General features: G+C 40.4%; 3 protein-coding genes and 1 pseudogene across 14 annotated transcripts; all 4 read left to right on the top strand.

Annotated features, from left to right (window-relative positions):
• Nucleotides 1-909: 909 nt before the first annotated feature.
• Nucleotides 910-15,768, top strand: tmem116 (transmembrane protein 116). Of its 2 annotated transcripts, XM_053610273.1 has the most exons (12): nt 910-1,160; nt 1,243-1,285; nt 1,614-1,660; nt 1,756-1,819; nt 2,907-3,035; nt 6,012-6,116; nt 6,199-6,248; nt 6,467-6,550; nt 7,604-7,739; nt 11,536-11,680; nt 12,195-12,274; nt 13,623-15,768. In XM_053610273.1, exons 3-12 carry the CDS (start codon nt 1,641-1,643, stop codon nt 13,803-13,805), a joined length of 996 nt encoding a protein of 331 aa, XP_053466248.1. In that variant the 5' UTR covers nt 910-1,160; nt 1,243-1,285; nt 1,614-1,640; the 3' UTR covers nt 13,806-15,768. The 2 variants fall into 2 exon arrangements, with proteins under 2 accessions (XP_053466248.1, XP_053466247.1); XM_053610272.1 differs by lacking the exon at nt 910-1,160 and having other exon boundaries at nt 1,167-1,285.
• A 1,037-nt stretch (nt 15,769-16,805) lies between these two features.
• On the top strand, nt 16,806-27,162 carry LOC128598993 (heat shock factor protein 5-like). Of its 6 annotated transcripts, none has more exons than XM_053610267.1 (7): nt 16,806-17,196; nt 18,776-18,965; nt 19,107-19,228; nt 20,805-21,325; nt 21,820-22,095; nt 23,221-23,312; nt 23,510-25,050. In XM_053610267.1, the coding sequence occupies exons 4-7, from the start codon at nt 20,830-20,832 to the stop codon at nt 23,837-23,839; spliced, it is 1,194 nt and encodes a 397-aa protein (XP_053466242.1). In that variant the 5' UTR covers nt 16,806-17,196; nt 18,776-18,965; nt 19,107-19,228; nt 20,805-20,829; the 3' UTR covers nt 23,840-25,050. The 6 variants fall into 6 exon arrangements, with proteins under 6 accessions (XP_053466242.1, XP_053466243.1, XP_053466244.1 ...); XM_053610268.1 differs by having other exon boundaries at nt 18,776-18,948; XM_053610269.1 differs by having other exon boundaries at nt 18,776-18,910.
• A 16,417-nt stretch (nt 27,163-43,579) lies between these two features.
• LOC128599292 (myogenesis-regulating glycosidase-like) lies at nt 43,580-48,063 on the top strand (annotated as a pseudogene).
• A 12,371-nt stretch (nt 48,064-60,434) lies between these two features.
• LOC128599207 (heat shock factor protein 5-like) lies at nt 60,435-69,121 on the top strand. 6 transcript variants are annotated; one of them, XR_008384372.1, is made up of 9 exons: nt 60,435-60,571; nt 62,152-62,341; nt 62,483-62,600; nt 63,902-64,404; nt 64,944-65,219; nt 66,319-66,410; nt 66,614-66,751; nt 68,156-68,564; nt 68,746-69,121. XR_008384372.1 is itself a non-coding variant. In XM_053610688.1 (8 exons), exons 4-8 carry the CDS (start codon nt 63,927-63,929, stop codon nt 68,201-68,203), a joined length of 1,032 nt encoding a protein of 343 aa, XP_053466663.1. In that variant the 5' UTR covers nt 60,435-60,571; nt 62,152-62,341; nt 62,483-62,600; nt 63,902-63,926; the 3' UTR covers nt 68,204-69,121. The 6 variants fall into 6 exon arrangements, 4 of the variants coding, with proteins under 4 accessions (XP_053466663.1, XP_053466665.1, XP_053466666.1 ...); XR_008384371.1 differs by having other exon boundaries at nt 68,156-68,325; nt 68,437-69,121; XM_053610688.1 differs by having other exon boundaries at nt 68,156-69,121.
• The last annotated feature ends 2,968 nt before the right edge of the window (nt 69,122-72,089 follow it).

A 72,089-nucleotide genomic window follows, 5' to 3' on the forward strand; every position in this document is an offset into this window, starting at 1 on the left:
AAATAAGCCACGCCAGGGCGGTGTGCCACAGACCAGCATGAAGCATCCAGTGTGAAGCCTGTAGCTCAGAGGTTGGGAACCTTTTCAGCTGGCAGTGCCATAAAAGACAAAAAAGTCTTTAAAGATTTTTTCTTTAATGAGCCAGAGAAAAGTTAACATATTTTTGACGTTTTATATATGTCTTCTTCTTATTATAGTTATTATCTTTACTATTATTGCATAGTTATAAAAAGTGGTAATGTAATAAAGGCCATTTCCTATGTTTCGTACTTGACCCAACAGCATGCAGTTCATCTAATAGGCCTGTAGGTGGCACTTGGACCAACTATGATAGTTTCATCAAATGGTAATCAATATAAGATGCAGTAGGTAAGTCAGAGTAAATTGAGCACTACTTACGTTAATGCGACTTCCAAATAGCAAATTCGTTTGTCAATTTGAACTGGAAAGAACGATACTCGTCTACTTTTTTTTTTTTCCTTTTAGCTAATTCCTCTTTGTTACAAAAACTGAAAACAGACTGTCCTGTCGAATTTTGGCTTGCTGTCCCACATCACGATTGGTTGGTGTCTACATGACAAACTGCCATCGATTATGAATTATTTAATGTTTTAAACTATGTAGAGTTTTAATTGGATTGACACACCAGCTTTTGTTGTTGTTTTTTCCCCACTGAAAGAGCCATATAGCCTATATATAGCGAACCATAGGTTCCCGACGCCTGGTACAGGTGAATATTAAACAAGAACATTTTAATCTTCCTCATCAGCAATTGCCTCCAAATTCTACTTTAATTAAAAAATTATACAGACACAACAGGCGCAATTATATTAACACATGAATGCATTGTATTCATCAGTGCAATACTTTGTTTTTATTTATTTATTTGTGATAATTTAGCAAACACAACGCATCACAGGTTATAATATCGCTAACTTTGGTTTGGAAACGCTGGGAATGAGCTGAAACAGCCGCTTCCTCTTAACGTCTCGAATGCTTTGACTCATTACACTAAAAAGAGCCGGACTTTCCATCACTGTGATGTCGACTCCAAACAGGCGGGGTTATGATGAGTCACATGTTCGTGACCGGTGTGGGCGGAGCTTGCGATGCTGAGGGCGTAGTCGAGCGCGTGGAGTGAGAGTGCCAGTAAAACACTGGTTAGTTTTTTTCTTAACACTACTGTACACTGTTATTGTTATTTTGCAGCACGTTTGAGATGGACATGTTTCTTTCACACAGCTCGCAGATAAACACCACACTGCCGACTGAAGACTGGACAACTGTAAGTAGCCATAGTTGTATGATTTGTCTAATTATTCTGGTGAGTGGTGTTTATAATGTAAGCTTTCCGAAAGAGAAGCCCACTTTGAGATACCGGATTGCTGTTCCTGCTCTAATATGGCTTGAAAACTTTTTTTTTTTTTTTTTTATAATTTGTAATTATATAAAATTATGTAAACGGGTTTGCTGTATACACAAGAGAGGCAGATTTGTGCGCAGGTAGATATCATTCTCTTTCCGAGGTGATATATTGTACTGCTTAAAATTGCATTGTGTAAAAGAAAACACTGCTGGTATTAAATCCGTTTTCTTTTTCCTTTCTCTTTGAGGTGTACTCAGCAGTGCGGTGGATTCAAATGTCAATGGCACTTCTAAGGTACAGCAAAAGTCACATGGAGTTTAATTTCCAGAAGCACATACACTGTATTCTGTAGACTGATTTTCTTTTGTACCCTTTCTGGCTGGTTTCAGTATTTTAGGCTCTGGCTCCATCATTTTCTACACTGTTCTCCAAAGACATGTAAGAACTTCTGAGGTAAGATATAGAAAGAAAATGCAATGGCTTGTACTCATATTTCAAGCCTGCTGCAAATCAGATTTACACACACACACACACACACACACACACACACACACACACAGGGGCCAAGTGTGTGCGGAGTTTGCATGTTCTCCCCGTGCTGCGGGGGTTTCCTCCGGGTACTCCGGTTTCCTCCCCAGTCCAAAGACATGCATGGTAGGCTGATTGGCGTGTCTAAAGTGTCCGTAGTGTATGAATGGGTGTGTGAGTGTGTATGTGATTGTGCCCTGTGATGGATTGGCACCCTGTCCAGGGTGTACCCCGCCTTGTGCCCGATGCTCCCTGGGATAGGTTCCAGGTTCCCCGTGACCCTGAAAAGGAGTAAGCGGTAGAAGATGGATGGATGGATGGATGGACACACACACACACACACACAATACTATGCAAAAGCTTTAGGCACCCTATTTTTTAGTACAAACTTTGTTAGATTTTTTATTTTATGACTTCTACATTATCAAGTCAGTACAAAAAACATTTTAGATTCCCAAACATTAGTTTTCTAGCCCAAAATTAAATGTTGCAAATGCAGACATTTGCAGAAAAATGTCAGTAAAGAAAGCAGCATATTACGTAAGAGATACTTTTCAGACAAAAAAACAATGGATTCTGCTGGATTTTGCTGCAAAAATAAGAAGCGAGTACGACAGTCAAAGTCTGCAGAAGAACTGTGTCTGGTTCTGCAAGATGCTCAATAACACTTACAGCTCATTTCCTTATAAAACTACACCAATTGTACCGGAGACTACTATTTTTATTTTTGTCACACCAAATATTGACTTTTATGTAGAAACATTTAATTTTATTATTTTGAATGCATCTTTGCTATAATATATTCTGAAGGTTTCACAAAATTTGAAGCACCACTGTGTGTGCGTGTATATATACATATATGTATATCTATGTATATATATATATATATATTTTTTTTTCTTCTTCTTCTTCTTCTTCTATATTTATATATAATATTGCTATAAATGTTTCACCCATTACTAATAGTGAAAAATCTATACATGTTTAAAGCATTCTGTGCTCACTCTTACAGGTACAACCTCTGTTTCTTTTGTGTTTAACGGACCTGCTGTTAGCTGTGAGCTGGTTGAGTGGCGCTCTCCTCTTCAGCAGCTCCTGTGACTCCCATGCTACCTGTTACAACCTCCACACTGTGGAGCAGGTAAATAGAAATAACCACCATTTTATCATCACCACAAGCAGGAAGCTGCACTTTTGCTCCATACTATATGATATTGTTTCTACTGCATCAGACTAGACTGAATTTTTTACTTAATGTCTTATGACACACTGTTACTGTTAATTCGTTAAAGCAATATGTATGTAGATGTTTATATTTTGCTATTTTCTGCTGTTTATATAAAGAATATCTTGGAACTAAGTTGTATTTTGTGTCTGAGAAAGGTAGTGCCTTCAGACCTTAATTCCTGGCTAAAATAATGCCGCATGCTGCAGCCTGTTGAAGTGTACTGAAGTCTGATCATATGGCTTGAATTAAGGAACACATTAAGCACAGACACAATGAGTCATGACAGTTGGATTCTTGGATTTTTAGTTGTCAGGGTCTATGTAGCTGTTTTAGGGAGTATTTATATAAAATGGAAAGGAGCATTCCTTACCATACTCGTTATTTATACATAATAACATAATTATACATAAGAAAAAGTTTATTTGAGATGAGTTTGTCCGTTCTTTAAAACCTGGGGTACACCACAGTCTTGTTACCATTATTTACAAAACCGGTTCTCGCTCACTGGGAGCTGTCACATCAAGAAACCATAGTGATTGACATTGCTCAGCCACTTTCTCTGCAATGTGCAGCGTTGTAACATGCTAGTTCAATAAAGAGTCAGAGTGGAGACAGGACTGAGTTGAAGAACAGAATTAATTTGACACTAATCTGAATGGTTCCCCTAATAGATTTTAAAGAAATCTTAGCAAATAGCAATTCTTGTGATGTATTGGTTTCTTCTGAACAGTATTCTGTATTAATTTCATTGCTTAGATGGTCCCTTGCAATTTATCATCTTGTGCCTATATAATCAAATGTCAGGGAATTCAGAGTTGGATGCAAGTGCTTTAATTACAAATGAAACACAAACAAACGAATAATACAATAACTAGGAGTTTAAAAATAAACTATGAAAATGAGGCAAGCAACACACAGACCACAGGTAACACACTACAAACTCTAGACAAAGGAACGTACCAAAAGCCTGAACTTAAATACAGTGCTCATTAGGTGCAATCAGGAACAGGTGTGTGTGATCAGTGGGGTCATGTGATGTGCAGGGGCTGATGGGTAGTCTAGTCCGGCACTGATTTGGCATTAAAATGACACCTATAGGAAACGTTTGAATTTTTAAAAAAGGTACTTGTGAATTGATAGAGCTGTGACAGCCCTTTATTGTGTTCATATTAAGCCTGCAGAGAGGCAAAAGTCCTGAAATGTGTGGTCTGCTGTAGCTGTGGCAACGTGTGTGTGTGCTACAGTAAACAACTGACATAAACAACTGGTGAGGACTACTACCAGCCCCACCCAATGTTCAATTTCTGGGCTCACCACTGCATGAGACCTGTGCTGAAGTCCCTTAAGGCCTGTCCTTATGAGCCTGTACGTGATACTTGTACCTTGTCTTGTACTGGATATCTCTGAAAGCTGCCTTCTTGCTAGAAATTACTCCAGTCAAAACAGTTGGGGAATTACATCCTCTGGCAATAAGTGTGTCTTGCATGTGTTGATGGCCAGATGACTCTGGAATGACGATGTGGCTGAATCTTGGATTTCTACCCAGGGTGAGCCTGTAGATCTTTCTTTGTTGTTCTGGGTCCTAAGCCGTGTGGTGTTTTAGGACCGGATGAAAGCTCCAGTGGAGTGAGTGCAACGGTCATCTTTGAGCATGTGTGAACCCCACATAACTGCAATGGTTTCTTGTCATTTGTGCCCTTGGAGGCACTTGCTATAAAACCATTGTTCATAGTAACCATATGATACCACAATTACATAACTAGTGGTGGCAAAAAAAAAATCTTTCACATATTCATTTTATCACTTATGACAAGCATAAAGGTTATGGAAACTTAGCTATAGAAAAGGAAGTAGACATAAAGATAAGTAGTGCATAAAAGTATAAGTAGGCATAAATTTAGTTGGTAAATTGTAACCCACTATGCCCTCAAATGTTTAGCTACCCATGTAAATTAATTATTCACTAGGTTACTGTGTATAGGTGCACAAATATTTTTGGCAGCTGAACCAAAGATTGTTCCTGACATGTTGTCACAGGCAACTGTTACATTAACAGTGCCAGGTCAAACTTTTTCCTTGTAGCATTGAGCTGTGGATTGCCACTGTTTGATTTGAGATCAAGGGGACAGGAGGTTTAACAGGCAGATTACATACAGTAGCCGATTGACTTATTTTATGATTCATCTGTTGTAAATGTTTCACATAATGTAAGAGCCAGTCATTGTTTAATTTTTTTCTTATCAACACACTGCATGTATGGAAGGTAAAGTTGCAGAATGTTGCAAACTCTGGGGAATGCCTGTGATTTCCACCTTTTAAAGTTCCTCCTTTGCCTGGAATGTGATTCAGCCTTGTAAATGATTGTACTTTTCAGCCAGCGGAACTGTACAGTTTCAGTTGCAACAGTTAGATAAGCATCAGTGTAAAGCAAAATACAGGGTGTACCAAAAGTCTCCATACATTATGGAAATTAACACTACCTAAAATGTTTATACTTAGTTTATATTATATATATTTTTTTCAGACAGCCTTTAAAAGTGCCTTTGACAAAAAACAATGTATTGAAATCATTCTCATGGGTGAATCAGGAAACTGTCACACGGTTGCAATGGACTTTAGCAGGAAACATGGCAGGCACATCACACACGACACTGTTGCCAAACTGGGAGCCAAACTCTTCCAAAATTGGAAGAGATGACTTTGTGTGTGTTTACAAAGAAATGTCAATCAAGTAGAGGATGTTTTGTAAATAAAGTTACATTTTGCTAAAAAGTGTTAGTTTCCCACTATGTATGCAGGCTTTTGGGACACCCTGTAGTATTATAATTATATGATATATGTTTTTTTTCTTCTTCTCACTACCATTGTGACTTTCCCTTTTTTAACCAGACTCTCTTCATGGCTTCCTTTTTCTATACACTTCACTATGTGTGGGTGCTCTACACTGGTTTGAAGGAGAAGTATTATTGCAGACAGAATGGTTTCCCAGCTCAGGTAATAAATCTAGTCATAATCATAAGCTCTGATGGTCATGAATTTCAAAATTAAAACTTCTTCAATGACTCATTCATTTCAGCATTCAACCCAGGCAAACCCATGCAGCCAGCTGGCAGCAGTTATGTCCTGGTATGTAGAGCATTATTCCAGAGTCTCTATACTGTTGTTATATAAGTCCCCTAAATATTAAACAACTATTTTTAATCATCCAGGATTTTCACACAACTTGCGCCATGTATTTAATATGCTCCTATTTATACTGACTGTACACTATATTATGTTCATAGGTTGTAATGGGATGTCTGTATTAGCACTGTCATTCAATTTTATATTCTTTCTCATTCCAGTGTTTTGCCACTGGTGCTCACAGTGCCAGTGTTCATAACAGGCAATGCGTCACACTGTTATGTAAACTTTACCCAGCCCTACAGGTATGTCTAACTGTTGTATTCCTCTGGAAAACCCCAACAAAACTTTTTTTGGACAATAATAATTCCAAGTCATTCTCTACTTAGCATACAGCCTAAAAAGCAGAAGGAACTGATATAAGTTTGGCTAGTGGAACTGTGTATGAAATAAAAAAGAATATTAGATCCTCTAGCCACAAGCACTCAACCTCAAACATACAAGCTTGATTTTATTTGTGTGGATTCACTAATATCTCTAGCTATTTTTAACAATTTGGACAAATGCCAAGAGATGCTGAGTAGTAAGCAGAAGGCCTCAGCAAATATTAATTGTATTTTTATTTTTGTTCCACAGTAAGCATTGTTGCTTTTTATTGTCAAATGAAGGGTTGGAGTGGTTAAAATGTGCATGAAAGTAATGCTATGATGAGCAGACTGAAACCCTCAGATTATATAAAATGAAAGTTGTGTGTTTGGGGATGATTCTACAAGACTACAGATGTTTATGCCCAGACTAGTTTGTCTCATGTGGATGTCTTTTCTGTTACTTTATTGTGTTTGCAGTTTTGTTTTTATTAATTTACCTACTGATTTGACTACAGTACAGAACAACATAAGCAGGAACCCTTTCGTTTGACTTATATGATACCAACTAGTACCAACAGGCTTTGTTTTTAACATTAGAATTTTAAAGAAATGTATACCGTATGGCCAAATATATGTGGACATCTGACGATCACACCCATATGTGGACACTTCCCACTGTTGCTACAAAGTTGTAAGCACACATGGATAGAATGTCTTTGTATGATGTAGCATTAAGATTTCCCTTAACTGGAACTAAGATGCCTAAACTTGTTCCATCATGGCATTGCCCCTGTGCAAGTGTTGCCCATGAAGACATGGTTGGAATGGTACAACTTGAGTGACCAGAGCCCTGAACTCAACCCCATTGAACTCTGTCTTAATGCCCATGGTTTTAGAATCGGAACATATGGGTGTGATGGTCAGGTGTCCACATACCTTTGGCCATATAGTATTTTTCCATAATATAGAATTTTTCATGTATACTCACAGATGCCTTTTGTTACACACCGGTGCACTCTACCTAACCTCACAGGAGAGTGAGATACTCATGGCTTGTAAAATCATCAGTGACTACACCATCACTACCTTCCTAATAACCTTCTTCTTTACTCTTACTGGGATTGTGGTAAGCTACTTTCTAATCTGTGCTCAAGTTTCAGACATTTAAGAGGTTTTATTGAAGCTTAATTTACAGTCAGGTCCATAAATTTGGACATTGATATATTTATTGTTATTTGAGCTATCTACCACAGTACACTCCCCTCCATTTATATTGGCACCCTTGGAAATATGAGGAAAGAAGCCTGTGGAAAAATTGTCTTTATTGTTTAACCTTTTGATCTTTTGTTAAAAAAATTCACAAAAATACTCTGATCACATGGATATTAAAGACTTGCAAACACAAAACAGGATTATAAGATGCAAAACGTTGTTTAGTCAGTACTTTGTGCTGCCTCCCTATGCCAAGATAACAGCTCTGAGACTTCTCCTATAATGCCTGATGAGGTTGGAGAATACATGGTAAGGCATCTGAGATCATTCCTCCATACACAATCTCTCCAGCTCCTTCACATTTTGAGGTCCATGCTGGTGTCCATGCTCCTCTTCAGTTCACCCCACAGGTTTTCTATGGTTTTCAGGTCAGGGGACTGGGATGGCCATGGCAGGAACTTGATTTTGTGTTCAGTAAACCATTTTTGTGTTGATTTTGATGTATGTTTTGGATAATTGTCCTGATGGAAGATCCAACCACGGCCCATTTGAAGCTTTCTGGCAGAGGCAGTCAGGTTTTCATATAATATCTGTTGATATTTGATCGAGTCCATGATGCCACGTATCCTAACAAAATGTCCAGGTCCTCTGGCAGAAAGCAGCCCCAAAATAAGCCACCACCATATTTAACTGTGGGCATGAGGTACTTTTCCATATGACTACCTCTCTGTGTCCTCACCTCTGGTGTTTATTGTCAAAAAGTTCTATTTTGCCAAAAGCTCTATTTCCAGTAGTGTCTGGCAAACTGAAGATGCTTGCGATTGTTTTTGGATGAGAGCAGAGGCGTTTTTCTTGAAACCCTTCCAAACAACTTGTGGTGATGTAGGTGATTTTAGATTGTAGTTTTGGAAACTTTCTGACCCCAAGACGAAACTAACTTCTGCAATTCTCCAGCCGTGATCCTTGGAGATTTTTTCAAACCATCCACCTCACAGTGTGTTGAGACAATATAGATACATGTCCAGTTCCAGGTTGATTCATAACATTTCCAGTTGACTGAAACTTCTTAATTATTAATTAGGGGCAGTGGTAGCTCATTGGTTAAGGTGTTGGACTACTGATCAGAAAGTCATGAGTTCATATCCCAGCACTGCCAAAACTGTGACTGCTGAGGCCTTGAGCAAGGCCCTTAACCCTCAACAGCTCAGTTGTGTTAAAAAAAAAGAAATTATATAAATGTAAGTCACTTTGGATAGGGGTGTCTGCCAAATGCAAATTATTGCCCTGATGGTGGAAATGTAAATTTACAGTGCTTGTGCTATTTTCTTATAGCCACTTCTCATTTTGTGAAGCTCAGCAACCTTTTGCTGCACATCACAGCTATATTCCTTGGTCTTACCCATTTTGATGAATGACTAATGGAATTTGGTCTGTGTGTTCCTCATATTTATACCCCAGTGAAACAGGAAGTCATGGTTGAACAATTTCCTATTCCTAGTCACCCAGGTGTACTAAAAATGTAAAATATCAATGGGAATATACTTCAAATATATTTTTCTCATATGAATTCATAGACGTGCTAATAATTATTGCACACATTTAACAAAGATTTATTTATTTTTTGATAAACCTGTGTTGTGTTTGCAATTGTTTGATATCTGTGAGAGAGTATTTTTCTGAATTTTTTTAACAAAAGATCAAATTTTCACAGCCTTCTTTGCTCATATTTAAAAAGGGTACCAATATTAGTGGAAGGCACTGTACATTGCACTTTATATCAAATAATACTTAGCCTTTGAGGGTATTTACATCCAAATCAGGTGAATGGTGTCAGAATTACAGCACTTTTTATACATGGTCTCCCCTTTTTGATTTAATAGCGTGATGTTTAACTGGGGCAATCCATAAATCCTAATCAAAGTCAGTAGTATAGGTCACATCACAGGCAGGCAGGGTAATTCCAGGAATATCCACAATAGCAGTTGAGAACACAGAAACAGGCCAAACCTATGCTACATGCTCAGGAGCGTGCTATGTTCAGAGAGAGGGAATACTCTTATTGCTTTTCATTTTTCAGATGATGACACCTAGACAACATCAGGCAACACATACATGCATGTACTCATTAGCTAGGATACATTTGTGTGTTGCCTGGCAAATAAAAATGTTTCTCTTGTTTTTCATAACCTGCAGCTTGCTGTTAGACTAGTGACTGTCGCTTGATCTTGTACACTTGCAGTACATGTGCCTCTGAAGTGCTTTTTAGCTACTTGTGACTCATGTAGACTAGTATGTCCCTAGTCCTGATTGGACTGTTAACAAACTGGTTAACATTAAACAGGTTTTGTGATATGGCAGGTTTTGACAAAAGCAGAGTAGGAGAGGGTGAGGATTGCACTGCTTATACAGTTATTCAGGCCAAATCAGAGCAGCCAGAGGTGAGGGAATCATGCTAGAGCAACATTATTTTCAACCGTGCCATGTGTGCATGCTTCTGGGGTGGTCTTGTTCCTTGTTAACTTTGCTACATTATTCAATAAGAATCTAGGATTATTCTTGTTATCTTCTATTAGGGTGTAGAGATACATTGATCTAGCAGCACTAAGAGCTTTTCTGTAGTTTAGTAGCTCTCCTTCTATGTTGTTTGGAATACTACCAATTTAGTTTGACACCATTTATATTCTAATTTCCAAGTGGACTGTTTTAAGGTGCATGTGTGTTCGTTATACCAGTGTGCTAGTTTTTCTCTGATTATTTTCCTTTTAAGTGGAGCTACATTATTTAGAGCAATGGTCACCGACTCTATTCTTGGAGATTTACTTTTCTGAAGACTTTAGCTCAAACCATAATCGTGCCCACCTGACCATCTGATCATTTACTTAAGAAGTTCTTGATCAACTAAAACAGGCGTGTTAGATTTTGGTTGGAGATGAAACCTGCAGGAAGGTAGATCTCCAGGAACAGGGTTGGTGACCACTGATCTAGAGTGTAGCAGAAGGCTGACTTTAAGCATTCAGTTGCCTGATCGAGTTCTGTGGGGTCAGACGGTGATCTAATCAAGGTTGATAACTCTGGGAGATTATTGATAAAATAATGTACAGTAGCTGGTGTGAACGTACATTTGACGCTTTAGCGTGACAAAGTGCATATTTATGATTAAGACACATTTTAAACGAGATTAGGTAATGATCTGTGATAGCTTCAGACTGTGGCAGTGTGACTATATTTTCTATATTTAATATGAAGGTTACCATAATGAGTGGGTCCTGTTTCATTCTGATTAACCCCTACTAAATCCAGAATAGAATCAAATCATTTGTTATTTGTTTGATTTGTGTCATTTGATCTGTGTCATGGCTAATGGCACAAAAGCATAATGCTTTGCAGACTGCATACGGCATACCACATACTTGCTTAACACGTATTGCAGACTGGCCATAGGTTAGGGCTAAACGATATGGGCTCTGTGTCAGTATCAACATTTTGTAGGAGACAGAAACTGTTAAATAAGTTTTTTAATGACAGAAATGTATGTAAATTTGATCATATGGATTCTCTTAATATGTTCTCTAAAAATTTCACTAATTGAATTTTCACAATCATTTGTCTATAAAGTGCCAAACTGCCTACTGAATGTTTAAATACATCTGTGATTTAAAAATGATCTGTGATTTCACCTCATCATATTTAATCAAACCTTCTTGCTCTAGGTGCTAATGGTAAAAGCTCGCTCCTTGTACAAACGCTGTGTTACTTCTCATGGCTTCTTTGCTGACCGTCAATGGGCCACACTTCGTGTGCTGGAACAGCGCATGATTCTTTACCCATCTGCATTCTTTTTCTGCTGGGGACCAGGTAAACACAAGTTTAAAGTTCGGTAGCTACTCCTAGCCTTGGAATAGTCTCCCTTTTCATAATAGATCTTCCCCCTCTATTACCATGTTCAAATCTTCTCTGAAGACCCACTTTTATTCGTTATCTTTTAATTCGGTCTGAGGGTGTAGAATATTCATTTGTCCATGCATTAAATGTGTGTTTTAAATCTGTTTTATTGTACTTGTACAGCACTTTGGTTTCAACTTCTGTTGTTTTTTAAATGTGCTTTATAAATAAATAAACTAAACTAAACTTAAATACAAGCTCGTGTATTATTAATTCTATATTTATTTATTACAGTAGGTAAATACTGCTATGCAGTTACCTAACCGTAAATGTACCTAATCATAAACACTGTTAACCAAATGTCTCTGGGCTTCATTTGGTGGATTTTTATTTGATTTTTTTTTTTTGCATTCCAAGCATACAAAGAGGAACTAAAAAAGTACCAGAGTTTTTGAGCAACATGTTGATGACTTCCTCTTTTGGACAGCAATTTTCCTGGCCACCATGATGTTAATCAAACCAGAGGAAGTGGAAGGAAGGGTGGGAGTTATCTTGTACATTCTACAGGTAAGCCAAAATAAATCTTATGTACATCCAATAAAAATGTGATCTCTTGTTTATTTTTTATAGCGGCTGTATAATTCCTTTTTAAATTGTTACTACCTTGTTACTCTCAGGTTAAAATGACTTCATACATGTACTATTAATATGAAATATGATCAATTCAGATGATTCATTACCATATGTACCACTTTTCACTACTGCCAATGTCACAAAGCAGTTTAACAAAAAGTGAGGTCAAAGGCCGAAGAAGACAGCAGCAAGAAAAAACTCCCTAAGGACCTTTTTAGTTAAAAAAAAAAAAGAAATTCAGTAATGGAAGCGCTTATTTTAGCGGTATCGAGCTATCCTGTACTTTATAACACAGCTTTTAAAGATTATAAGAACAACTTATGTGTGAAGCAGCGAATGTTTTGACGGATGATGTCATATCCTGTTCCAGCCCATATTTGCAGCGGCGTCCGACAAAAATACGCATGCTTAAAAGCTAGTGTGATCGCGGCCTAAAACGCTCCAGGCACAGACTCATCGAAACTGGACAGTTGAAGACCGGAAAAAGACCAAGTGATTTTTTCCCCTCGAACCTTCACCTGTCCAGTCTATGCCCGTCTTAGCCTCAGATTCTTGTTCTTGGCTGACAGGAGTGGAACCCAATATGGCCTTCTGCTGTTGTAGCCCATGTACCTCAAGGTTGATATGTTGTGTATTCTGAGATGTTTTTCTCCTCACCATGGTTGTAAAGAGTGATTGATTATTTGAGTTAATATATCCTTCCTGGCAGCTTGAACCAATCTAGCCATTTTCCTCTGAACTCTCTTATCAACAAAGCATTTCCACCCACAGAACTGTCACTCACTCAGTGCTTTTTGTTTTTCACACCATTCTGTGTAAAGTCTAGGTACTGTTGTGTATGAAAATCTTAGGAGACCAGCATTATCTCAATACTCAAAACAAATCTGGTACTGTATGAGGAACCATGCACACTTTTTCTTTCTGATGTTTTAATGTGAACATGAACTGAAGCTCTTGGCCTGTATCTGCATGATTTTTTGCATTGCACTGATGCCACATGATTGGCTGATTAGATAACTGCATGAATATGCAGTTGTACAGATGTTCCTATTAAAGTGGATGGTGAGTGTATGTATCTGGGCTGCTTTGTAATGCATTTATATAAATTAGTGGAATTTAGACAAGCACAAATGTAATGAGGGCATGAGTGTTATTTAGCTCAGTTATATTACTCTGAGGCACTGTGTGTAAGGTAACCACTTACATCACTCTCTCTCTTCCTTTCACAGTGTCTCTTGGCCTCTCTCAATTTTTTGTCATTCTTCTCCTCTCTCTTTCTTAGGCCTTCACCTCTGGCTCTCAGGGTCTCTTGAACTGTCTGGTGTATGGCTGGACCCAGCAGCACTTCCGTACCCTAAGCAGTAGCACTGTGAGAGATGCTGATACCCAAACGCCACTGTTACGCTCCCAGAAGCAATCTTACAACACCCTCTGGTCATCCAGCACAGACATGCAACATGTCTGAGGGATGCGAAAAGAAAAATACTTCTTATAGCCCAACCTATAGTCTAAACTGCCTTATGACTTGTCCTGAGGGACTTATAGTTACTTGTGTGACACTTGCAAAAGGAAAAAGGCTGGACATCCATGCGTGAAGTGCATCTCTGAAGAGTTGGGGTTTTTTACTTGTATGGTCACACATGGGGCAGTGTACCTGTTGCCATGGCAACAATGGCAGGTGGCCAGTCAAGACGGTTAAACATGAGGACAAAAACTTTATCTGAGAGTTTTGAAAAGTGTCTCAAAGAAGGAAGAGGTCTAGTATTGGTTTTGTTATGAGTCCTGCTGCTGCACCTGCCGCCAGAAAGATAAGCAAGGAAATTCCTCTACAGAGTCTCTAGCTATGTTTATAAACAGCATCAAACTTTACATAAGGTTACAGACTGAAAAGGAAGATAGGACTTATTTTTGATAACCGGCAGGAAAGGCCGAAAGTAACCTTTTTGAAGATAGAAATCAAAGGGAACTATACTTTTACAGGAGTCTCATATTAGACTTAGAAATACCCAAAGGGCCCAACAACAAATGCCACAAAATCCACCAAACCCAAATGAAATTCTTCTACAGTAAGTGTTTACTCAAACACATCAGAGTGGACTTCCCCTGCTGGCATATTCTGAGAAGTTCATGACAAGTACTGCAAAACCAGCATATTTACTCTTTTTTTATTCCTTGGGGAAGCAGGTAAAACACAGGCATGTCAGAAATCAGGTGTGTCCTTTCATACATAACGTACACATCCGTGACAAAATCTGGGAATATTTCATTTTAATTGTATAGCATTTTTAATAATAGACACAAAACAGCTTTACATAAATCTGGATGCAGATTTAGCATATTGAAGCAAATCATTTTTAATAAACACACAGCAGACCGTGCTTCAATACAGAAATCTGTGTGAATAACACAATGTGCCTTTTAACTGTTTATATTTACATTTAATGTTATGGAACATCTCACTTATGTTATAAACAGTTACTTTCTCACCAGCCTTTCCTGTATTCTCTCTCTTGAAGTTAATGAGACAAAAAAACAGGAAAATTTACAAAGCACTACGATCATTACAAAGTGCTGACACCCAAGACTCCTTACATAAACGTTACATAAACATAGCCTGAAAAAAACTTCACCACATTAGTGATTATACATTGAGCATCCACCCTGTGTATGAGCTGTTACTAAAACAGCGTTTTCAAATTAGTACATATCCGAGAATTCAACCACACTGTTGTATATAAGCAAAAAATATTAAATGTATCACTCAGGTGGTCAGGTGGATATCACTGGCATAAAAACAGACTCATTTACCATAATTTCATGCTAACAGGGATTTTTTGGATTACTCAATTTCTCATTAGTATAATCAATAATTAAGTATAACATGCATATTTGCTGCAAATATACATTTAATTTATATCAATGCGTGCATGTCCTTAATCGTAGAGCAGGTGATTTTCTGTAATAAATAAATTAGTGCTTAGGTACAACAAAAGTCGGGGTCAAGAATAAGTGTCTGCAGTGTGTGACGAAGGGCAAAACCATAAGGGATTATGAAAAGAGGAAACAGGTTTTGTCCTAGACCTACATACACAGTTTATACTTTGGAATTTGTAATGGGAACTTTGGGGTTGAATGTAGGACTATGATAACTTGAGAGTGAGGGAGAAAATAGTTTTCTCAATATGTTTGCATGTTTGCACTGTCACGTTTTATTCACATGGTAGAGCTTGTTCTGTCAACATGCATACATTGTTGATCATTATTGATTATTGCGAACTGTACGCTTTGTACAAACAGATGGCTTGAAGCAGTGGTAGTTTAGTTCACGTTTGTATAAAACAATACAACCCAACCCTGAGTTACTGTAATATGTGTTTTATACTCTGTTTTATATGTTATACTCTGTTTTATAAAACAAGTATTATAAGTAGTCATCTTAATTATTTCATTTGCCTCTGTTTCATTCATTCAGCTTAGTTATGTATTTTTGTATTATTCTGCACTTTTTGTCACAATGGAGGTTAACAAACACTTAAAAAAGGAAGAGATGAGAACCTGACCTCATCTGGATGAAATCATAGTCAGAAATAAAGTTTGCATTAGTAATATTAAACACATAACTGGAACACACAGGAAATATCTGTGAGGTAGGCCAGTACAGGGAGTCATGTGAAAAAGTGTCAGGGTCTTGGCAATCTTCTTATAGCCTAGGCCATCTTTATATGGAGCAACAATTCTTTTTTTCAGATCCTCAGAGAGTTCTTTGCCATGAGATGCCATTTTGAACTTCCAGTGACCAGTATGAGGGAGTGTGAGAGCAATGACACCAAATTTAACACACCTGCTCCCCATTCACACCTGAGACATTGTAACACTAACAAGTCACATGACACCGGAGAGGGAAAATGGCTAATTGGGCCCAATTTGGACATTTTTCACTTAGGGGTGTACTCACTTTTGTTGCCAGCGGTTTAGACATTAATGGCTGTGTGTTGAGTTATTTTGAGGGGACAGCAAATTTACACTGTTACACAAGCTGTACACTCACTACTTTACATTGTAGCAAAGTGTCATTTCTTCAGTGCTGTCACATGAAAAGATATAATCAAATATTTACAAAAATGTGAGGGGTGTACTCACTTTTGTGAGATACTGTATAAGAAATATTTCACCCGTGATCATGTAGCTCTTAGAAATAACTTTGGGTCTGTTTTTGTTTGACTATTTAGGCTACGGCCAGGTCGCTTGACAACTCTAAAGGTCAATTTTGATAACATTAATGCTATAGCTTGTTATTGTTAGTGATTTTCAGCTGTTACTGAAGATGAATGTGTTATGTGTTAGCTAGCCACCTACTATCTAGTTAGTGCTAGAGAGTAATTGTTATATTCAGTCTCCTTTTTTTTCACCCAGCTGGCTACAAATCTTTTTATCTGGTATGGAAATCGATGAAACAACTTTTGTCACCTTGATCAACCCCACCATCGGTATATATCTTAGTTTTGAAGCTGTGATCTAAGAAACACCAATATCTCTGCCATCGCAGAGGTGAAATTCCTGGAACTTCTTATAAGAAACCGCTCCATGTAATACTTCTCTCAATGTAATGCACGCATTTCTTATACCATTGAGTCCCTTCCATACAGACAGCAATACACTATGACAGCAATACACTATGCACTAATACAATACACTGACATAAAATTCTAATTCTAAATTCTAAATTCTTGATGATTCCTACCAGTTAGTGGGGAGGCCACTGTTGTCCAGAAAACCTGAAAAGACTCACACAGCCCAGCCAGGAGACGCCAAATTGTCGTGGAAATTAGCAAGGAAACACTCGCAGACCTCTGAAGGTAAAAAAAAGATTTATTACAGAAAGATGGTTAATGCAGGATAGAATAAAGCAGGTTAGAATAATGAGAGCACTCTGAAGTGCTCGTGCTGAACCACTACTATAGATATGAAACGCAGAGCATGACACACTTCTGTGTACCGATAAGAAGCGGTTTGAGGCAGTTCAAACAGGCTTTGTTTCAGGGTCTTAGAAGATGTGCAGACGAACCTTGAACAGAAGAACATGTTTGTGTCTCTGTATATCAGATAAACATTCTGTACTGATCTAAGTGACATGACATGGCCTTCTTAGGCATTATCCTCTGATGAGAATGAAACAGAACAAGAACAAAACTATTACAAAGTAAAAATGAAAATTTCCCTCACAGGTGTACCCCGCCTTGTGCCCGATGCTCCAGGTTTCCCACCACCCAGTAGTATAAGCGGTATAGAAAATGGATGGATATACATTTTATATTTCTCAATCAATCATTACAGTCTGTTATGAACTTGAGAATTTCTGTAATATCCACTGAAAAGTTAAAAGTGTATGGCACAGCATTGTTTTGTCATAGGTTGATATAATCATACCTGAGTGATGAGCCTACATACATAAACCTCAAAAGATAAACAGACTGCAATTCAATCAAAATTTTCCAGATTATGGGTTTACCATATTGTAGGGTTACATCCTGGAACCTGGAACTAACTTTTATATTAAAGTGGGGGATCAGTACATACTAAAATAATACGTAAGACAATAAAAACACAATTTGTTAAAATTATTTACAAAACAACAACAACAAAAACATTACAGTTGTTATTTCATAAGTATTCATCTCCGTTGCTGTGAAAGCCCTAAATTCGTTGGAGAGACACAAGGCCACAGCTTCACATTTTTGGATTGCTAATGAAGAGTTATATATTAGCACATTTTGTCATAATTTATGGCCTAAAGCTTTTTTTTTCCTGCTAGAGGAATAACAGAGACCCCACGGGCGGTATGTTTACCACTGCTGACCTAAACGTTCACCGTTTCTCCTACAAAACATGCCGAATAGTGTCGTCACTATTTTCTGATGCACGTTAATACGCACCAGGACTTTACTTTGGGATTGAACGACGTCACAGGTACGGGTTACTCTGATTGGATAAATCCACGCGAGCTCATTGAATATTCATGAATTTGTCCGGTGCCCCCACCTGCCCAGTCTCCTGAAATTAAACGCTCGCGGCCGGTGTGTGCGCGTAACGGTTCCTGACCAGTTTTAACGGCTCTGAGAAGCGATAAGGGAACAGAGAACTATCAAAATGGACCACATAGCAGGTGTATGTGCTCATATATAAGAAATATTTCACACGTGATCATGTAGCTCTTAGAAATTACTTTGGGTCTGTTTTTGTTTGAATATTTAGGCTACGGCCAGGTTGCTTGACAATTCTAACGGTCAATTTTGATAACATTAATGCTATAGCTTGTTATTGTTAGTGATTTTCAGCTGTTACTGAAGATGAATGTGTTATATGTTAGCTAGCCACCTACTATCTAGTTAGTGCTTGAGAGTAATTGTTACATTCAGTCTCCTTTTTTTCACCCAGCTGGCTACAAATCTTTTTCGCTGGTATGGAAATCGATGAAACAACTTTTGTCACCTTGATCAACCCCACTGTCGGTATATATCTTAGTTTTGAAGCTGTGATCTAAGAAACACCAATATCTCTGCCGTCGCAGAGGTGAAATTCCTGGAACTTCTTATAAGAAACCGCTTCATGTAATACTTCTCTCAATGTAATACACGCATTTCTTATATCATTGAGTCCCTTCCATACAGACAGCAATACACTATGACAGCAATACACTATGCACTAATACAATACACTGACATAAAATTCTAATTCTAAATTCTAAATTCTTGATGACTCCTACCAGTTAGTGGGGAGGCCACTGTTGTCCAGAAAACCCGAGAAGACGCACGCAGCCCAGCCAGGAGACGCCAAATTGTCGTGGAAATTAGCCAGGAGACACTTGCAGACCTCTGAAGTCCTCTGAAGGTAAAAAAAGGTTTATTACAGAAAGATGGTTAATACAGGATAGATTAAAGCAGGATAGATTAATGAGAGCACTCTGAAGCTCTTGTGCTGAACCACTACTATAGATATGAAATGCAGAGCATGACACACTTCTGTGTACTGATAGGAAGCGGTTTGAGGCAGTTCAAACAGGCTTTGTTTCAGGGTCTTAGAAGATGTGCAGACGAACCTTGAACGGAAGAACATGTTTGTGTCTCTGTATAGCAGACAAACATTCTGTACTGATCTAAGTGACATGACATGGCCTTCTTAGGCATTATCCTCTGATGAGAATGAAACAGAACAAGAACAAAACTATTACAAAGTAAAAATGAAAATTTCCCTCACAGGTGTACCCCGCCTTGTGCCTGATGCTCCAGGTTTCCCGCCACCCAGTAGTATAAGCGGTATAGAAAATGGATGGATATACATTTTATATTTCTCAATCAATCATTACAGTCTGTTATGAACTTGGGAATTTCTGTAATATACACTAAAAAGTTAAAAGTGTACGGCACAGCATTGTTTTGTCATAGGTTGGTATAATCATACCTGAGTGATGAGCCTACATACATAAACCTCAAAAGAAAAACAGACTGCAATTCAATCAAAATTTTCCAGATTATGGGTTTACCATATTGTAGTGTTACAACCTGGGACCTGGAACTGACTTTTATATTAAAGTGGGGGATCAATACACACTAAAATAATACGTAATCCAATAAAAACACAATTTGCTAAAATTATTTACAAAACAACAACAAAAACATTACAGTTGTTATTTCATAAGTATTCATCTCCGTTGCTGTGAAAGCCTTAAATTCATTGGAGAGACACAAGGCCACAGCTTCACATTTTTAGTTTGCTAATGAAGAGTTATATATTAGCACATTTTGTCATAATTTATGGCCTAAAGATTTTTTTTTCCTGCTAGAGGAATAACAGAGACCCCGCGGGCGGTATGTTTGCCACTGCTGACCTAAACGTTCACCGTTTCTCCTACAAAACATGCCGAATAGCGTCATCACTATTTTCTGATGCACGTTAATACGCACCAGGACTTTACTTTGGGATTGAACGACGTCACAGGCACGGGTTACTCTGATTGGATAAATCCACGCGAGCTCATTGAATATTCATGAATTTGTCCGGCGCCTCCACCTGCCCAGTCTCCTGAATTTAAACGCTCGAGGCCGGTGTGTGCGCGTAACGGTTCCTGACCAGTTTTAACGGCTCTGAGAAGCGATAAGGGAACAGAGAACTATCAAAATGGACCACATAGCAGGTGTATGTGCTCATATATAAGAAATATTTCACACGTGATCATGTAGCTCTTAGAAATTACTTTGGGTCTGTTTTTGTTTGAATATTTAGGCTACGGCCAGGTTGCTTGACAATTCTAATGGTCAATTTTGATAACATTAATGCTATAGCTTGTTATTGTTAGTGATTTTCAGCTGTTACTGAAGATGAATGTGTTATGTGTTAGCTAGCCACCTACTATCTAGTTAGTGCTAGAGAGTAATTTTTACATTCAGTCTCCCTTTTTTTCACCCAGCTGGCTACAAATCTTTTTAGCTGGTATGGAAATCGATGAAACAACTTTGGTCAGCTTGATCAACCCCATCTACTTCCCTGGCAAATTGTGGCATTTGGTGAACGATCCTCAGATTCGCTCAATCTGTTGGGACGCCACCGGGGAAGGAATACTTGTCCATCAGCAACCCTTCGAAGCTGAAGTGCTATTGTCCCAACCCAGGCAGTTGACCGAGTACTTCAGAACGACGGACTTCATCAGTTTTGTTCGCCAGCTGAACCTGTACGGCTTCAGAAAAGAACGCACAGACCGTGATGTCTCAGACAAGCAACCCAACATCTCTAACATTAAAGCCCAACTGCACCACTTTCACAACCCGTACTTCAAACGGGATAAGCCTGAGCTTCTGCTCAAACTAAAGCGACTCACGCGTCTCAACAGGGCCAAGCTCGCCGGGATAGAGGTGACCAACAGGAAGTCAAAACCTTGCCATAATGTGATGCTGAATTCGCCACAGGAAACCTCTGCCTTAATGAAAACAGGTTGGTAGTGTTTCAAGATAAAAAGACAGATCAAAAGAATATGCAGAATATATTCATTCATTCATTTCAGTACCAACTTTAACCTAGTCAGGTTCATGACGGATCCAGGGCCTATCCTGAGAAAACTGTGCATCCTGAATAGGACACCAGTCCATTGCAAAGCACCGTGCGCACACACACATTCACACACTCGTTCACACATAGTGCCAATTTACCATAAATACTCCACTTATAACCTGGAATCTGGAAGAAACCCACCTCAACCCTAGTCCACAGGTTTCTCCGCCACTGTGCGAATTCTTTAAATCTGGAAACATTTTAGCCCATGTCCTTTGAAAGACTGGATAGAGAAATAGATAAATAGAAAAATAGACAAATATAATGAGAAAGGGTAAGTCATTTTGCTAGTACAGTGCCAGCTAGATAACTTTGTGGCCTCAGTCATCATCTGTAGTTTTAGTTTATTAATACTTGACTTGTCTCTATCTGTTCAGGTTCAGTCTTGCTTGGACATCAGGGAACCCCTTACCATCATCCCTGTAATGGCCCTCAGCAGGAGAAGGAGTGCGACAGAATGTCCAAATCCTACCAAGCATTTGTAGTGGGCCATGTTGATCCTTCTCCAGTTACTTTAAACACTAACAACGTTGTGCCGGTCCCTGTGTCCCACCACTTCCCAGTGGACTCGCCGAGTGCACATCCCTCCAGCGTCATGCACATGCAGCAGGGCGTCATGCCTCATCACTCCCAGCACGGATTTTACACACCAGGTGATGATGATTTAATACATTTAGTTCATTAGTTGTGAGCTCAGCCTTAATTAGTATAAGCAATCGATTTGCACGCTACTTTAGTAAATACAGTAGTATAATGTATTATTCTGAAGTGTAGTTTAATTGTATGCAATTTAGGATGGAGCCCAGTCCACTGTTTCACAATTTCAGTGTTGATAGTTTCTGTCTATCTATCTATCTGTCTGTCTATCTATCTATCTATCTGTCTATCTGTCTATCTATCTGTCTATCGATCTATCTTTTGTTCCAAATATCCATTTTTAATAGATAAAAATTAAGATAACCGATATCAGTCAATATAATTCTATGTTTTGATATTAAACCTTCAGTGCATAATTCAGATATTCAGAGTCTTCTAACGAGTCATTCTAACAACTGTTATATGTCTAATGCCTGAACAACGTAGTTCTAAAGTTAGAAAAGAAAATAAATGCTGTAAAAAAAAAAGCACACAACATGCGCATGCCGGATTTAAATATCTATTAACAGCTAATAATATCTATCTAGCAAGTAATATTTTACTTGAATGTGTCCCCTTTCACCAGCTCAAACTTCTCAGCATAAAATTAAAAAGGGCTGTGGGAGTGTACAGGAGTGGGGTATCAACACCATTACAGTCCATTTTCAGAACATGATTGTCCTTCATGTCATTAGTCTGTACCTATAAGCAGGAAGTCCCACAATGCCTTGCATAAACTCATTTTTAACATTAATTGAGTGATTATTACCCCGTGGTGCTTGGCAATGTGGTGGACTTTAAAAAAACAACAAAAACCACATATTCTGTTGCTTTATGCAGCAGATGCAGGCACAGCTTAATGCATTGTTGTTGTTTTAGTGTGGCTTATTCATGGTTTATCATTTTACATATCTTCCAGGTTATTTGTACAACTCAGGAATAAAACAAATTGACTTTTTCACCATTAAATATTGACATTTCAACATGTTATTTAATACAGTAGGCAAAGAATGAACAAAAACTGTGTGCAGAGGGGCTGCAGGAGCTGTAATATCATTCCTGAATAATCTATCTTAGTGATGTGTTGTTTGTCTTACCAAGAAATGAATCGTTTATTAACCTTCAATGTTTCCCACCCCCAGTGAATCAGTGCCGTAGCCCAGACTTCTTGGATTCAAAAGTGCCAAGCTTTCAACAACCAGCTGCTTCCTACTCTCCTTGTGGCTATTACCCTGTGAGAACTGAGAACCCTTTTTAAGTTTATGTACTGTTCTGATCACTAAAAATGGCTAGTGCCGTTATTTTAGCCAGTGTAGGCATGTTAAGGTTTGATGGTTGTAGTATGAAGGGAATGCTGGGAGGTCAAAGAGTTAAAAGTAAAACCTTGATGTATAAATAATATTAATATGAATTTTCCCACTCATTCCTCAGGACTACTCAGTCGGATACGCTCATCCGATTGATGAGGATCCATACCGGAAAGCAGGTGATGTTCCAGAGTCCAGGACGAGTGACATGAAAGAGAAAGAGGAGCTGGATATTTTAAAACTGGCGGAAGAATTACAGGTCAGATTAGATGATTTCCCATCAAGAACAGCTCTGAGTGTGTATCTGTGCTTACAGTGTAGTCAGAGCTGCCGTAGTACCATAAGCTCCAATAGTCTGAATCCAGGACCAACAACTGTTTACACAGTTCAAGAACATACAGTGCCCTCCACTAATATTGGCACCCTTGGTAAATATGAGCAAAGAAAGCTGTGAAAAACTGTCTTTATTGTTTAACCTTTTGATCTTTTGTTCAGCCTTCTTTGCTTATATTTACCAAGGGTGCCAATATTAGTGGAGGTCACTGTATGTGGTTTAAATCTCACGTTCTCATATCAAACTCATCAGAAATCATACCAAATGCTAACATTTAGCATTTCTACCACACACTGTTAAGTCTTGTTGTTTTTTAATTCTCAACTATAGTGATGCACCAAAATCTTTGGCCAGTTAATCAGGATTTTTTCATTTCTTAACCTGTTTATTTGCAAAATTTATGCAATTTTGATTTTACTTTCAGGAAAACTGAATTAGGTACGGAAAAACACTGACACTGTAGTGTAACCATAAAATGTTTGCAGTGTAAATCAGTGTGTAGCCACCATTGTTAATCCATATTATTCATTATATTCATTCCTTATTTCTGTTCTTGCACCTGTTTTAAAATAATCAGCACATGACTGAACAGAACTTTTTTGTCATGAATTTGCAATCAGAAGCTTATAGACTTGTTTGTGAGGTAATGGATTTGAGTTTATGGGTGCGTCTCAATCAGCTCCATAGTTCAGTAGTCAGGACACTGATCAGGGAGTGGACCATTTGAAGGGCTGTCTCAATTGCGAAATCCTACCAGTGTGCACTGGGACGTTTGCTCCCTAAAAAATCCCACAATGCACCACGAAGACCTAGGAGCATAGATGTTCACTATTTTCCCTTACTGAAAATGATGCCATATTTTCAGAAGCCTCTCAGATCGAACAATGTGACGGACGAACGCTGTTGTTGTACCTCTCAAATGATTACTTACGTTAGCGATTTTTAACTTTATTTGACGTTCTATATATTGTTTATTTGAGTCTAATGACTTTAATGATTTTTAAAAAATCTACTAACTAGTCTACGATCCTACTTGAAGTACCATGACAGACAATTTAATATGACATATAATGTTAGAAAGATGTCCGTCCTGCATGTTGTGGTTAAGTGCCGGTAACATTTCGCGTTGTAAAACATCACCAGTACGTAGTCATGTTACCGGAAATTGAGTCATCACTGTCCTAATTTGTAGTTAGTCAGGGTCTTTACCAGTGCCCGAGCTCATGTACACCGTATACTGATTCACCACCTAGGGATCTAGAGAGCTGATTGAGACGCACCCTACTGTATGTTTTGTGTAATGTGAAACATTAATGTTGGTGTTTTCTATATATTTTATTTATTCAGGCTGATGTTGAGGCCTGGGAGTTGCTGCAGCAATCAGTCACCTGTTAAGACAGCTTCACTAGGGAGCGCATTTTATTTCGACTGTAATGACTGGAAATGTTGCCTTTAATCCTTTTCCTGACAATGATTCACATGACAGCAAAATGAGTTGATTATTATCACTTTCCATGTATATTCCTTTGATATGATATAACAGAAAATAGGTAGCAAATGATCCTCAGTGATTAATAAATTTCACAATTATTTCAGTATTCTATTGAAACATCATTTTTTTCTTAAGCCCCACATTTTTTTTCTTAAGCGAAGCAAATGCAATAAACAATGTACAACTTGAAAATTAAAATTAAATAGGTTTATAAATCTTATTTATTACTTACAGTATTAAATTTTTAAAAATGTTTTCTTTGTTCTCTTATAATGCACAATATCTTTTTACAGCTACTGTTTTCTCTGTTCTTTTATTTGCTCATGTGTCAAGCACTTTGACCACTTTGACCACTTTGACAGGATACATGAGGTGACGGAGGGGGTACGGGAGCAAAATGCCAAGATTTACTGTTCATTTAATTCTGCCTCACTAAATAACATTAAAATTCTAATTCATGTTTTTCTCACGGCCAAAAATAAACTTGTGCCCCCTCCGGTGTACAAACAGCAAAATTGCAATGTTCTAAAGGTCAAATACATGACATCCAATCAAATTATCCTGTCTTTCAGGTCAAAACTGCATCCACTCACAGTCATGCGTCAGTGCGCATCTTACCGCATGTCATTTATCGCCAGCACACGGCTATGTGATGAAGTTAAGTAATAGCTCGTAACATTAAAATGGAGAAGTGGCTACAAAGATATCGGCCCGCAACCACAGTGCTCTGACAGCAGTGGCCCAGGTCCCTCTAACACCGCATCCGTAGCAAGCGTAAGTGTACCCAGTGCTACTAGCCCAGTTCACACTGATACAGACAGCAGTGTATCCGAAGTTGAAACGCCACCTCTTCTTCACCAGCAATCCGCAGAAAAACCATCAAAGAGGAGCAAATATGATGAGAAATTTATTTCTTTGGGCTTTACATACGCTGGCAGTGAAGAAAATCCCCAGCCACAGTGTGTATATGTGCAAAAGTACTCTCTCATAACTGCATGAAACCAGCATTTCTGCGCAGACATTTAGAAAGAAAGCATGCTACTTACTTTTTGCTAAATAAACCTCGAGAGTTTTTTGAAAGACATTTAAGACAACTGAGGAGTAATAAGGCTTTTATAACAGCGTAGGAAAACCTAAATAGGAAGGGTCTGGAAGCATCCTACATGGGGAGTTGCAGAGTGGCTAAGACGGGCAAACCCCATACTATTGTGGAGGACTTAATTCTTCCTGATGCGGCTGATATAGCTGGTGTAATGCTTGGGGAAATGGCTAAAAAAAAAAAAAACTATACAGAGGATGCCATCGACAGATAACACAGTTACAGAGGGGTGGGGGGAGGGGGGGGGGATGTACGAAAAAGGATATTAAAAGACCTGGGGTGGGTATGCCACTGTAAAAATTTTGCAAACTACTAACTTAAAGTATTCATCTTTTTGATTTAAAAAATTCTTTGTACTCTTATAATGCACTATATCTTTTTAAATATATTATTGTTCGCTTTTCTTTTATTTGCTCGTTTGTAAAGCACATTGAATTGCCAATGTGTATGAATTGTGTAAATAAATTTGCCTTGCCTTTTTTAGTTTAATAACAACAGCAGCAACAACAACAATAGCATCAACAACAATATCAACAACAACAACAGCAGCAACATCAACAGCAACAACAACAACAGCAACAACAACAACAGCAGCAACAACAATAATAATATAATGATGAAAAATATCACACATTTGCTATGTTGTTATGTTTTCAGATATGGGAAGTCTTCATGAAGGACTTTTGGGTGCCGAAGGATGCCGGTTTCTCTTTAACATGACAAGCTGCATTTCTTAGTTGTATTAACTTAAGAGACAGAAACAAGAGAGGCTACTACTACTATAATGTAAGTGATTACAGGAAATAACTTGTCTTATGAACTTTCCACACCATTAAATATAACGATAAACAAATTTTCCTTCTTTATTTAATAAAAAAATGAAATAGTTGCTGTGATGTAAAAGGAATAAAACACTTCAGGATGTGCTGTTATATATTATAAAAATAAACTTCCAAGCATCATACCACCCCGATGTTGATTATTTTCCTATGACAGCACGCCCCATCTTGTATTTATTACAGGCCACATAGAAACCACACGCTTTTATTTTAAAGGTACAGCGGCGGGTTTTTGGGTAGCAACCAGAAGCATCAGCGACAAGACACACGACTTTAATGTAAGTTCTCTAAACCTTGTGAAAGCCATAAAACTGATACAAAACCCACACCGTGTTCTCCCCGGAAACAGACACTGTTTATAAAGGAAACGCTGCAGCTAATATTTTTCGCTAGTACATATTATTTTCTGTTTTTAGATACTTTAGATATTTCTAAATATAAGTTTAGATATAATTAGCGGTATGTTTAAAATGAGGAAAGTTAGTCTGTGAGGAATATCGCATAAACGCTAAATTTAATTCTGTTTGTTTTTGTAAAGTGTGTGCGTGCGTGTGCAGACCACAGACAATAGCAGGGGGCGCATTAGCCGCTGTCGCTAGCTACTCGAGTATGTCAACACATCCGCCATATTGGGAGTGATTCAAGATTCTGTTATAGCTCAACACAAAGCTATAGAAAGGTGTTTGTCGACCCTGATAAAACTGTCATTCACTCACTTAAGGTTGATTTCCCCCTCCATTCCCGCTCAACCTAAAAGGCATTTGTTAAAGATGTAATACTGCTGATATTTTGGAAATTTGTAAAGTGGAAAATAGGCTACACACACGAGCTTAGGACACTACATGACTTAAAGCATGGGTTCTTAGACTGTTTGCAGCCAGGGACGGCTTTAACTGTGAAATAATTTCGGACCCCATAAGCACATATATCTGTTTTAAGAACATAATCCTACTATTAGGGACATGAATAAAATATGTCCAATAATATTGTGCTGGTTTATTACTGCCATAGAGCTTTTTTGTTCCTGAAGTTTTCACTGACGGAACACACTGGGTCCAAGTAGACACTCGTCTTACTTGTTTTTGAGTTATTCAGGTTCGGATTAAACCGATAACTATAAAAAAAAATGAATTATAAACGATTTACATCACTGTAACAACAACCACTTTGAGCAGCACTGCGTTAGAGCATGCCACCATTGTGCTTCAATTCATCTGGGATCAATTCACCTCTAATGGAAAGCCAAGTGCTACGACACATTCAGGGGGGAAAGAACGTTAAATGTCGAATCCTAAAGAGTTCTTAAAGGTTTAATGTAGAACCCTACAACACACGATATCACTTTCAAAAAGGAGAGGTTTCACGTGGAACCCCTTTACCTTTTAAAGACTTTATTTACCAGTTTCGCCATCCTGAGAAACTATTTTACATTTTTAAATATTTGACTTTATTATTGTTTCTTGAATATTTGATATTGTCCAGCTTTGGGTTTTCTTTTCTTTTTTTCTTTTTTTTTAAAGCATTTCCATATATGATAGGTTTTTTTTTTGAAAGGCTCGTCACAGATTTAGTTACCAAACAAGCCCAAGACAATAAGTTAATAATCCTGATCTGTTACTATTGCTGTTGTATAGTTTCTGGCTTCTGAATTTCATATCACAATAATAACCTGAACCTCAGCTTCCTAGTATTGTTATAAATACTGCTATTACTTTGAACATTTAAAGTTATTGCACAACAATTCTAAAAAATCCCTCTACCTCTGCTTATACTCTTACATTGTTTACACTGTTTGCTTGGCCGTGCAAGAATACACACTATTTATGTTAGTATATTTATAAACCAACTCTCATCAATGTTAATGTATACTGTAGTAATAGCGTAATGTAAGGAAGTTGCAATTCAATTTGGTTCTACTTGTACAACAACAATAAAGATCTTCTATTTTGCTTACTTAGACATATGGCTGGGTGATATGAAGATATCATATTTATGTAATGTAATGTATTTATTAAACAATGACTGAAGTTGAAGCAGCTGATTTGATATTAAAGTTTTCTCGTTCAGAATCTTTACAATTAGTAAAGACATTTCAGAGATAAGACGAAAACCTTTTACTCCTTGTCAGACTTAATTGTCGTTTGTAGACAACAAGAAAAAGTGTCATCGAAGTCAACAGTTTTTTTTTTTTTAATGCAACACTTTGTTTGCAGTTTGTCAGCAAACCAATATACACTCACTGAGCACTTTATTAGAAACACGTGTACACCTACTTGTTCATGAGATGATCTAATCAGCCAGTCGTGTGTCAGCAGTGCAACGGATAAAGTCATGCAGATATGGGCCTGCAGCTTCGGGTAATCTTCATATCAACCATCAGTATGGGAGAAAAAATGTGATCTCAGTGATTTTGACCATGGCATGATTGTTGTTGCCAGACGGGATGGTTTGAGTATTTCTATAACTGCTGATCTCCTGGGATTTTCACACACAACAGTCTCTAGAGTTTTACTCAGAATGGTGCAATAAAGAAAAAACCTCCAGTGAGTAGCAGTTCTGTGAATGGAAACACCTTGTTGATGAGACAGGTCAATGGAGAATGGCCAGACTGGTTCAAGCTGACAGAACCGCTACAGTAACTCAGATAACCACTCTGTACAATTGTGGTGAGCAGAAAAGCATCTCAGAATGCACAACACTTTCGAAACTTGAGGCGGATGGGCTACAACAGCAGAAGACCATGTTGGCTTCCACTTCTGTCAGCCAAGAACAGAAAGCTGAGGCTGCCATGGACACAGGTTAACAAAACTGTGACAGTTGAAGACTGGAAAAACATAACTTAACATAACTGGTCTGATGAATCTCGATTTCTGCTGAGGTTCACCGATGGTAGGGTCAGAATTTGGTGCCAACATCATGCATGCATGGATCTGACCTGCCTTGTGTCAACAGTCCAGGCTGGTGGAGGGTGTGTAATGGTGTGGGGAATGTTTTCTTGGCACACTATGGGCCCCTTAATACCAATCAATCATCACTTGCCACAGCCTGTTTGAGTATTGCTGCTGACCATGTGCATCTCTTCATGGCCACAATTTACTCATCTTCTAATGTCTACTTCCAGCATGATAATGCACAAAGCAAAAATCGTCTCAAAATGGTTTCATGAACTTTACAATGAGTTCAATGTTCTTCAGTGGCCTTCCCAGTCACCAGATCTGATTCCAATAGAAGACCTTTGGGATGTGGTAGAAAAAGAGATTCACAGCATGAAAGTGCAATTGCAAAATCTGCAGGAAATGCATGATGCAATCATGTCAACATGGACCACAATCTCAAAGAAATGTTTCCAACATCTTGTGGAATCCATGCCATGAAGAATAGAGGCTGTGTTGAGAGTAAAGTCAGGCCCTACCCAGTATTAGTGTAGCGTTCCTAATAAAATGCTCGATGAGTGTATAATGATATATGTTGTGTATTGTAGAAAGGCCTGATGATGTTATTGACATATCACCCACCCTTAAGTACCCTGTGAGTTCCACAAAACCCTGCTGTCGGTCCTTACTGAAGTGTGTGGAAACCCTGAGTAATTCTCCCTGAGCTGTGATGGCTTACCGGCTCAAATTCAGCTCCATGAGAAAAGACTTCCCGAGTTGAAACCAGCTACCAGCAGGTGGCATCACTGACCCATAACAGCAACCTTACACCATCATGTGACTCCTCAGCCTTCCTGTGAGCTAACAGCAAGCTCCATCAATGCCACTGGGTGCTTCTTATTTCTTTAGCTGAACCTCCATGTTGAATTTCCTTGTTTCTAAGCTCCTCCTTCCAAGGAAGCAATGAAAGGGTAGGATATATGGACAGGAAGAAATCCAGAACAAACATATATATATATTTACAGTAACTTTTAGTAAATCATGACTTTTAACATGGCAACATTTGCTACCAACCCTAGCTGATTAATGAGTAAAATATCATCCATTGAGCTACTTTTTTTTTTAAACTTCAGCTAGCATTCTTCCATATTCTCAGAAAATTGTATCGAGACATAATTTAGCACAATTTCATTAGCACAGAATTTCTTTAGCGATTAGTGATTTTTGTTGATTCAGCATTTAAAATGAAGTCAGCACTGTTGTAAGCAAATTACAAATATCTCCAGACTTGCATCTCTTCTCAAATCTGATTTTCACTTATGAGCTGTGGAATCAAAATCGGCTGCAAATGAAATTGTTCCCTGTTGCTTTCTCCACTCTCTTTCCTCACCACTTTAACTCCCGCAAACTACAGATTTTTAAAACAGCAATTCATAAAGCCCCCCCACCCCCAAAAAAACAACAACCAGGCAATCTCTTGAGCAAAGGTGATCTCACAGTCCATTTACTTTTGTTCCTCATCACATGTTCTTCAACATTACTTAGATAGCTTCGTTTAGTTGTGTGCCTTAAAAGTGAACACCCCTTTCCTAAATTTACTAAGTCCCTGTTCTTTGATTGAGCTTTTCAATGTTCCCCAACCGCCCGTGGAACAAAGTTAACGTGAACTGATCAACCCTTCCCCCATCACTCCTTCCAAAACGTGCCTTCTTCCTGAAAACCGATAGCGACACAAAACAAGGGATTCGCCCAACCCATGACTCGGGTGGCAGCTCAGTATTGTCAAGTGTACGGTTCACTGTCCGGTCACCCCAATCTGTCAGTTTAGCCCGTCTGAGGCCGCAATCAGCGCTCAGATGTCCCAAACATTGCCTGGCTTATTATTCCCCGTGGAGGAGGTTGTGGCCTTGGCTGCCTAGAAGGAACCTGCTCACTAATTAAGCGCACTGCATTGGCACTGGATGTGTCATGTCTGTAGGACTTCCTGCTGGGATTAATGCTACCCTTGTTCACTTTTCACAGGGCTGCAGGGGGCAGATCCATTCAGAGCCAGGGGCTCCTCTCTCTCTGGTTGGAAGCCCTGAGTCTCTGCTGTTGTGCATGGCTTAAGCTAAGTACAGCATTTCATGTTTGCTGGGTTTGGACAAAATGAGCTGCCTATTGCTCTGTCAGGTTTGCTAGGCTGTAGATGAAGATGGTATCTCTTCAGTTGTATTAGGTTTCAGTACTTGGCCATATGGTGGAGAGGGGGAAGGAAAAAGTGTCTCTCTGGCTTTGGCCTGCAGTGGCTAATGTGAGCTGTCCCATATGCGCATGCCCAGCCAGTCCCATGGCATCTTCTAATGTATCTGTTTATTGATTGTATCTTTATTTTCCTCTTTCTCTCTCCGTCTCATGTTTTCCTCTCTCACTCTTTCTGTGTCTGATGTGAAAGTCATGCTTGACGAGAACAGGGCCCTAATAATGTACAAGCTACCAAATTTTAATTTATTTTAATTATTTATTATTAAATTTTTGCAGTCCAATGCCCCAATTACGTTTTGAAATTGTTGTCTTGTCTGCTGCCGTATTTAGAAATGTAATGTATTGCAGTGTGAGCAATGTATGCATGTAAGATGTGTCATTATTTGGCTCAGACTTGGTTGGGAAATGCCAGACCTGTCTCCAATTTCTCATTGAAATGTGCTCCATGGCTAAAAACCCCTAGAATAGAAATAAACTCTAATAAAACTGCACTGGGCAAATGAAATCATCTCAGTCCATCTTTAGATGCCTTTTCATCTGTGTCACCTTGTCTGCACCCAAATCACTAATTACTCTATCAGTTATCCCGAAAGGATTGACAATAAGTGTGATTAGTGTTCTTCAAAATGCTGTAGGTCTACCAGCATTTTATACTTTTCTGCCACTAGGGGCTCCTGTATGCGTATAGTCCGGAGTGTGCGTAAACCGTTAATGGGAAAGACTTTTATTTATACCTTGCACTCATGTCAAGGGAATTGCTAGCTCCAGTTAACTGGGGCAGGGAGGGCACATAATGATGATATTATCACTCTTTAAGACTATATTTAATACAACTTGACAAATATTAGATCAGAAATATTTAATAGCACACACTGCCAACACATCTCTCTGAAATTTATATTGCGTTACAAAAATATAAACTGAATATTAGCCTGTGATATTTCTCCAAAATAGACCCGGGCTCCACTAGCTGTTAATAGCAGCAGGTGATGTTTGATATGGGCCTGGGTAACATCCAGAAGTTGTCCATTAGGTATAATGGACATGTCTAAAAGCCAGAATGAGTGTATGGGCTGCAAATGACATGTCCCAGTATCACATTTAGTCTAGTAACACTCCTGATTGGTGCTTTCCCTTACTTTGCTTCCCAACCTTTCAATGAGGGGACATGATGCAGCACCCTATGCATGGGGAACTGACATAGCAACAGACTCTCTAGGGTTTAACAGCCATGGTTTCAGAGGAGCAGGAAGTCTGCATCCTGCTCAGGGGACTTTGACTGTAGTACTTATTAGTCTTGACTTAGGCACCATTCAAGAAACACTGTTTCTTACTCTCTTTCTCTTGTCCTTCCCCTGTAGATCTCGGAGACAGCTTTTCCTACTCAGGCTTCTCTGAGGACTTCAGTGAGATTGAGTACTGAGCAAGGCACTGGAATATTCTGTGTTTGCATCTATTTTTGTTGCGATGCATGACCAAACTGAGAGACGCATTTTATTGGTTTTCTTAGTGGAATTCATTCATGGACAAAATATTACCAAAAATTTTTAGATTTTACAAGGACATCTTGGCAACTTTGTTATTTTATAAATCTAGCTTTAGCAGTTCTTAATTAAGAAATGCTTTTTGTCCTTTAAAGGAGCAGATTGTAATTTTGTTCAGCCCTCTGCTTGCCTGCGAGGCAAATTGCAACTGAAATGCAAACACTGACAAGCCCTTATCCTTGCTGTTGAAACTATATATGCCTTGCGAGCTGCATTTTAAGGCCGGACAGATCCGTAGAAGAGCTATATTCTAGGCTGGAAAAAATTTAAACAGAAATCAGTGAGATCTCTTCCTTGCACAAATGTGGATTAGTTTTTCTAAGGTAACTTTGAAAGGAGATCATTATTAGATCTAGAAGCACTTTCATATATCGAAGCCTGCACCTTTGAGCGATTTTCTTCATTGACATCACCTGGCGTTTGATTATGTTTGAATATCATAAACATTAAAAGAGCAATAATACTCACTTCTTGTTGACACTGTACATTTATGCTGAACAAAACTATATCGTAATGTATTGTATTGTTTGTATGGTCACTGATGTCATGTTATATCGTATCAGGTCATTTCATTTAGATTAAAAAGTCAAACCTTTTGTATTATTTAGTTTGCTTTTGATAACTTAATGAGTTGTATGTTTTTATGGTATTATATCAAAATGATTAAATACTGTTTGATATGGAAGCCCTCAAGAAACCTTTGAAATGTATTCAACGTTTAGACATGTGTTTCTAGGTTGTTGTTGTTTTTTTTTTTTCATGTTTTCATGTGACTTGTACACATCTCATAAGATGATTGCACTGGTTTTTAATGGTTTTAGAAATGTAAATATCAATCCTACTATACAAGCATCTCTTACACATGGACAGATGCCATAATATAAATGTAGATGGTGCCATCCAGTGGGAAAATTTTGACGTGAAAATCAAATGGTAAGTCAGTTCTATTGCTTAACTCAGAAATGAATGAAATGTAAGACGGAAACAAAATAATGGCGACAATTTATCTTGGTCCCACAACTTACTAACTTGTGGACATGGATTAATTATCTCATTCGTACAACTTCCTAAGTCATATTTATGACTTAATTGTCTTGTTCCCATGCCTTAGTCGTAGACATGATTTAATTCTCTTGTTCCTACACCTTACTAACTCATGGACACGGTTTAATTAGCTCATTCCAACACTTATCCAACAATTATCTCATAGATAAATAACATGAATGTCACTCATGATTTATCCATCAGAGACATATTTCTAATAATATACGCATGATCTTAGATATATTAGATTATTCAGATTTAATTTCCACTGATAGTTTTATCCTCTTTAGCCCTGAATGCCCAGGCCAGGTTATGGATTATTTTATTACACGTGAATGTCCCCACTATGGAAATCTAACCAATATACATCATCTAATACTTTCTAAGTGAGGTGTAACTTTGTTGTTAATAGTCCCTTTTCACAATGACTTCAAAAAACTTCTGCTTTTCCGCAAAGCAGTGTATACGTACTTCCGTTATACCTTATGCGTGCTGGATACTTCAACACGAAAAACGAAAGGTAAAGTTTATAATAATAATAATGTTTATGTATTTACAGGTTCTTATATTTTGATTCTTTTGATAATGTTAATGAATAAAATAAAAATAAATAAACCTGAAGGTGATGAGCCTCCTCATTTTTCCTCATGGACCTGTGACAATGCCGTGTAACTGTCACCTCATGCACAACTACAATGCAATGTTTTGGTGAAAGGGCACAACATTAACCATGAATGGGTTACTGACTTTTATCTAACAATACACAACCTATAGCTAACATCGGTAATATGGAAACACGATTTCAACAAGGGATTGCGGTCTGTATTACAGTAAATTAATCAAGAATAAGAACTTAAAGATGTTCTATTTGCAGAAGAAAAAGCTAACATCTACCGTTATCCTAACCAACACTAACGTAAGTTGCACTGGACAATACAAAATGCTTAGCTTCATAATCAAACTGATCAATGAAGAATTTGTATCCTTTATCAAGTTTAGAACGTGTTGTAAGTGATAATCTGTCTGCAAATTGCTGTACATCATCTAGACGTATTTCCAGCAGATGTAGAAGGGACTGGGTAAACTCTATAGCATTCCACTATGCTGGAGGAAGTAACCATACACTGCTTTGAGTCAGAGCAAAAGTTGTGTTACGTCACATGAAAAGGGTCTATTATGACAGTCTGGAGTTTTATATCTCTACCTCAAGCAATGTCAAAGCCTTAAAATCCTTTACATTGTGTACAATGTATAATATTTATGTTTTTTTATAATGTACAATTGATTGTGTGTTGCATATAAAAGGGAGGGATGGAGGGAGGGAAATAGGGGAAAAAGTTGAGGATTCAAGGCTTTTTTTCTTTTTCTTTTCGTTAAATAAATTTAATTTATTGTAAATTATATCATACTCGCCTGCCCCCCAATATTTTGTTTGTTTTGAATTTTGTTTTGTTTTTTCCCCCTGGTTCTTTGTTTACCCGTTATATTTTTGTTATTGTTAATATCTGTTGTGAGTTGTAAACATATGTATGTGTATTTACTTTTGTATATGCTCAATAAATAAATTCAACAAACAAACAAAAAAAGTTTGGCGTTTTATACCGCCGTCATTTTGTTGTTCTATTTCAATTCTACTAACCGCCAGAGGCGGTGCTTTCAGCACCTGGATGTCCATCACGTGTACGTGCAGGTTGAGTGTTTAAATCAACAAAGTCACCTGTGACCTGGATGATGTGTGCCTTTTGCCTCGGTACTAAAGGCACATTCACCCCGGAAACGAGCTCTTGTTGTCTTCTAGCGGTGGTAAGCAGGTTCAGGAGTGCAGGCACCGCTGGTAGTCTTGTAACCCGAAGTAGGGTTGGAGCTATGAACTTTCGTCCTCCAAAGACTTCGGTTAGCCTTATTTCACTTCAGATAGTACGCTATCCAGCGAAAGGTAAGTGACTCTGCTATCAACATCATTTAGGAATGGGCACGCTCTAATTCAGCAATCGGCAGTATACAGTTCATTTTCAGTTCGGTGTTTCTCACTTTAACGCTGATACAACGCTAAATAATTGAAGTTGGGTTGGAATCCCCTCCCATAAATTTCTGTTTATACGTATCGTGAAACTATTCGCCACGATTTTGCTTGTTTCACTTTTTTTTTTTGAAAGCGCGCTGTCGGTAAGCAACGCACCCCCAATTGGTCTTAATTGAATTGTTTTTCATCCCCGTGATTTAGTTCGTGAATTGACTTAATTATTGGCTATAGTGTGAGCGTGTTCGCTCTTAACTGCACCATATTGCACCATAGTACATAGTTATCATAGAGGGATCATTCGCCAATAGTGTGATTGTTTAATTCTCATATTTGACTCGTTGTGATTACACAACGCCCCTGATTGGGGTTGGTTGAAACAGGTGATTGTTTTTCGTCCCCGTGATTTAGTTTGTGGATTTCTTTAATTATTTGCAGAGATACGGAAAAGTGTATATATTACTCTCTTTGTGCTCAATTACCACCTGGCAAAGTGGTCACACGTAGAAAACCACGTGGATAGTAATTACATGTCATGTTTATGACATGTATTGATTGCCTGGCCCCTCTGGAACTAGAGGATGGCCATGAGAGATGTCCCTCTTGCCTGGGGGTTGAACACTTAAGAGAGGGATTGACTGAGATAGCATGGATGAACTGCAGCTCTATGAGATTAGCAGCACGTACAGCCAAGCTAGCCCAGGTAGAGGACAGGTTGGGCACTCAACCGCATCCTACACAGGCCATGTCTCCCAGCTCTCATAAGCGCCTTAAGACCAGTTTGCGAGGGGGGCCCTGGTAAAGGGAAACGCAGAAAGGTAGCTCCCCTAGCCCAGAAGTTAGACACCTTGGCTTCTGAGTTTGCAGAGATTAACTCTCTCCTCCTTAATCTGCAACCACCCAGTGCACAGCCTGCTAGTGGTCCCGCTGCACCTGCACTGCAGTCTCCTCCCAGGGTGCTGCCTCCAATACGGTCACCAGCCTTTGAGACGAAAGAGGAAGATGTGCTCTCCACTAGGCCCTCGGAGAGCCTAGTTATTGGGGGGAGGTTATGACGAGGAAGGGGCAGGTAAGAGCTCCCATTCATCTCATCCCAATTCGCAGGGGACAAGCCACAGTACACTGTAGGGCTCGGAGACCAGTCAGACATCAGTCAGGCCTGTGGTAGAAATGGCCTTGGCACGTTTGGGGTTAGATGGAGCACCTGTCCAGGTGACTCCTCAGAGTGCTTTTTTTTCAGGAAGACCTCTCAGTCTGCAGCTCTCTGTATCCACCCTCAGCTCCCTATATATTTTGAGGAGCTGCAGAGGTGCTGAACAGAGACCCTCTAGGGCAGTGGTGTCCAATCTTGGGTGTCCAATCTTGGCTTCTGCTTGGTTGGAATGAAAACCTGCACCCACGCCGGCCCTTTCCGGATAAGATTGGACACCCCTGCTCTAGGGCAACAAATATGGCTCAGTACATACCACAGCCGATACCATACCCAGTTGAGAGCACAATGCCCAGAAAGGTTTCGTCAGCCAACCCCCACCCAGCCCCCTTGGCACAGCGAGGCCAGACTTCAGGCCGTCGCCCCTCCAGAAATTATAAGGGTGAAAGGGTAGACAATGACTCTACCACTCCTGCGGTTGGGTGCTTCACCAGCCAGTAGCTCAGATGCTGGGAAGCGTTTACGTCAGACCCCTGGGTTGTATCAACCCTGTCACCGGGCTACAACGTTCAATTCAGACGCTGCCCGCCAAGGTTCCAGGGAGCCAAAATGACCTTAGTCAAAGACCCAAACAAGGCTCTGGCCCTACGCCAGGAGGTCTGGGCTCTCCTGAAGAAGAGGGCCATCGAGAAATTAGATGGCGCTTTACAGAACAGTGGATTCTATTCCACTTTATTTTATCTCAAAGAAAGATGGCAGATTTCGCCCCATACTGGATTTAAGACCTCTGAACACACACCTCAAGGTTTTCAAGTTCTCCATGTTACGTACAGTGGACGTGCTGCAAGGCATCAGGCAGATGGTTGTTTTACAACCATCGGCCTGAAAGACGCATATTTTCACGCTCCAATCGTGCTCCAGCACAGGCAATTCCTCCATTTCACCTTTGAGGGAAGGGCTTACTAGTTGTGTGCTCCCGCTCGAGACTTCACCGGTGCCAAGTGTCTTCACCAGGTGTGTAGCAGTGGCACTGTCTCCATTACAGGCCAGGGGGATTTGAATTTTCCCGTACCTGGACGACTGGTTGATCTGTTCCCAGTCAAGGGTAGGTGCCCTCAGAGAGTCAGCATTGCTGGTGTCCCATGTTACCAAGCTCGGGCTTACAGCGAATTATGGAAAGAGCTCTCTGATGCCCAGTCAGCGAAGACTGTTTATTGGCATCCTGTTGGACTCCCAGTTGATGATGGCTACCCCCTCTCAACGGCGAGTCAACAACATCCTCCAGCTCATCAGTCACTTCAGAAGAGACAGGGCTCTGGTCCTCAGAGCATTTCTGAGACTGCTAGGTATTCTCACAGCAGCGTCATCGGTGGTCCCTTTGGGCCTTCTCTCATTACGGCCTTTCCAGATCCGGCCGAATGACCTTGGCTTGCATCCCACTCAACACAGGCACAAGCTGGTCAGAGTCACTGCCAGTTGCCTAAGGTGCCTATGCCCATGGAGGAGGAGAGCATATTTTACCCAGGGGGTTCCCTTAGGCTGACACAGCTCCCACCCTGGTGAATGGAAGCTGCACCCCGAATTAGCGCAAGCGATGTGGCACAGATATGGCAGGACAGAGGTGGACCTTTTCGCCTCACTGTCGACGACACCCTGTCCCCTTTGGTTTTCAAGGGGGGAACCAACAAGCCTCTTGGGCCAAGATGCGCTAGCCCATGCATGGCCAAATCGACTGCTGCATGCTTTCCCTCCACTACCAATGATACTGCCCTCCCTAGACAGGATCCTCAGGGGCAATCACTTCATTTCTCCCAAAGACCTTTTCTTAGTCTTATACGAACCAGCACCTCAGTCTGTCAGCTTTTGAGTCCCTAACTCAGGAGAATGAGCAGGGGTCGAGTGCGAGTCTGTTGCGCCCAGTGCGAGCACTAAAGTGTTATATCCAAACGACTGCTGAATTCCAGCATTCAGATTCACTGTTTGTCTGCCATATGGGGCATAGGCGAGGTCATGCTTTGTCCAAGCAGCGTCTGTCAAAATGGATTGTAGAGGCTATCGTTTATGCCTATAAGGGCAGGGGCCTCCGAAATCCCTCCTCAGGTTCGAAGTCACTCAACCAGGAGTGTGTCTACTTCATGGACAGCCCTACGAGGGGTCCCTCGTTCAGATATTTGTGCAGCTGCGTAATGGACATCAACCTGCACATTTTCAAGATTTTATAGGGTAAATGTAAATCGTTTTAGACACTACCATTCCCACAATGCACCCGGAAACAACTTCAAAAGTCACATGATGTTTTTGAAACTTGCCGAGACTCGTGAAACAGGCTCACTCACAGACCATAGACATACTGCATGAGTTTACACATAAATATTAAGTGCTGACTCTACAAGTAAAGTTTGTGTTAATGGCGATTTAAATGGTTACAGCTGTGTTTTGGCCGGTTGCGGAGGCTGGAGAGACTTTTCTTTATTATTTAACACTAACTGAATGTTTGTACAGCGGTATAAGTCAGAGATATTAACTGGTGTGAAATGTTTGTTGTTGTTGTCTCCTTCCGCTGTCATTAAAATGTCTGAAATGAAAATAAAACCTGGATAAGTCTGCATTTGCATTGTAGGCCTTGCACAATGCACATTTAGGATATTTTGACACAGATCTGACCCCCCGCCCCCCCCCCCCCACACACACACTTCTCCAGTCAGTTTACATGTAAAACCTGACCCAAATCCGATTAACTTGTTTGTATCAATCTCCTGACAAAATGCACTCCGGTGAAAATGGCAACTTTGTACCATTGTGATCATTGTGGTTGAACATGACGACTAAAGTAGAACAGATTATTTTCACAGAGTTACTTCAAAATGTGTGTGAAGAGTTCAAAATATCATGCAAGTAGCCTAATGGTGATACAAAGAAAGAGAAAGACCCTTTACTGCTTATCTGGCGAGGACCACGTGACTTCTGTTCACCTCAATCTCATGAGAATTGTTTGAAACCAGGATGTCAGGAGTCGACACCTTGGATGATTGAGAATAGACAGGTAGACGGTTATTCTGGTCTATTATGTATGGCCTTAAGATGTTTAATTTTACATTGGCGTAGGAGCCAGGACCATATCCTTGGTCTGCCATGGCCTAAGAAGTGTCTTCATAGACTGCCTGGTTTCTGTAGCTACTTTTGAGTTGTTATTGTTTTTGAAAGGTTGGGTCAGCTCACAGATTGCTAAAACAGTTTATTTAATCTGGACTACACTGGACTATCCACAATCCACCTCTCATGATCCATGTGTGTTTGTGTGCCAAATGATTCGTTTTGGCTGATTCATCAAAAATTGCCAATTAACTTCAGAATGAAAAGGATTTGAGCGTTTAGATGCGAGCCAAATGACCAGATATACGTATACTTGAGCCCCTCCGGTATTTTACGATCGCAGAAATTAAGAAATTTGGGCCAAGATGTGTGATGTCATCACAACGTGCATTCGGTCAAAGTCGTCTTCAATTCATGTGCTTCGAACATGAGTACAACTGAAAGGTCTTGTTTACGAAGAAGCATCACAGCGAAAGACCGTGCAAAACAATTTCAAGTAGTTGCATCGCAAATTTCCTTCTCTGCAAGATGCATCGCAAATTTTTAAACAAGTTGCAGCAAAATCAAGCATTTTTGGCCACAACAATCGCACAAAAAAAAAACCTCAGCGATAATCCTGTATGTGCACTGATTAGCTATTTCGTTGCTTTATCCCACAGAGACATCAGATGTTTCTTGCAACTATCAAGTTATTGTTCAGTCTCCTCCTCACCATAATAGTGCTGTCTACTTAGCCTTAAGATTAACCTAACCCATACCTCAACCATGACCCTGACTGCTAATACACTTTTTATGTGACTTGTATTGATTTTAATCACAACTTGTGTCCGGAAATAAACTGTACAAATAAATCATTTTGCTATGAAGTGTTTGCTTGTTAGTTGTAAAGTCTATGGGTTGTTGCAGTGTCTCAAATTTCCTTTTGTTTATGCTACTACACGAGCCCGTATATAAACACCGTTTATCTCGGTCTCGAATGAGCGGTTTCAAAAATAAGGACCCTTGTGGCTAGAGAAATTGCTGACACAAGCATTTTCTTTGCTGAGTAGCTTGAAAGTGGTGAAAACTCCTCCCATTACTGCACAGCAATCTTACCACAAATCCCCATGTACTTTTATTTATGGACTCTATAATGACCCGTTAACATTGAGAGCAGTTTCTGAAGCAGTTTCTCAGTGATCTTTCAGTCTGCATGAGAGTGTTTTGTGTCACAGGTCTATAAAATCATTGAGGCTCCATCATGGGACTGTGTTAGAAACAATGGTGCTCAATTAATGCCCCAAAGTCCATTCTGCTACTAGAAAGCTTTTGTAAATAAAAGCTTTAGACCTGGTCAGGAGTTTCCTTCTACGTATTTGATTTAAAGTGTTTCACTTAAAGTGATGTCAGGTTTTTTTTTTTTTTTATGTTAAAATGATCTATGGTTTTGAACAGTATGTAAGGATATAAAACACAACTAGGCATGCTGTTATAGGAAAATAATCCATGACGATGTGGTGTGATGCAGAGGTACCACCTGATGTGTAGGCTGATTGGCATGTCTAAAATGTTCGTAGTGTATGAATGGGTGTGTGAGTGTGTATGTGATTGTGCCCTGCGATGGACTGGCACCCTGTCCAGGGTGTACCCTGCCTCGTGCCCAATGCTTCCTGGGATAGGCTCCAGGTTCCCCGTGACCCTGAAAAGGAGTAAGCGGTAGAAGATGGATGAATGGATGGATGGATAAATATAATAATATTAAATTTCTCCTTACAGAAAGCTTCATCAAATTAATGATATTTTTTTTCTTTGTTAAATAGCATGTTATTATAATGTGTTTATTATTAGGTTTATATTCTCTAGTGTGTATACCTTACGAGTCTTTGTGAATGTGGTGTTATAGAAACGATTGGTATGTTATAGCAGGTACATTAATATATACTTATTTTAAATTTGGCACTACTATCAGAGTTGCTGTTATTTATGTCATTAATACATATTTACTAAAAAGTAAACATTACATTAAACGTTACATTAATATTTACTAATGAGTAAATATTAGCTTCTGCTTTGTTTAATGTCTGTTTCTTGTCTCTTCCAGAAACACACTGATTTCTGAATGTGAAACAGAAAGATGTTGGCAAGTAATGTGAAGTACATGCATGCACATCCACTCAGACAGATTAAGAAAAGCTTTTTAGTGAATGCACAGAGTGTCTCCTGGAGATTGCAAGGATGTACCAAATTGTACCAGCGACAGTTGGGGATATTGACCTTAGTGGCATGCATGAATACACACCACCAAAGAAAAGAGTGGATCGGGGTGGACATCGACTGATCGCGTCAAGCTTGTTTGGGGCAGTGCTAGTCATTGCAGCTGTGGTAGCTTGGTGCTATTATTCCATGTCTCATCGCAAGGCAGATCTGCTGAAGACTGAACTGCTAGACCTCAACAAAGATGGCTTTGTCATTTGCAAACCAAAATGGAGCCATCATCTTCCGAATGGCATTCAGGTACGTGACCCCATTTGGTACTAGCTCTGACTGAAGCGGGGGAACAGCACAGTGGTGATTATACGAACGCTAATAATCCACCCTGAATGCTAATGCTAACAAAAATAGAATGTATATTCTTTTACATATTTGAGTGCAGTCTGTGTGTTTAGAATAAGTTGAGTCCTTAAGTCATGGTGATCTTTTTTTTTTCTTTCTTGCTTATCTCCGGTCAGGTTCCCTTGATCTGGACTCTTGCTCCAAGGAAGGTACAATTCTTAGTTACAGCCAATCCAGTGGAGGAAAGCTTAATTTCTTCACTGAAACTGTGAGACCCAAGGACACAGTGATGTGTTACCATTTGCGCTTGGAGGAGCCTGATGTGTACCATGCTGTAGAACATGCCATGGCCTATAATGGCAATCACTGGTATGGAGGGACAGAGTCCAGGTCCCAGCACTGGCCAATTGTTTTTATGGGAATCCAGGAACCCAAACCTTTAATTACTAGTGATATCAATTCGATTCAGCAAGACTTTGGGGGCATCCTGGAGTGCTATTGGCTCTCCTCCAGTGCAACTGCTATCAAAATGTCATGAGTTCCCCTTTAAGCAGCGCGCTGTGGAGCATGTGAGCGCGCGTGTTCACGTCCAAGCCTGCTGACCCAGTTGACCAAGTCATGCTCATGTCCAAGCCTGCTGACCAAGTCATGCTCATGTCCAAGCCTGCTGACCAAGTCATGCTCATGTCCAAGTCTGCTAACCAAGTCATGCTCAAGTCCAAACCCGCTGACCAAGTTCCGTTCACGTCCAAGCCTGCTGACCCAGTTGACCAAGTCATGCTCAGGTCCAAGCCTGCTAACCAAGTCATGCTCAAGTCCAAACCTGCTGACCAAGTGCAGCCCAAGCCCAAGTCTACCGACCCGGCCGCCCAAGTTCAGCCGACGCCCAAGTCTACCGACCCGGCCGCCCAAGTTCTGCTCACGCCTGAGTCTGCTGACACGCACAGCCAAGTTCTGCTCACGCCCGAGTCTGCTGACACGCACAGCCAAGTTCTGCTCATGCCCGAGTCTGCTGACACGCACAGCCAAGTTCTGTTCACGCCCGAGTCTGCTGACACGCACAGCCAAGTTCTGTTCACGCCCAAGTCTGCTGACACGCAGAGCCAAGTTCTGCTCACGCCCGAGTCTACCGACACGGCCGCCCAAGTTCTGCCCATGCCCAGGGTTCACCTGGTGATCTCAGAGCCCCACCCTGAGATCTACGAGGAGATATCAACTCCAGAGCTGCAACCTTCCTGCTCAGCTGTGGACGTCGCTCAGTCTCCCTGTTCAGCTGTGGACATCACTCAGCCTCCCTGTTCAGCTGTGGACGTCGCTCAGCCTTCCTGTTCAGCTGAGGTCGTCGCCCAGCCTCCCTGTTCAGCTGTGGATATCGCTCTGCCTTCCTGTTCAGCCGTGGATGTCGCTCTGCCTTCCTGTTCAGCCGAGGACGTCGCTCTGCCTTCCTGTTCAGCCGAGGATGTCGCTCTGCCTTCATGCACAGCCGAGGACGTCGCTCTGCTTTCCTGCTCTGTTGTGAAGGTCTCTCTCTGCCGAGGACGTCGCTCTGTTTTCCTGCACTGCCGAGGACGTTGCTCTGTTTCCCTGCTCCGCCGAGGACGTTGCTCCGCTTTCCTGTTCCGCCGAGGACGTTGCTCCGCTTTCCTGGTCTGCCGAGGACGTCGCTCCGCTTTCCTGCTCTGCCGAGGACTTCGATCTGCCTTCATGTTCCGCCGAGGACTTCGCTCAGCCTGCCTGCCCTGCTGTGAATGTCGCTCTGCTTTTCTGCTCCGCTGAGGACGTCGCTCCGCTTTTCTGCTCCGCCGAGGACGTCGCTCCGCTTTTCTGCTCCGCCGAGGACGTCGCTCCGCTTTCCTGCTCCGCCGAGGACGTCGCTCAGCCTGCCTGCCCAGCTGTGGTCATCGCTCTGCCTTTATGCTCCGCCGAGGACGTCGCTCAGCCTGCCTGCCCAGCTGTGGTTGTCGCTCTGCCTACCTGTTCAGCCGGGAACGTCGCTCCGCTTTCATGCTCCGACGAGTATGTTGTCCTGTTTCCCTGCTCTGCTGAGTACAGCGCTCTGCTTCCCTGTTCAGCCGAGGACGTCGCTCTGCTTTCCTGCTCCGCCAAGGACTTCGCTCAGCCTGTCAGCCCGGCTGTGGTCATCGCCCTGCCTACCTGCTCCGCCGAGAACGTCGCTCTGCTTCCCTGCTCCGCCGAGGATGTCGCTCTGCTTTCCTGCTCTGCCGTGTACGTCGCTCTGCTTTTTTGTTTCGCCAAGAAAGCCATGCGGTCTCCAGACTCTGCTTAGGACATTCTGCCCCGGGGGCCGGGGCCGCAATGGAGATGGATGTTTCATGGCACTCCGGGAGGAGTGTCCTTGGGGGGGGGTTCTGTCACGAGTTCCCCTTTAAGCAGCGCGCTGTGGAGCATGTGAGCGCGCGTGCACGAGCAGGTGCACGAGCACCTGCTTTTCCCTTGTGGACAATCGTGACATTTCGACACGTGCGTTTGTTTATGTTTCTGTTATGTCTCCTCCCCGTTCTGTCATTGGCTATTGTTTCATGTGTGTCTGAATCGCCCTCAGCCGTCAGCCATTACGAGGCTGATTATGTTTGTACATATACCGCGCGCCTCCCAGCACACGGCGCGGAATATTGAATGAGTTAGTCATTTAGTTTAGAGTCCTCACGATAGATAACCATAGTCTTAGTTCATGTCATGTTTCATGGTTCATGTTTAGGTTCATGTTTAGGTTCGTTAGTTTTGTTCGCGTTGGTTTCTCTGCTACCAGTCCCACGCTATTGTTCATGTTTCTTGACCCTGTATTTCCGTGACCGCGACCTTGATTCCTGCCTCGCCCCTTTATGCCTGTTTGCTGATCGCCTGAACTTTGCATGTTACCGGATTATGTTTGTGGATCACGTTTTGGATTTGTCTACCTGTCTCTCTCTTAAATAAACCTGTTCTACTGCGATTGCATCCTACCTTATCTCCGTTACGTCACGAAACATGACACAAAATCAATGACTCAGTCCCTTTTCACGTGGCTGGGATGAGAACAGCAAGATGCTGTGATTCCAGGCAAGGTATGACAACAGTCCATATAAGCCAGACCCTGCACAGCCGGTCCATGCTGAATTGTGCTACTGTGTTTGTGTTGGGTATGATGTTACTTCCATGCATACACACATGGTTCATTGTTATTTTAACAAACCCAATAAAGTTCCTTCAGAGGCTGTTTTTAGATTTGGTCCACATGGGCCTTCCACAAGACTGACGTGAACCCAGAGAAGCTACTGGCCTATGCATCTGAGATTCAAGCACATGGCTTTAACTGCTAACATCTTGAGCTGGATGATCGATATATGACAGGCTATGGAGAGTTCGAGTTTGATCCAGTCAAGTTCCCTAATGCAACTCATATGTTCCAGAAACTTAGAAATGATAGGTTTGAAGTCACCCTCTGGACCCATCCCTTTGTCAACTACAACTCCACTAACTTTGGAGTTGGAGTGGAAAAAGGGCTTTTTGTGCAAGAACCTACTGGCAAGTTACCTGCCTTGATCCGGTGGTGGAATGGTATCGGTGGTATTTTGGATTTCACCAATCCAGAAACCTGTGAGTGGTATGCCTCACACCTCTGTGCTTTAAAGAACAAATATGCAGTGCTGGGGAGACCAGCGACCTTCCCTTGCAGTTCAGAACCTTCATGCCCCTGCATGATCCCAGCATATTCACTCGCCACTACAGCGAGATGGCAATCCCCTTCAACAACAGCAATGAACTGCGTGGTGGGTACCAATCCTAGAACATCTCCTGCTTCTTCCGGATCACTGACCATGATCGATCATCCCTACTGTGCTAACTGTCAGAATTCTGGGTAACCAGTTTGTTCTCCCGGACATGATCGGTGGAAACGCTTATCCAAACCGCACTGAAGGAAGTCAGGGACTCCCTGACCAGGAGATCTGCATCCGCTGGCTGGAACTGTTAGCATTCATGGTAGCTATGGAGTTCTCAATCCCACCATGGCTGTATGACGATGAGGTAGAGATTGCTAGGAAGTTTACAAAGCTTCATGAGACCCTGGTGGTTCCTCGAGTGCTCGAACTTGCTGGGGAAATGTTGGACATTAGAGACATCCTATCATTTGCCCTCTGAGGTGGATTGCTACAGATGAAGCTGCCTACAAGATTGATTCACAGTTTCTCATAGGGGATGACCTTTTGGTAGCACCAGTTCTTGAGCCAGGGAAGCAGGAGAGAGATATTTACCTCCCATCTTGGATGAGATTGCCTACTTTGTGTGGATATGAACTTAAAAGGGAAGTGTTTGCACACAACAGACCCAAATATCTATTGCAATTCCACTGAACAAGCATTCATGCACAGTTTGTTTTTTCTCACATTCGTGTGCCTTGTAATTGGTATGCCACTGTAACCAGCATATGCAATATTATATTTGATTGTTTTCTACTGGTTAATACATTTTGTACATCGTGTACCTCTTTCATTGTAAAAAAAAAATGTTTAGAAATGGAGGCAGGGAATGTTCAAGGTACCATTTCTGGTTTTACCTGTTTAGAGAAATACATGCATTGCCTTTTGTGCTTTTAAGGTTGATGTTCTATCACATACTCCCAATAGTCCTAGAATGGTGGAAATGTTTTAACTAGATATTAGAAAGGAAGCTATAAAATGGAGAGGGATACATTCCATTATCACAGGAAAAGTGAATGTTGTAGTGAGACACTGGGAGCATATTACTACCTGGTTTGACAAAAAGCATAAAAGGAAACTTTGGACCTCAGTTAATTGGAAACAGAAGTGAATTTTGAAGTCTGTTCTCTTTAGTACTCTTGAAAATGCTCAAAAACTACTGACGGTGCCATACGGAAGGCGACTATTCTGAAATTGCTATAAAGACACATGATTTTTGTATTTGTATTTGTCTTTGTCTTCAGAGTATTTTTTCCCCTCCCTTGATGGTTATTAATTTTGGGCATTATTATTTTTATGTTGTATTGTGTGCTTTTTGATTTTATTTATTTATTTATTTATTTATTTATTTATTTGCTTCATCAATTTAAGATGGCAATATGGGCAATAAGATTTATTTATAATAAATCTGAAGTGGCTTGGAAGCCTGGAATTTAAAAAACAAAGAGGAAAAAAAAAGGGAGCGGGGAGGATTTGATTTTTTTTTTTGTCTGTCTGTATTCCACTGATACTGTGAATTACATTCCTTTCCAGATTATTTAAACAGCAAGAGGTAATCAAACTATTACATTTAAATGTAACACAAGCCTTCCTTTATCAGATTGAAAATAGAAAATTGTCAAGTCTACTTATTGTTGATTGGTTGGAAATAAACCTACTTTTCAAGGCAAAGCTTATTTATTTAGTTATTATTTTATTTTTTATAGTTTTTATTTATTTATTTATTTATTTTTAAACAATTGGTATTGATGAGGCACAGTGGTTCATGGTCTGATCCCGTGCTTGGGGTCTATTCCACCATGATGTTACAGGCCTCAACCATGAGTAACCTGTGAACAGATATTGTGTCCTGTTTTGTACAGGAAAATCAGACACAGGAGATCATTGTGATCGCTAAGCAGGCTGTTCTCTGTCTGAGAAGCGGAAGCATCGCGCAGCCCTACTAGGGCTCACATAAATGAACATTTAGGTTCATTGTGGCATAATCAAGCAATTGCACCCTCAAAAATACTTCTTAAATCCATTGCAAAAATCCTTCAAATACACAAAACAACTTAACAATTGTGACAATACATTTGTAGGCATCACACACTCCCCAACATAAAATAAAATGGCTCCTGACATTTTACCTTCAAACTCTTACTCAGCATTACTCAAAACATTCGTAACTCAAAGTGCCTTTCCTTAGCCTCTTAACCTATGTAGATAGGCCTGTTATGAAATACTGGAATGGTGTAAGGGTGTGGAGCATAGGAAGATGGAACGTGATATGACACTGGAAAAGGGTTAGGTGTCAGGTGAAATGGTTGCATGCCCCAAAGTGCCATGTTTGGTGTTTCATAAATGTCTGCACTACTGACTAATGAATGTAGAGAAGGCTGACCTAGTGTATTCTAAGTAAACAGTGTTGCTAGCCGCCTATCTCTAATGGACCTTCTGATTGTCTGTTCATCAGGGTCAGGGGTCAGGTCAGGCCCAACTTGTAACTCTTCTGGACGGAACTACTCAGCTTCACTTTCACTCCCCATGGCCGGTACATGGCTGATCTCTGACTCTCTCACTTTTGCAGGTCCACCCTCTTCATTGTCACTGTTAGGTTCAACATTTTGGTGTCTACCACCCTGTTCTGGTTCAGTCTCTCTTTGTTCTCTTGTTACTTTTGTGAATATCTTTTCCATGTGCTTTGTTCCTCCGTCCCTCACATGTTCTCCATAGATAATTGTTCGACTGGACTCAGCAGGAGCTGAATTCCTGAAGGGAACACAGGTAGCTTCACAGGTTGGTGTAACATTCTTTCCGTTTCCACTTCTCAGGTTATATCTTAGTTCATAGTAGGTGGAGCTTTCGTCATCATCTGGACCAGTCTCACTGTTCGGTAGCAGTTCCACCTCTCTGTGAGCTGGTTTTCGTTGTTTCCTCTTCTCTGGTGATGTCTTAGTATCTCTTTCTGCCGCTGGTAGGTTAACAGGGAGGTCATTGATGAGATGCAACAGATTGCGATGCAAGACTCGTGATTTGCTGCCATCCATTTCTGAGGCCACCCTGTAGACTGGACTGTCATTGATCTGTTCTTTCACAACATAGATAGTGTTTTCCCAATATAAACGTAACTTTCCAGGACCACCCCTTTCACTCAAGTTTCGTACCAGCACTCGATCTCCTGGTTGCAACACTACTCCTTTTCTGTGTTGATCATAGTATTTCTTACCACAAGTGCTCGACTTTTTGCTGTTTGCTGGTGCTATCTGGTAAGCTTTGGTCATCCGTTCTGCCCACTTTTCAGCATACCCTCTTGCTGTTTATGGTAGCTCACTGGTAGTCATCCTGAATAGCAGATCTATAGGTAAATGTGGATGTCGGCCAAAAAGCAAGAAGAAAGGTGAGTACCCAGTTGCTTCGTGGCACGTACAGTTGTATGCATGGACAATCTGAGGAAGATAATCCTTCCACCTTTCCTTTTGTTTCTCACCTAGGGTCCTCAGCATCTGCAGCACAGTGCGGTTGAACCGCTCAGCTGGATTACCCTGGGGGTGATAGGGGGTTGTCCATGAGTGTCCCACTCTGCTCAGTTGCTGTAGTGTCCGAAAGGATTCGTTCTCAAACTTGCACCCTTGGTCGTGGTGCAGCTTTGATGAGTAGCTGAACCTGGGAATGTAATTGTTGAAATTTCTTCTCCACTGCTGTTTTCCCACTCTTATTGCGGGTTGGGTAGGCCTGTGCATACCTAGTAAAGTGGTCTACCACAACTAGGATGTATTGGTAGCCTCCTCTGCTCTGTTCTAGGTGTAAGTAATCTATGGAGATGAGCTCCATGGGTGAACTTGTGGTTATACTAGACATTGGGGCTCATGTGCTTGTCACTGGCTTCTTTTGTTTTATGCATGGGCACTGTCTGGTGACATAAGCTTCAATTTCTCGCCTCATGTAGGGCCAATAGAACCTTTGCCTTGCCAAACTGAGGACCCTTTATGCTCCGACATGGCCCATGTTATCATGTAGGTTCATGGCACCACGAAGAAGACTCTCAATGGTTGGTATGAGATCTGTGCTCTCCTTTGGTCCCAGTATCAGCTGTTTAACCACATTAAAACCAATCAGGGGACAGTCCATGGGCACACTACTCACCAGGAAGGGCATTTGTATTGCTAGGTTTGGGTCGCTGTTGTTTGGAAAACTCACCATCACTCCCACCCAACCATCATATGGCAATGGTTGACCATTTACAGCTACCACACTGAGAGACTTTTGTCCTATATGTTCAGCCAATGGTCACAGCTTATGGTCAGGAAGGTAAGTCTTTAACCACTGGTGGTCTAGGATGCTTACTTGGGCACCAGAGTCCAACAAACAGTCCACTGCATAGCTGTGAATATAGCACTTTATTTTACATTTTTTTCCCACTCGCTGAGCCACTCTTTCATTAGCTTCAGTCTCTTTGTTTGTTAATGGGGGAGTCACACAGCTGGTTTTTACATAGGCAGGTTCGTCTGTTCACATCTCTGGCTTTGTGGGGTACTGCTGTTTGCTACTGCTTAGTGAGTGAGTGTCAGCAGAGGGCTGAATAATGTTCCTTGTTTGACCCCGTTAATGACATCCTACTGCCCTGTGACCTGCCTCCCCACATGTGAAACAATGGTTGCAAGAGCTAGCGCCCCTTTCAACACACTTAGGGCAGCCATACTGTTTTGCTGTTTGTTTGACCCTTTGCTAGGTATGGGTACATTGACAAGTTTGTCCGGGCGTCTTGAGGGCTGTGAGACACTCCACCATTTTAGTCATAGCATCAACCTTCGCACTCAATTCCTCTATGGCTTTATTTTTATTCTTTGCTTTTGTAGGGAAATAGCCCATGAGGGGCGGAGCACAGACACGCAGGAGACGCTGGGTACAGTGACCAAGTGATTAATTTTATTTTCTCTTACGCAGGTGCTGCCAGAAGTGAGGAGGTGCGCGGGGGTGTGAGTGTGTGAGGATTTGTGTGGGGCTGGAATTGTGGCGCTCTCCAGGAGCGACTTTCTCACCATGCGCGCTGGCTGTCGGTCCGTCGCGACAGTACCCCCCCTCAGCTCCGAGCCTACTGCCACTGCATGGTGGGCCCAGAGCGTGTCTCGTCGTGAGAGCCCATCTGCATTCCCATGATGGGCTCCCGCCTGGTGCTGGACCTGAAATGGGGAGTCTTGTAAGGTGAGGAACCAACGGGTTACCCTGGCATTGGTGTCTTTGGCTTTGGCCATCCACTGTAAGGGGGCGTGGTCCGTTACGAGGATGAAGTGCCGACCGGCCAGGTAGTACCGCAGCTCCTTGATGGCCCACTTTATTGCCAGGGCCTCTCGGTCCACGGCTGTGTATTTCCTCTCAGCTGGGGAGAACTTCCGGCTGATATAGAGGACCGGGTGTTCTTCTCCATCGAATGTTTGCGACAGAACCACGCCGTGCCCGGTTTCGGACGCATCGGTGTGCACCGTGAATGGGAGTGTGAAGTCTGGGTTGCGCAGTACCGGCGCGTTGGTGAGGGCATTTTTCAGGGCTTGGAAGGCCCTCTCCGCTTCGGCTGACCACTTCACCCGGTCCGGCTGGCCCTTCTTCGAGAGATCTGAGAGGGGGGAGGCTACAGAAGAGAAATTAGGTACAAACCTCCGGTAGTACCCCACCAACCCCAAGAAGGCACGTACCTGTTGCGGCGGGAGTCTCGGTCCTCAGGGCAACCAGCTCCCGGATTGCGGCTTGGAGGCTTGCTGTGTAATCATTTGTTGTTGGATGCTGACCTCCAGCAGGCGTTTTAGTGCAGGATCCATGTCTCTCTCCTTTTTTTTTTTTGTACTATTAGTATTATATTTTTATTTATTTATTTTAAGTGGGCGGGTCTGTGCTCACGCCTGCATCCTCCATCAGTGTAGGGAAATAGCCCGTGAGGGGCGGAGCACAGACACGCAGGAGACGCTGGGTACAGTGACCAAGTGATTAATTTTATTTTCTCTTACGTGGGTGCTGCCAGAAGTGAGGAGGTGCGAGGGGGTGTGAGTGTGTGAGGATTTGTGTGGGGCTGGAATTGCGGTGCTCTCCAGGGCGTGTCGGGATTTCCCTGAAGCGTGAGGGCTTCTTCGTGCCATCTTTCAGTGTCGAGTGCGAGCTCACCAGGCCATGTCCTCGTCTGCACCCGAGCCTTCTGGAAAGAGAGACACCGAGAGAGAGCAATTAGAAAAGAATGCCGCCGTATGGAGGTCTGAATCATTCAGGAAGAGGTAACGTGCACATGTCATGCGAGCAACTACTCAAAATTGCACGGGTGGAAGAGCGTCCTCTTATACCCCCCTATCTGAGTGGTGGAATTCTCCCGACCGACTCCCCAATCGCCGGCCGGGGTTGTGTCGGTGGGTCCGCCCCATCGTGACGGGCCTTCCGGCTGTCGTCGGGCTTGACGCGAGGCTGTCCGTTTCGTGCCTGTGCGGCAGTCAGGGAAGGAGCGACTTTCTCACCATGCACGCCGGCTGTCGGTCCGGCACGACACTTTGTAATCAGGTTGTTTTTCACTGTCTTTATCAGGCTCAAGTTGAGCACTGTGAGCATGGGTTATCTTCTGTCGTGGACAATGTCCCAGTCTTCGCTGTCTCTCACTCTCCTCACTAGACACTTTGTTAACGTGTCTTATCAGTGCTTCATCTGAAACAGTGTAATCAGACAGGAGAGGCTTGAGTTCACTGCGAATGTCACTGTACTTGCGGAGAAGGCCCTGATGGATGGTGCGCAGAAACACATTCTGGATTGTGCAGTGCTCATACTCAATGTCCATACTGTCCTGTCTGGATGCAAACATGACTTTCTGCTTCAGTCCTATCATTCTGTAGAGGAACTGCTGGGGACTCTCATGCTCATGTTGCTTGGTGCTCATTAGCTCCTGAAATACCTCACTACCACTCTTTTCACTAAGATGAAAACGCATGAAACTTTTAAGCTCAGAGAGGGTCAAGTCATCCTTGTCAATCAACATATCCTTAAACTGTCCTGGTTTGATCATGCGGAGCACACCTTGGATGACCTCCCCCTCTGTATGGCCTGCCTTGAGTCCCTCATCATTCTGCTTGCATAATCCATGGTAGCTGATGTCTGCTGTGTTGTCTCCAACTTGAACTCCATGTACTTTAAATTCTCTGCATTGGAGGAATGATAGGTCTCTCAGGTGACACGGCGGAGGCGGAGTGGTGTTTGAGGGAGCTTGAGGTGCCACACTTCCATCAAGAGTTTGTCTACGAGGATGGTTCTAGAATCCAATTCTAGTCATGGTTCTAGAATCCAAAGGAGACATGACGCTTCAAGCGATCCTGAAGCTGCTGAAATCTCTCTTTGACTCCTCAGTCATAACTCTGGAACCATGTGTGACGCCTACAAATGTATTGTCACAATTGTTAAGTTGTTTTGTGTATTGGCCTGTATAAAAGGAACAATTTGAATGTATTTTTGCAATGGATTTGAGTAGTATTTTTGAGGGTGCAATTGCTTGATTATGCCGCAACGCTTCCGCTCCTCAGACACAAAATTTCTGTTATAGGCCTCAAGCATGAGTAACCTGTGAACAGATATTGTGTCCTGTTTTGTACAGGACAATCAGACACAGGAGATGTTAATTGTGATCGCTCAGCAGGCTGTTCTCTGTCTGAGAAGCGGAAGCATTGCGCAGCCCTACTAGCGCTCACATAAATGAGATATGCCCCTTGTGGCATAATCAAGCAATTGCACCTTCAAAAATACTACTCAAATCCATTGCAAAAATATTATATAGGCCAATACATATAGTTATAGTATACTTATAGTATGAATGGGTGTGTGAATGTGTGTGTGATTGTGTGCCCTGCCTTGTGCCCGATGGTCCCTGGGATAGGCTCCAGGTTCCCCCGCGACCCTGTGTCTCATTCACCCATTCACACACACACACACACACACACCAATGGTAGCAGAGCTGCCAGGCAAGGCGATAACTTGCCAACTTGGGGTTCAGTATCTTGCCCAAGGACACTTCAGCATGTGGATTCATGTGGGCCAGGAATCGAACCGCCAACCTTACGATTAATGGACAACCCACTCTACCAACTGAGCCACAGCCACCCCATGTGTTCCAGAGTTCATGTGTATTAGTTCCAGATTTTAGACAGACCCTATGACATGGTTCCCCATTTTGTATACAGCAGGTAACAGTGTGTCATAAGTTTTCACCACAATTACTGATGCAATTCCTATGCCCAAAATAAAGGCAACCAAAGGCAGGATGGCACAGCCACTGAGCATTCCTCCAAGCATGAAGGTGATGGATTAAATCAAAAAGATTAATGAGGGAATCTGTAATAAAACGGAAGTGTCTACAGGAAAATGTGTTTGAAATTGTTGAGGTATAAATCCACCTCACATCCTCTCTCACTCTCTAAAGTGGATAATCTGCTAGAGAATCTGGCCCAATCATAATATATACAACAAAAGAACCTCAATTCTGGCATTTACATGTGCACCAGGAAGCTATGCAGTCATAAAATGGGAATAGGGGTAGACCAAAAGGAGATCACCATCCTGCTTAAGATGATTACTAGAACTTTAAATTATGAGGAGCTCAGCCCCCAGAGGCCTCACAAGCTGTCTAAAATGCCCTAAAATATTTTCATATTGGTGTCTTCATGGTGAATATCAGGACTGACTGATGTCTAACAACAAAAGTGAAATTATCAAGTGAATTCATTGGATATCTCGCTTCCCCATGCTATTTTTTTTTAAAATCAGATTTTTAAAATGTTTTAGAAAGATTTTTACAAACAGTTACTTGATAGGAAAGGTCTGCTCAGCCACCACTTTCCCAACAACCATCACACCTTTATGTGTTCTCTTTTAACAGCCAAATGTTGATAACAGTCCCCTTGGGCTTGACAAAATGGCTTAATAAATAAAATATTTTCTTTTTTAATGGCACCTTGGTGTATGTGCCTTGGTGGCTGTCAGTATACCTTGACAGACCGTTCAAGTGTAACCTTGTGTGGGAAACATTGCTAGTAGTTTTGTATGCTTACATGACATAAGTACATGAATCAAATTATTTCTTATGTTAATACTGAAAAGGTATTACAGTCTACAGATTACAATATAAACTCATTTACCAATAACCTGCTTTTAAATGTAGACTACCTGCTCAAAGCTGCCACCCTGCCTTACTCTCCTCAGCCTCACTGCTTTACCTGTCTAAAATATACAAGAGGAATGAAAGACAAACCATTAATATTTGATTACAAAACAAGGAAACATATAAATGGCCAACTCTTATTTTGAGAAAATAAAATCTGTTGTCTAAACATGGCACTTTGGCTATTATCTTGTATAGTATTTTTTTAGCACTTCCATAAATGGGCAAAACAGTAACGATTTAAGCCTTTAACAACATAACTGCATATGGTATTCACTCCCTAGATATGATAGCTTTATAAGATCCATGACTGAATCAGTTGGTTCATACGAGCATGTGACTGGCCAGCGTACACGTTGGAACTGGTGGTGTAGCCATTGCTTGAATTATCCAAAACAAATAGTTTGATTTTGTTGGCTTAGACTTTATTTTGTGTCATATTTACTTTTGCGTTGGTAGCCACCATTCTCTCATCAGCTGCCAACTCCCTTCGAGGGTTGTAATGAGCTTGGCAGGCAATGCAAATGTCATCAAGCAGAGGCCTGATTCTGAACAGCTTGTCATTTTCTGGAGTTCCCGTCTTTTTGTTATTTTCAACATCCTCCTCTGGATCACTGAGGTGCAAGTTCCAAATAAAGTCATTTATAAAAATAAATTTTTATAAGAAGTTTGTTTTACCTTGTGTCAGCTACAAAAATTTTGTCTTCTTCATAGTCTGGTAGTCTCCACACTCTTCAGGTCTGATGAAAAGTTTCCAAATTCATCATCTTCGAGTTGAGAACAAGCTCAGTGGCTTGGTGTTTATTCAATGTTCTCTACATTTTTGAAAATGGCAAAGATATTCCAATAAATGCAACAACTGTCCTTTGCCGGTTTAATGAAAACAAACATGAGAGTTTCATATTAAATCTGATTTATTATATTTCTGTTTCTACATGGTCTAGCAACAACAACAACAACAACAAAAGAAAGAAAACAATGGTAAGTAAAATCAGTTATTGGTTTTATGGCAGTTTGTAGACCAGCTTATGGTGCATTACTGCCACCTACTGAGCTTTATGAATTATAATTTAAATGTATAATATAAAAATGATTCAATAGTATATAACTCTAAAGAGCCTAAGAACTGAAAAGTGCTTTCCCGTACTATACTCATTCCTGAATTATGTAGGTACTTTAGTGTAAAACCATTATATCGCTTTTGTTCCAGTGTATCTTCATATCTTTGTGTGATATACTGTATGCTTCACAGTGAAATATTTATTGACCTACATCTTAAATTTACCTGAAGACCACCCTGACACTTCATGAAAGGGTTAAATACAATAAAAGTTCAATGTAAAAATAAAAGTTTTTAAATCGCATTTTGTTATCAATCAGAATTCCAGTAGCTGTTGATGAGTGGTTAGAAAGTACGTTTTAGCCAGTTTTTATTGTTTCTATTTTCCAGTGAGAGGCTGTTTGTGAGTAATAAAAAATAGCGTTTGAAACAATTTTGGACAATTTTGGATGTTTTCTCCCGCCTGAATCCCTGCCAGGTGAGTTCGGCGGACATTTTTTCGTTTGATCATTTTTAACAGTGAAAAACATTGTTTAAAAACAATTTTGGGTGTTTTCTCCTGCTTGAACCCCTACCCAGCGAGTTCAGTGGACATTTTTTCGTCAATCTGTTTCTTTCTCTGTTGGGATGTAACTGACAAGGACTCGTACAGTCAAACTCCAGTGGGGATCCTCTGCTTCAATCAGAAAGTCCTCAGCTAAACCCATTCAAAGTGAGCATCGTCTTGAAGGGAGTTTGGTGATGGATGAACTGGCCGACCTGCCTCAGGCCTTCTGTGTTCTTTTCGGACTGATTTATGCCCTGTACTTGAACTATCCTAAGTGTATGAAAAACAGTTTCCAATTTATTCAGCAGGTAATGCTCAACCTGGGAGTTAAGCTGCTCCCAAAATTCAATCTTTGAAAAATCAGCTAACTGTAAAATGGGCCTCCCAATTGTTCTACTACTGTTCCTCTAGCAAGTGGTTCATTTGTAATGTTGAAGTGCATCTTTTATGATATTGGCACTGATTTTGTGGTTTGATTCAATTCTTATTTGCAATGTTCCTATTTGATAGAAATTTGAAATTTATTTTATTTATATATACAGTGGTACAATACTGATGTCTAGTGAGCATTTCATGTGAATAGTCTCATTGGAAATATGTTTACTGAAACAAATATTGATGCATCCAATACTTATTTCCCTCACTCTGTGTGTATTGTATTATATTATATTATATTATATATTTTTTCAGCTACAATGCCAAACAGAGAAACTTTGCAACGTTGCACTTTTAGAATAACATGTTTATGGACAAGTTTCCTCACATCGATAGTTCAGAAGACCACATCTTTAGGAAGTAAAATTTGGCAAATAATTTCACAGAATTTTCTTGACTGTGTGTATTGTATTTTCAAATGAAAATATTTCAGTTTAAATAATTTTTTTTTTTTTTTACTTTTGGTATTTGCTTGCTTTTTTATGTAATTGAATGAATTTAAAATTTACTTAATTTAACTTAAGAAACTAAGCTGAGTAATTGGACAGAGCAATTGATATTACAAATGATTTTGAATTAAATCAACTTGGAATTTAGTGCAGTGAACTTAAAAATAATTGTTGGAAGGGCTGGAATGTTTAAGTTAAGTTCACTTAAGTTATCGAGTAAACATTACTTAATTTTTTTAAGGCAACCACTTTCCTCAAGTTTTTACGTACAATCAACTTATCTGGGTTTGCAGTGTGGTTCAAACAGCCTTCTCCGTAGTTCACTCGCATAAATGTGATATTAGGACCAACATATGAACACCCTGTACATACCATAGCATGTGTCACAGGATGTGCTTTGCTACATGTTTTTCCCATAAATAAATAAATAAATAAATGTATATATATATATATATATATATATATATATATATATATATATATATATATATATATATATATATATGTATATTTTACAGCTTCTGTAACTTTCAAAGTTTTAATCAATTTAACATGCTACATGTAATACTTCTCTCTCGATGTAATACACACATTTCTTATATCATTGACTATGTTTACATGGACAGCAGTAATCTAATTATTGACCTTACTCTGAGTAAGACAATATTGTGATTAAGGTGTTTACATGAGTCGCTTTTAGAAAACTCCTTTCATGTACCTGTTTTACATGTTACAGAACATACGATTAACAGCACATGTCATCACGTCACCACACCACGCCATCCGAGATCCCTCCAGAATTTCACGCATCAACATACAGCTGGTCTTCGTTATGGTACCGTATACAGTTTTGGCTGTTTTTATTTAAACTTTTTACGAACGCTTCAAGTGCAGTTAATTATTTGTCATGCTGTACGTGCAAATAGACGACTGCTTGAAGCCGTGGGCTGTGTCCCAAACCACGTACTTACCGTCTATATAGTAGCCGAGATACATGCATTTCTCCTACTACAGGCTTATAGTAGGCAAGTACGCGGTTTGGGACGTAGCCGTGCGCTCTTGTTTGCCGTAAAACGATTGAAGAGTGCAGTCTGTGTACATGTCCTGTTGCACAATGCAGTGAAAACTCTCACGTGATGTTAATAATGTGATTAAGGTGTGTACATGTCTGTAATACACATCGATAATGCGACTGAAACAGGAGTACTCCACATGTCTTAATTCAATTTGTGTTTACTTCAAGTATGACTTTAATCGGATTAAGGTAATTAAAAATTGCTGTTTACATGGTAGTTTCTTAATCAGAGTATTGTCTTAATCGGGTTAATAGTGGATTATTGTTGTCCATGTAAATGCACTGATTGACTCCCTTCCATACAGACAGCAATACACGATGACATCAATGACCTATGACATAAAATTCTAAATTCTATATTCTTGATGATTCCTACCAGTCAGTGGGGAGGCCATTGTTGTCCAGAAAACATGAAAAAATGCACACAGCCCAGCCAGGAGACGCCAAATTGTCATGGAAATTAGCAAGGAAACACTCGCAGACCTCTGAAGTCCTCTGAAGGTAAAAAAAGGTTTATTACAGAATGATGGTTAATACAAGATAGAATAAAGCAGTATAGAATAATGAGAGCGCTCTGAAGCGCTTTTGCTGAACCACTACTATAGATATGAAACGCAGAGCATGACACACTTCTGTGTACCAGTAGGAAGCGGTTTGAGGCAGTTCAAACAGGCTTTGTTTCTGGGTCTTAGAAGATGTGCAGACGAACCTTGAACAGAAGAACATGTTTGTGTCTCTGTATAGCAGATAAACATTCTGATACCGATCTAAGTGACATGACATGGCCTTCTTAGGCGTTATCCTCTGATGAGAATGAAACAGAACAAGAACAAATCTATTAAAAAAGTAAAAATGAATAATTTCCCTCACAGGTGTACCCCGCCTTGTGCCCGATGCTCCAGGTTTCCCGACACCCAGTAGTATAAGCTGTATAGAAAATGGATGGATATACATTTTATATTTCTCAATCAATCATTACAGTCTGTTATGAACTTGGGAATTTCTGTAATATCCACTGAAAAGTTAAAAGTGTACAGCACAGCATTGTTTTGTCATAGGTTGATATAATCATACCTGAGTGATGAGCCTACATACATAAACCTCAAAAGAAAAACAGACTGCAATTCAATCAAAATTTTCCAGATTATGGGTTTACCATATTGTAGTGTTACAACCTGGGACCTGGAACTGACTTTTATATTAAATACAAGTGATCAATACACACTAAAATAAGATGTAATACAACAAAAACACAATTTGCTAAAATTATTTACAAAACAACAACAAAAACATTACAGTTATTATTTTATCAGTATTCATCCCTGTTGCTGTAAAAGCCCTAAATTCATTGGAGAGACACAAGGCCACAGCTTCACATTTTTGGATTGCTAATGAAGAGTTATATATTAGCACATTTTGTCATAATTTATGGCCTAAAGCTTTTTTTTTTCCTGCTAGAGGAATAACAGAGACCCCGCGGGCGGTATGTTTGGCACTGCTGACCTAAACGTTCACCATTTCTCCTACAAAACATGCCGAATAGCATCGTCACTATTTTCTGATGCACGTTAATACGCACCTGGACTTTACTTTGGGATTGAAGAACGTCACAGGCACGGGTTATTCTGATTGTATAACTCCACACAAGCTCATTGAATATTCATGAATTTGTCCGGCGCCTCCACCTAACCAGTCTCCTGAATTTAAATGCTTGAGGCTGGTGCATGCACGTAACGGTTCCTGACCAGTTTTAATGGCTCTGAGAAGCGATAAGGGAACAGAGAATTATTAAAAGGAACCACATAGCAGGTGTATGTGCTCATATATAAGAAATATTTCACACGTGATCATGTAGCTCTTAGAAATTACTCTGGGTCTGTTTTTGTTTGAATATTTAGGCTACGGCAAAGTTGCTTGACAACTCTAACGGTCAATTTTGATAACATGAATGCTATAGCTTGTTATTGTTAGTGATTTTCAGCTGTTACTGAAGATGAATGTGTTATGTGTTAGCTAGCCACCTACTATCTAGTTAGTGCTTGAGAGTAATTGTTACATTCAGTCTCCTTTTTTTCACCCAGCTGGCTACAAATCTTTTTCGCTGGTATGGAAATCGATGAAACAACTTTTGTCACCTTGATCAACCCCACTGTCGGTATATATCTTAGTTTTGAAGCTGTGATCTAAGAAACACCAATATCTCTGCCATCGCAGAGGTGAAATTCCTGGAACTTCTTATAAGAAACCGCTCCATGTAATACTTCTCTCAATGTAATACACGCATTTCTTATATCATTGAGTCCCTTCCATACAGACAGCAATACACTATGACAGCAATACACTATGACAGCAATACACTGACACAAAATTCTAATTCTAAATTCTAAATTCTTGATGATTCCTACCATTTAGTGTGGAGGCCACTGTTGTCCAGAAAACCTGAGAAGACGCACGCAGCCCAGCCAGGAGACGCCAAATTGTTGTGGAAATTAGCAAGGAAACACTCGCAGACCTCTGAAGTCCTCTGAAGGTAAAAAAAGGTGTATTACAGAAAGATGGTTAATACAGGATAGATTAAAGCAGGATAGAATAATGAGAGCATTCTGAAGTGGTTGTGCTGAACCACTACTATAGATATGAAACGCAGAGCATGGCACACTTTTGTGTACCGATAAGAAGCGGTTTGAGGCAGTTCAAACAGGCTTTGTTTCAGGGTCTTAGAAGATGTGCAGACGAACCTTGAACGGAAGAACATATTTGTGTCTCTGTATAGCAGATAAACATTCTGTACTGATCTAAGTGACATGACATGGCCTTCTTAGACGTTATCCTCTGTTGAGAATGAAACAGAACAACAACAAATCTATTACAAAGTAAAAATGAATAATTTCCCTCACAGGTGTACCCCGCCTTGTGCCCGATGCTCCAGGTTTCCCAACACCCAGTAGTATAAGCGGTACAGAAAATGGATGGATATACATTTTATATTTCTCAATCAATCATTACAGTCTGTTATGAACTTGGGAATTTCTGTAATATCCACTGAAAAGTTAAAAGTGTACGGCACAGCATTGTTTTGTCATAGGTTGATATAATCATACCTGAGTGATGAGCCTACATACATAAACCTCAAAAGAAAAACAGACTGCAATTCAATCAAAATTTTCCAGATTATGGGTTTACCATATTATAGTGTTAAATCCTGGAACCTGGAACTGACTTTTACATTAAAGTATGTTTGCCACTGCTGACCTAAACGTTCACCGTTTCTCCTATAAAACATGGCGAATAGCGTCGTCACTATTTTCTGATGCACGTTAATACGCACCAGGACTTTACTTTGGGATTGAACGAAGTCACAGGCACAGGTTACTCTGATTGTATAAATCCACACAAGCTCATTGAATATTCATGAATTTGTCCGGCGCCTCCACCTGCCCAGTCTCCAGAATTTAAATGCTTGAGGCTGGTGCATGCGCGTAACGGTTCCTGACCAGTTTTAACGGCTTTGAGAAGCGATAAGGGAACAGAGAACTCCAAAAAGGAACCACATAGCAGGTGTATGTGCTCATATATAAGAAATATTTCACACGTGATCATGTAGCTCTTAGAAATTACTCTGGGTCTGTTTTTGTTTGAATATTTAGGCTACGGCCAGGTTGCTTGACAACTCTAACGGTCAATTTTGATAACATTAATGCTATAGCTTGTTATTGTTAGTGATTTTCAGCTGTTACTGAAGATGAATGTGTTATGTGTTAGCTAGCCACCTACTATCTAGTTAGTGCTTGAGAGTAATTGTTACATTCAGTCTCCTTTTTTTTCACCCAGCTGGCTACAAATCTTTTTAGCTGGTATGGAAATCAATGAAACAACTTTGGTCAGCTTGATCAACCCCATCTACTTCCCTGGCAAGTTGTGGTGTTTGGTGAACGATCCTCAGATTCGCTCAATCTGTTGGGACGCCACCGGGGAAGGAATACTCATCCATCAGCTACCCTTCGAAGCTGAAGTGCTATTGTCCCAACCCAGGCAGGTGACCGAGTATTTCAGAACGACGGACTTCATCAGTTTCGTTCGCCAGCTGAACCTGTATGGCTTCAGAAAAAAACGCACAGACCGTGATGTCTCAGACAAGCATCCCAACATCTCATCCATTAAGGCCCAACTGCACCACTTTTACAACCCGTACTTCAAACGGGATAAGCCTGAGCTTCTACTCAAACTAAAGCGACTCACGCGTCTCAACAAGGCCAAGCTTGCCGGGATAGAGGTGACCAACAGGAAATCAAAACGTTGCCATCATGTGATGCAGGAAACCTCTGCCTTAACAGGTTGGTAGTGTTTCAACAAGCAGATAAAAAGATTAGACAGAATATATTCATTCATTCATTTCAGTAACAACTTTAACCTAGTCAAGTTCATTATGGATCCAGGGCCTATAGTGAGAAAACTGGGCATCCTGAATGGGACGCCAGTCCATTGCAAAGCACCGTGCGCACACACACATTCACACACTCGTTCACACATAGTGCCAATTTACCATAAACACTCCACTTATAACCTGGAACCTGGAAGAAACCCACCTCAACCCTAGTCCACAGGTTTCTCCGCCACTGTGCGAATTATTTAAATCTGGAAACATTTTAGCCCATGTCCTTTGAAAGACTGGATAGAGAAATCCATTAGCCTTAAAAAAAAAAAAAAAAGATTATGCATATATAGGAATGTGTAGAAAAAAGAGACAATAGACAAATATAATGAGAAAGGGTAAGTCATTTTGCTAGTACAGTGCCAGCTAGATAACTTTGTGGCCTCGGTCATCATCTGTAGTGTTAGTTTATTAATACTTGACTTGTCTCTATCTGTTCAGGTTCAGTCTTGCTTGGACATCAGGGAACCCCTTACCACCATCCCTGTAATGGCCCTCAGCAGGAGAAGGACTGTGACAGAACGTCCAAATCTTCCCAAGCATTTGTAGTGGGCCATGTTGATCCTTCTCCAGTTACTTTAAACACTAACAATGTTGTGCCGGTCCCTGTGTCCCACCACTTCCCAGTGGACTCGCCGAGTGCACATCCCTCCAGCGTCATGCACATGCAGCAGGGCGTCATGCCTCATCACTCACAGCATGGGTTTTACACACCAGGTGATGATGATTTAATACATTTTGTCCCCTTTATAACAGTTGTGAGCTCAGCCTTAATTAGTATAAGCATTCGATTTGCACGCTACTTTAGTAAATACAGTAGTAAAGTGCGTTATTCTGATGTGTAGTTTAATTGTATGCAATTTAGGATGGAGCCCAGTCCATTGTTTCACAATTTCAGTGTTGGTGTTTCAGTCTATCTATATATCTATCTGTCTATCTGTCTATCTATCTATCTTTTGTCCCAAATATCCATTTTTAATAGATAAAAATTAAGATAACCGATATCAGTCAATATAATTCTATGTTTTGATATTAAACCTTCAGTGCATAATTCAGATATTCAGAGTCTTCTAATGAGTCTTTCTAACAACTGTTATATGTTTAATACCAGAACAACGTAGTTCTAAAGTTAGAATAGAAAATAAATGCTGTAAAAAAAAAAAAAAAAAAAGCACACATGCTGGATTTAAATATCTATTAACAGCTAATAATATCTATCTAACAACTAATATTTTACTTGAATGTGTCCCCTTTCACCAGCTCAAACTTCTCAGCATTAAATTAAAAAGGGCTGTGGGAGTGTACAGGAGTGGGGTATCAACACCATTACAGTCCATTTTCAGAACATGATTGTCCTTCATGTCATTAGTCTGTACCTATAAGCAGGAAGTCCCACAATGCCATGCATAAACTCATTTTTAACATTAATTGAGTGATTATTACCCTGTGGTGCTTGGCAATGTGGTGGACTTTAAAAAAATATATATATATATATTCTGTTGCTTTATGCAGCAGATGCAGGCACAGCTTAATGCATTGTTGTTGTTTTAGTGTAGCTTATTCATGGTTTATCATTTTACATATCTTCCAGGTTATTTGTACAAGTCAGGAATAAAACAAATTGACTTTTTCACCATTAAATATTGACATTTCAACATGTTATTTAATACAGTAGACAAAGAATGAACAAAAACTGTGTGCAGAGGGGCTGCAGGAGCTGTAATATCGTTCCTGAATAATCTATCTTAGTGATGTGTTGTTTATGTCTTACCAAGAAATGAATCGTTTATTAATCTTCAATGTTTCCCACCCCCAGTGAATCAGTGCCGTAGCCCAGACTTCTTGGATTCAAAAGTGCCAAGCTTTCAACAACCAGCTGCTTCCTACTCTCCTTGTGGCTATTACCCTGTGAGAACTGAGAACCCTTTTTAAGTTTATGTACTGTTCTGATCACTAAAAATGGCTAGTGTCGTTATTTTAGCCAGTGTAGGCATGTTAAGGTTTGATGGTACATGTTGCTGTATGAAGGGAATGCTGGGAGGTCAAACAGTTAAAAGTAAAACCTTGATGTGTAAATAATATTAATATGAATTTTCCCACTCATTCCTCAGGACTACTCAGTCGGATACGCTCATCCGATTGATGAGGATCCATACTGGAAAGCAGGTGATATTCCAGAGTCCAGGACGAGTGACATGAAAGAGAAAGAGGAGCTGGACGATAATTTAAAACTGGTGGAAGAATTACAGGTCAGATTAGATAATTTCCCATCAATAACAGCCCCGAGTGTGTATCTGTGCTTACAGTGTAGTCAGAGCTGCCGTAGTACCATAAGCTCCAATAGTCTGAATCCAGGACCAACAACTGTTTATACAGTTCAAGAACATACAGTGGCCTCCATTAATATTGGCACCCTTGGTAAATATGAGCAAAGATAGCTGTGAAAATTTTCTTTATTGTTTAACCTTTTGATCTTTTGTTCAGCCTTCTTTGCTTATGTTTACCAAGGGTGCCAATATTAGTGGAGGGCACTGTATGTGGTTTAAATCTCACATTCTCATATCAGACTCATCAGAAATCATACCAAATGCTAACATGTAGCATTTCTACCACACACTGTTAAGTCTTGTTGTTTTTTAATACTCAACTGTAGTGATGCACCAAAATCTTTGGACAGTTAATCAGGATTTTTTCATTTCTTAACCTGTTTATTTGCATAATTTATGCAATTTTGATTTGACTTTCAGGAAAACTGAATTAGGTACGGAAAAACACTGACACCATAGTGTAACCATAAAATGTTTGCGGTGTAAATCTGTGTAGCCACCATTGTTAATCCATATTATTCATTATATTCATTCCATTCCATGTTTTAAAATAATCAGCACATGACTGAATAAAACTGTTTTTTTTTTGTCAGGAATTTGCAATCAGAAGTTTATAGACTTGTTTGTGACGTAATGGATATGAGTTTATGGGTGCATCTCAATCAGCTCCATAGTTCAGTAGTCAGGACACTGATCAGGGAGTGGACGATTTGAAGGGCTGTCTCACTTGCGAAATCCTACCAGTGTGCACTGGGATGTTTGCTCCCTAAAAATCCCACAATGCACCACGAAAACCAAGGAGCATAGATGTTCACTATTTTCCCTTACTGAAAATGACACCATGTTTTCAGAAGCCTCTCAGATCGAACAATGTGGCGGACGAACGCTGTTGTTGTAGCTCTCAAATGATTACTTACGTTAGTGATTTTTAACTTTATTTAACGTTCTATATATTTTTTATTTGAGTCTAATGACTTTAATGATTTTTTAAAAATCTACTAACTAGTCTACGATCCTACTTGAAGTACCATGACAGACAAATTAATATGACATGTAATGTTAGAAAGATGTCCGTCCTGCATGTTGTGGTTAAGTGCCAGTGGTGATGTTTTACAACGCGAGTACGTAGTCATGTTACCGGAAATTGAGTCATCAGTGTCCTAATGTGTAGTGAGTCAGGGTCTTTACCAGTGCCCGAGCTCATGTACACCGTATACTGATTCACCACCTAGGGATCTAGGGAGCTGATTGAGACGCACCCTACTGTATGTTTTGTGTAATGTGAAACATTCATTTTGGTGATTTCTATATATTTTATTTATTCAGGCTGATGTTGAGTTCTGGAAGTTGCTGCAGCAATCAATCACCTGTTAAGACAGCTTGACTAGGGAGCACATTTTATTTCGAGTGTAATGACTGGAAATGTTGCCTTTAATCCTTTTCCTGACAATGTTTCACATGACAGCAACATGAGTTTTATTATTATCGCTTTCCAGGTATATTCCTTTGATACGATATAACAGGAAATAGGTAATCCTTAATGATCAATAAATTTCACAATTATTTCAGTATTCTATTGAAACATCATTTTTTTCTCAAAAAAACAGCATTTTTTCTTAAACGAAGCAAATGCAATAAACAATGTGTTACGGAGCGTAGACGGACATAAGCGCAGGCAAGCGGAGAGATGACGTGAGACTGAGCACGAAATGAGAATCGAGTCGGGATAGAGCAGGTAAGCTAGGTATCAGGGGCGTAGGCAAAAGCGTAGTGAAAGACGAGCGTTAAGTCGAGCACCAGGGAAAACACTTCTAGGAAAGTCGGCTTGGTAAACAAACAGGGACAAGGCTGCTGAGCGGTTACTTCGCAAGCGGCTAATGCTAGGGAGGCCCTTATATAACCTTAGGTGTCTGCAGGTGTTCGTAATCAGAACTCCGGCGAACTCGAGCACGGGTATGGCTGGGAAGTGTTGTCCTCCTCCACCAAGTCCCTGGTCGGCACTACACGTTGTGAGCTGCCGCGCTGATTTCGCCATGTCGTAACACAATGTACAACTTCAAAATTATTAAAATGTCTAGAAATAGGTTTATAAATCTTATTTATTACTTACAGTATTACATTTTTAAAAATGTTTTCTTTGTTCTCTTATAATGCACAATATCTTTTTACAGCTACTGTTTTCTCTGTTCTTTTATTTGCTGATGTGTAAAGCACTTTGACCACTGTTTAATAGTTTATTAAAGTGTTTGACATATAATTATAAATGATTAAATGTCTGTTTGTATGAATTTAGCACTTGTGCATGTCTTTTATTTAAGAAAACTTAAACAAAATGCTTGATGTATTTATTATACTTATTCGATTTAAATATTATTTTTAGCTGTAGTTTGATTCAATAACATAGTAATATTTTTAAGGCAAACTTAAATATTTTAAAAATAAACGCTTACAAAGTGCTGATGCTGTTATAGAAAATTAATCAACACCTTCTGACCAATCAGATTCAAGAACTGAACAGTGCTATGGTATAATAAGTGACCATACTAAATATTATATATATATAATATATATATATATATATATATATATATATATATATATATATATATATAATATATATATATATATATATATATATATATATAAAATATATATATATATATATATATATATATAATATATATATATATATAAAATATATATATATATATAAAAAAAATATATATATATATATATATATATATAAAACTTAGTAATAATATTGACTATATACAACTTAATAATAATAAAAATAATAATAATAACAAAACAATAACAACTAAGATCTTATTGTAACGAAACAGGACAGTGGGCAGGAAGTAAGCGCAGGAGCGCTGTCTTTATTCATAAACAAACAAAAACCAAACACAGGGAGCGCGGTCTATACGGGACTAGTGAATAAACATGAAACTAGAATCGAGGCAGGAAACGGGACATAACAACAAAGACCGCTTAGCATGCTAAACCTAGATGCTACACCCTCAATACTGGTGACTCTCACTCTCAAGTATCTAGCTACAAATAATATCACGCGATGTGTGCATCCACCAGAGGGGTTTAAATACCCAACATAATTAATACTAAACATGGACACCTGGGGCAAATTAACGACAAACTCAAACATGAAGCGAACAAACCAAAACAAACGTCACGTGTCCACTTCACCCAGTTCAGTCTCTAGTAAGCAGCGCCACAGTGCCATCTGCTGGCCGTGGTGTAACATTACCCCCCTCCAAAGGCGCTCCTCCCGGAGCACCAACAACCCCCCTCCAACGGGGGTCCTGGGCCCCTGGGAAAGCTGTGTCGAGCTGACACAGAAAACGAGGCGGCCTCCGCCGGGCAGCAGACTGGCGGAGCACCACCCCCGGCGGCACGAGAATGCTGGGCGCCGCCCCTGACGGCACTGGAACGCTGGGCGAAGTCTTCAGCAAGGCTGGAAGGCTGGGCGGAGTCCCCAGTGGGGCTGGAACTTGGAGGGACTGGAAGTGGACTGGAACTTGGAGGGACTGGAACTGGACTGGAGCTCAGGACAGCCTCCTCGGCCGGACTTGGCAGCGGGACGGCCTCCTCGACCGCTGAGCTGGACAGCGGGACGGCCTCTTTGGCCGGGCTGGACAGCGGGACGACCTCCTCAGCCGGGCTGGACAACGGGACGGCTTCTTTGGGGGGCAGGAGCTCCACAGCCGAGACCTCGCCGTAGGCCTCCAGCTGAAGCTCCGAGGTCGCCGGGTTGACCTCCGGGGGGAGCTCCACAGCCGAGACCTCGCTGTTGGCCTCTGGCTGGAGCTCCGCTGTCCCCATTGCCCCCCCCCCATGCTATATATATATATATATATATAAGCAAAATGCTGAGATTCACTGTTCATTTAATTCTGCCTCACTAAATAACATCAAAATTCTAATTCATATTTTTCGGCCAAAAATAAACTTGTGCCCCCTCCAGTGTACAAACAGCAAAATTGCAATGTTCTAAAGGTCAAATACATGACATCCAATCAAATTATCCTGTCTTTCACGGTCAAAACTGCATCCACTCACAGTCATGCGTCAGTGCGCATCTTACCGCATGTCATTTATCGCCAGCACACGGCTATGTGATGAAGTTAAGTAATAGCTCGTAACATTAAAATGGAGATGTGGCTACAAAGATATCGGCCCACAACCACAGTGCTCTGACAGCAGTGGCCCAGGTCCCTCTAACACCGCATCCGTAGCAAGCGTAAGTGTACCCAGTGCTACTAGCCAAGTTCATGCTGATACAGACAGCAGTGTATCCGAAGTTGAAACGCCACCTCTTCTTCACCAGTAATCCGCAGAAGAACCATCAAAGAGGCGCAAATATGATGAAAAAATTTATTTCTTTGGCCTTTACATACGCTGGCAGTGAAGAAAATCCCCAGCCACAGTGTGTATATGTGCAAAAATACTCTCTCATAACTGCATGAAACCAGCATTTCTGCGCAGACATTTAGAAAGAAAGCATGCTACTTACTTTTTGCTAAATAAACCTCGAGAGTTTTTTGAAAGACATTTAAGACAACTGAGGAGTAATAAGGCTTTTATAACAGCGTAGGAAAACCTAAATAGGAATGGTCTGGAAGCATCTGACATGGGGAGTTGCAGAGTGGCTAAGACGGGCAAACCCCATACTATTGTGGAGGACTTCATTCTTCCTGCTGCGGCTGATATAGCTGGTGTAATGCTTGGGGAAATGGCTAAAAGAAAAAAAACTATACACAGGATGCCACTGTCAGACAACACAGTTTGAGAGAGGGGGGTACGAAAAAGGATATTAAAACACCTGGGGTGGGTACGCCACTGTAAAAGGTTTGCGAACCACTAACTTAAAGTATTCATCTTTTTGACTTAAAAAATTATTTGTTCTCTTATAATGCACTATATAGTTTTAAATCTACTATTTTTCTCTTTTCTTTTATTTGCTCGTTTGTAAATCACTTTGAATTGCCAATGTGTATGAATTGTGTAAATAAATTTGCCTTGTCTTTTTTAGTTGAATAACAACAACAGCAGTAACAACAACAGCAGCAGCAGCAGCAAGAACAACTACAACAGCTGCAACAACAACAGTAACAACAATAGCAGCAACAACAACAGCAACAACAACAATAGTAGCAACAACAACAGCAGCAACAACAACAGTAACAACAACAATAGTAGCAACAACAACAGCAACAACAACAATATCAACAACAACAGCAGC

The sequence above is a fragment of the Ictalurus furcatus genome, chromosome 22 (genome assembly GCF_023375685.1).
Source record: "Ictalurus furcatus strain D&B chromosome 22, Billie_1.0, whole genome shotgun sequence".
Taxonomy (NCBI): Eukaryota; Metazoa; Chordata; class Actinopteri; order Siluriformes; family Ictaluridae; genus Ictalurus; species Ictalurus furcatus.

Bases quoted from the DNA above. Each gene is read 5' to 3' on its own strand.
- tmem116 (XM_053610272.1), top strand. From the start codon at position 1,220: ATGGACATGTTTCTTTCACACAGCTCGCAGATAAACACCACACTGCCG. The intron at 1,820-2,906 runs GTAAGATATAGA...TCACTCTTACAG, and splicing joins GACATGTAAGAACTTCTGAG to GTACAACCTCTGTTTCTTTT. The intron at 12,275-13,622 runs GTAAGCCAAAAT...TCTCTTTCTTAG, and splicing joins TTATCTTGTACATTCTACAG to GCCTTCACCTCTGGCTCTCA.
- LOC128598993 (XM_053610267.1), top strand. From the start codon at position 20,830: ATGGAAATCGATGAAACAACTTTGGTCAGCTTGATCAACCCCATCTAC. The intron at 21,326-21,819 runs GTTGGTAGTGTT...CTATCTGTTCAG, and splicing joins CTCTGCCTTAATGAAAACAG to GTTCAGTCTTGCTTGGACAT. The intron at 22,096-23,220 runs GTGATGATGATT...TCCCACCCCCAG, and splicing joins GCACGGATTTTACACACCAG to TGAATCAGTGCCGTAGCCCA.
- LOC128599207 (XM_053610688.1), top strand. From the start codon at position 63,927: ATGGAAATCAATGAAACAACTTTGGTCAGCTTGATCAACCCCATCTAC. The intron at 66,411-66,613 runs GTGAGAACTGAG...CTCATTCCTCAG, and splicing joins CTCCTTGTGGCTATTACCCT to GACTACTCAGTCGGATACGC. The intron at 66,752-68,155 runs GTCAGATTAGAT...TTATTTATTCAG, and splicing joins AACTGGTGGAAGAATTACAG to GCTGATGTTGAGTTCTGGAA.